The 72,089-nt window shown below is 37.6% G+C and overlaps 1 protein-coding gene across 1 annotated transcript; it reads left to right on the top strand.

The window, feature by feature from the left end:
- The first annotated feature begins 24,984 nt into the window (after positions 1 to 24,984).
- On the top strand, positions 24,985 to 54,442 carry LOC149799392 (protein phosphatase 1L-like). The gene is made up of 5 exons (XM_089958730.1): positions 24,985 to 25,248; positions 27,502 to 27,649; positions 29,891 to 30,062; positions 37,973 to 38,103; positions 41,244 to 54,442. Exons 1-5 carry the CDS (start codon positions 25,034 to 25,036, stop codon positions 41,631 to 41,633), a joined length of 1,056 nt encoding a protein of 351 aa, XP_089814856.1. The 5' UTR covers positions 24,985 to 25,033; the 3' UTR covers positions 41,634 to 54,442.
- The last annotated feature ends 17,647 nt before the right edge of the window (positions 54,443 to 72,089 follow it).

Raw genomic sequence — 72,089 nt, 5'->3', positions numbered from 1 at the left:
CTGGGTCACCTTAGTCACTCTTGACATTCCGGACGCTAGACATTAGACACTCCGGCACCTTAAACGCTCCGGACACACGGACGTTTCTACACTCTGACAACACCGGACACCCCGGATATTCCTACCATCAAAAACTCAGCCCTACAGCTGGAGTTGTGCGAATCCTTTTAGCAGGCCGCTTGCTGACAAAACCATTAGTATTGTAAAGGTCCTTTACATGTAGTAACGTATTTATACCTTTAGAATTTTCGTTATTCCTTATCGAAGGCACCTTGCACGTGTGGCATAGGACGAATCGTACTCACGATTTCGAAAGACATAGACCATATTATAATCACCCTCGGGTATCGTTGTACAGAGAAAAGAAACGAAACCCGAGTACATGTATTTAATTAACAACATTTACACCATTCCGTGACAATACCTCCCCCCTAAAAAAAAGTGGTATCACTTTTAGAACAATCACGGAATGTGAACAATGAATCATTATTAAAACTTCCAATTTTCAGACCGAACGAAATGATTTGCTAATTACACCCTACTTAAAAAATCAGCTCCCACATTTTCCGACCCTCGAATTGCCTCGATTCGAAAACTGTATGGTTGCAAAGACAACGCCCAAAGCATCAATCTTGCATTGGTGACCTTTGCTTTATTCAAATATAAAAGCGGCTGATGGTCCGTTTGCAAGGTAAACTCCCTCCCAAAAAGATATGTATGGAATTTTCCTATTCCCCATACTAAACCTAGGCACTCCTTTTCAATCACGGAGTACTTTTCCTCTCTAGGGAGCAATTTCCTACTTGCATAAGCAATGGGCAATTTCATCCCCCCTAGCTCCTGTAGCAAAACAGCCCCAAGACCCGTATCGGACGCATCAGTCCTCAGTACAAAAGGTTTATCTATTTCCGGCAACTTTAAAATTGGTGCACTTACCAGTTTGTGTTTTAGAGTGTTAAACGCTTTTTCCTGGCATACACCCCATGAAACTTTATTCGGTTGCCCCTTCCTAGTCAAATCCGTTAATGGGCTGGCAATAGCCGAAAAGTTGGGGACGAATTTCCTGTAGAACCCGATTAGACCTAGGAAAGACCTTACTTGTTTTTTTGTCTCTGGTCTAGGGGCATCCCTGATTGCTCCTATTTTATCTGGATGAGGTTGCAACTGGCCTAGTCCACTTACCAGATGTCCCAAACATTCCAGACTGGAATACCCTATGCTACACTTAGTAGGCCTAACTGAAAGGTTTGCAATGTGAAGTCTATCGAACAGATCCCGTAATACCTTAACATGTTCATCCCATGTATGCGTGTAAACAAAGATGTCGTCTACGAAGCTGTCGACGTTTTCCGTTCCGTTTAATAATTTGCGCATGAGACGAACGCACGACGCACCGGCGTTGACTAAACCTAAAGGCATAACTTTAAATTGAAACAGTCCTTTGGGAGTCGCGAATGCCGTCAACTCGCGCGCATTATCGGCGATGGGTATCTGCCAATATCCCTTGCTTAGATCTAATTTGGAAATGTATTTATGACCTGCCAATTTTGAAAATACACTTTTCATATCTGGCATTGGTTCTGCGTCAAATACGGTGATCTTATTTAATTGCCGAAAGTCGATGCAAAACCGGTTGGTCCCGTCTTTCTTTCTGACTAACACCACGGGGGACGAGTATGGGGAGTTTGAAGGTTCGATCACTCCCTGGTCTAACATTTTCATCACTTCTTCGCTGATTGTCTCCCGTGCATTAAAGGGTATCGGATATCCTTTAATCCTGATTCAGTGGTATTCAATTTGATCTCGTGTCGAATTAGACCCGTACAGCCTGGTCTGTCCGTGAACACATCTGGATATTTGGACAAAACCTCCATAATCTGTGTACGTTGACCCTCCGATAACTCAGGGCATACATTTATCTGGTCAATACTTTCTTTACCAACGTCCATGGGGTATTCAAGGGGTATTTCTGTGCTGGAGACGAATTCCGCTTCGTCACCAGACCTATCCTCTATCACCGCAACGCATACTACATTCAAAATCCCTTTATCAATCGTTTGTCCAGGTCTCGCTATGTAGAGTTTAAGCATATTGGCATGAAATGTCTTGGACTTCCCCTCCATATCAATGATATAATCCATTTCGCCTTTCACCTGTCTGACTTCATATGGCCCTTTCCATTGGACTAGCAGCTTGTTGTTATTCGTTGGGAGAAGCACCAACACTTGATCGCCTACGTCAAATTTTTTACTCCGAGTTCCTCGGTTGTAGTACTTGGCGTACCTACGACTAGATTTCGCGAGTTCGTCTTGCGCCATTTGACAAGTACTTTCTAATCTTTCGCGCAAATCAACTACGTAATGGTATGTGGTCTTAACTTCTTCGTCCGCGACCTCGTCTGTCCACAGTTCACGAAGTATGCGCATATGACCACGAACTGTCCTACCGTACAATAGTTTAAACGGGGAGAAACCCAAGCTTTCCTGAGGAACCTCACGATATGCGAACAGAAGGGCGTTCATATATCTATCCCAATCCTTCGGTCTTTCCGCACACATTCTCCGCAACATTTGCTTCAATGTGCCGTTGAATTTCTCGACCAATCCATTGCACATAGGATGGTAAGGTGTTGTGCGTAACTGTTTAAGGGACAACAACCTACTAATTTCTGCCATAAGATCTGAGGTGAATTGCGCTCCACAATCCGTAAGAACCTCTTCGGGCACTCCGACCCTGCTGAACATGTCTACGAGCGCTTCGGCTACACGTTCGGTTTCAATTGATGGCAAAGCTATGGCTTCTGGATATCTAGTAGCGTAATCTACCAGTGTCAAGATGTATCGGTTTTTCCGATCTGTATGCGGAAATATTGGTCCTGCAATGTCGATGGCTACTCGTTTGAACGGAGTATCTATCAAGGGCATCTGACCTAACGGTACTCTAGTTACCCTGCCCTTAGAGATCGTCTTCTGGCAAACGTCGCACGAGCGACAGAACCGCGCTATGTCGTTATTGACGCCAGGCCAATAAAATTCTCTTAATACCCTATCCGTTGTTTTCTTTACGCCTAAATGACCTGCCATGCTCGACTCGTGCGCGACCTTTAGTACAAGTGCCCTAAATTTCTGGGGAACCACTAATTGCAAGAACTTCCTATCCAATGTAGAGTATTCCCTGTACATTAAACCCTTTCGAACAAGGAATTTAGAGGAACCCCCGTTCTTACACTTTCTCACGGTACCCGTTAATGCCTTCTCAGAGGTTGCACGTAAAGACGCGTCACGTTTTTGCTTATTTTGGAATTCTTCGCGGGATATATCAGTAATGGCTTCCGGTACTTTTAACTTACGCAAAGGTTTATTTTCCTCCTTTACCTGAGCCCTAGTTTGCACTGCCTGGATGATAGGGAATCGGAAATCTGCTATGGTTGGGAGTCTAGAACCCGGTACGTTGCCAATCGTCAGTTCATAGATCGGGTTGGCTACGCATAAAGCTTCCACAGTCCCGGTCAAAAAAGGTGTATCTATCATTATCCTTGCAACTGGAACGTGGTCGATTGTCTGGTCAAGCAACATGCAAGGTGATTTAACCCCAAGCAATTGATCATCGCGGACTAAGCTCCGTTTCACGACTACAGTAGTGCATCCCGTGTCTCGTAGAACGGTGACTTCTTGTCCGTTAACAGTGCCGTTTGCGGTCGGCACCCGTGCCTCTGGAAAAATACACGTGCCGATTGATTGGATCACATCGCGACTGGTCTCTGAACGCACCACCGGTTCACGCACCGCTTTCCGCTTAACTTGCTGGGAAACATTAAGTTTTCCATTTACCGATCTTCTGCCTCTAATGGCTACCGCTACTTTCTGGACTGGTCCCTTCCGCTTAGGACAATAGTGGGAGATATGACCCACTTCCTTGCAAATGAAACATTGCATGTCACTCCGCTTCCCCTGGTTGCTCCTACCAGATTTTTCAGGTTCCCTGGGTTTTCTGTCGTTGACCTTTTTCCCACCTTTGACATCTCGCGTGATGACATTCTGCGAACCTCCCCGAGCTTCGGCGAACAAATCCGCCTGTGTGGCCATTTCATGCACATTTGTGAAGGATCTTTCCTTCAAGAATAAATATAACTCCTTGCCACAAGTTGTTAACAATTGGTCACGAAGCAAGAAATCGACAAGACCCTCAAATGTCTTGACGACTTTACCACATTCCACCCATCGCTGCAAATAATTGCAAGTCCTACTGACGAACTGGGTGAATGTTTCGCCTCTCTCTGGTTTACTATACTTAAACTTCTTGCGAAACCCTTGCTCGGTTAGTTCATATTTCTTGAGAAGTGCCTCTTTCAACACGAGGTAACTGAGCGAATCGGCCGTGGATAAACGCGAATACACGTCTAACGCTTTACCTTTCAATAACGCGCTAAGATGGAGCGGCCAATCGTCTTTCTTCCATTTTTGTACCGTAGCATACCTCTCAAACCTATTTAGATAACTATCCGTATTATCTTTATCGTCTTCAAATGGGGGCAATTTTGGACCTCTCAGTTTAACATCATGTTCCCCCTCTTTTTTAGCTTGCAATAGCTCAGAATTTCTTAGATGTTCCCTCTGCCGATTTCTATCTTCCATCTCTAAAGTTTCTAACCTTACCTGTTTTTCCCTTTCTAACTTCTCCCTCTCTGCTTCCCTTTCCCATTCTATCCTTTCCCTCTCAGCCTGTTTCTCTAGATCTATCTTACCCTTCTCTAATTCTATCATTTCCTTCTGGGTTTCCCTTTTTTCCCTTTCTATTTGTTGTTCCCTTTCAAATTTTTCCCTTTCTAATTCCCTCTCAGCCTGTTTCTCTAGTTCGATCTTACACTTCTCTAATTCTATCATTTCCTTCTTGGTTTCCCTTTCTAATTCCCTCTCCTTTAATCTTTGGTCCCTCTCCCGGGCTTGTTCTTCACGAACGAAATTTCTAAGGGACTCCCCCTCATAACCAAACTGTTTCCCCAGTTCTACCAGTTCTTTCATAGAAGACATTTCAAAAGTTTGGTGGTGACCAACCTTAAAGTGCAGTTTTATACAAAACACGTAATTACCACAAACCGTATTTTCTTTCACGAAATGCAACAAAAATATTAAATACAAAAAATAAAGTAATATTAGGTATCTACCTAACCTTGGTGCTTTGTCAAGCGCATCTGAAACACAAAAAGCATACAAATATGATAAAACAATTTCAGTGCTCTGTTATATCCGAAATGATCCCACTTCTGACACCATTTGTAACAAGATAACCGGGTGGGATATTTCGGATTAACAACAGAACACGTTTTGACGACACAGATATATGGTTTAATGTGGCGATTTATATGAGTAGTGGATTATGAAGATGTGTGCGTATTTATAATCCAAATATTGGATCTATTTAACAAAAAAACGCACAGTTTCAAAGATGGAAAAAATATACAAATAAATTTAGTTCAGTAACCCTAAAATACAGGATAAATGATTTCACAAATGATTCAATAATGGAAAGATGAATATAGTTCACTCAAATAGTAAACGATGTAAGTCTTTACACCTAGTAAAAAATGTATTCGCTCAGGTAGCGAAATTATGTCACTAAACAAGAACGGATATACAATCTATCCTTCCAGTCCTGAATAATACACTGGGTCTTACTAACCCAAAATTAGCATACAGCTAAAAATACATGTGTGGAGATGCACTCCGTCACCCGTGCACCATATCCGCTCCACAGCTCCTCCGAATCAATTTCACAACCAATATAGACTCCGGACCCTCGGAATACTATGATCACTTGAAATATTAGACCCTCCGGACACTTGAAATATTAGACCCTCCGGACCCCCTGGTCCTTTGACGGCTCTACAGCTGGGTCACCTTAGTCACTCTTGACATTCCGGACGCTAGACATTAGACACTCCGGCACCTTAAACGCTCCGGACACACGGACGTTTCTACACTCTGACAACACCGGACACCCCGGATATTCCTACCATCAAAAACTCAGCCCTACAGCTGGAGTTGTGCGAATCCTTTTAGCAGGCCGCTTGCTGACAAAACCATTAGTATTGTAAAGGTCCTTTACATGTAGTAACGTATTTATACCTTTAGAATTTTCGTTATTCCTTATCGAAGGCACCTTGCACGTGTGGCATAGGACGAATCGTACTCACGATTTCGAAAGACATAGACCATATTATAATCACCCTCGGGTATCGTTGTACAGAGAAAAGAAACGAAACCCGAGTACATGTATTTAATTAACAACATTTACACCATTCCGTGACAATACCTCCCCCCTAAAAAAAAGTGGTATCACTTTTAGAACAATCACGGAATGTGAACAATGAATCATTATTAAAACTTCCAATTTTCAGACCGAACGAAATGATTTGCTAATTACACCCTACTTAAAAAATCAGCTCCCACATTTTCCGACCCTCGAATTGCCTCGATTCGAAAACTGTATGGTTGCAAAGACAACGCCCAAAGCATCAATCTTGCATTGGTGACCTTTGCTTTATTCAAATATAAAAGCGGCTGATGGTCCGTTTGCAAGGTAAACTCCCTCCCAAAAAGATATGTATGGAATTTTCCTATTCCCCATACTAAACCTAGGCACTCCTTTTCAATCACGGAGTACTTTTCCTCTCTAGGGAGCAATTTCCTACTTGCATAAGCAATGGGCAATTTCATCCCCCCTAGCTCCTGTAGCAAAACAGCCCCAAGACCCGTATCGGACGCATCAGTCCTCAGTACAAAAGGTTTATCTATTTCCGGCAACTTTAAAATTGGTGCACTTACCAGTTTGTGTTTTAGAGTGTTAAACGCTTTTTCCTGGCATACACCCCATGAAACTTTATTCGGTTGCCCCTTCCTAGTCAAATCCGTTAATGGGCTGGCAATAGCCGAAAAGTTGGGGACGAATTTCCTGTAGAACCCGATTAGACCTAGGAAAGACCTTACTTGTTTTTTTGTCTCTGGTCTAGGGGCATCCCTGATTGCTCCTATTTTATCTGGATGAGGTTGCAACTGGCCTAGTCCACTTACCAGATGTCCCAAACATTCCAGACTGGAATACCCTATGCTACACTTAGTAGGCCTAACTGAAAGGTTTGCAATGTGAAGTCTATCGAACAGATCCCGTAATACCTTAACATGTTCATCCCATGTATGCGTGTAAACAAAGATGTCGTCTACGAAGCTGTCGACGTTTTCCGTTCCGTTTAATAATTTGCGCATGAGACGAACGCACGACGCACCGGCGTTGACTAAACCTAAAGGCATAACTTTAAATTGAAACAGTCCTTTGGGAGTCGCGAATGCCGTCAACTCGCGCGCATTATCGGCGATGGGTATCTGCCAATATCCCTTGCTTAGATCTAATTTGGAAATGTATTTATGACCTGCCAATTTTGAAAATACACTTTTCATATCTGGCATTGGTTCTGCGTCAAATACGGTGATCTTATTTAATTGCCGAAAGTCGATGCAAAACCGGTTGGTCCCGTCTTTCTTTCTGACTAACACCACGGGGGACGAGTATGGGGAGTTTGAAGGTTCGATCACTCCCTGGTCTAACATTTTCATCACTTCTTCGCTGATTGTCTCCCGTGCATTAAAGGGTATCGGATATCCTTTAATCCTGATTCAGTGGTATTCAATTTGATCTCGTGTCGAATTAGACCCGTACAGCCTGGTCTGTCCGTGAACACATCTGGATATTTGGACAAAACCTCCATAATCTGTGTACGTTGACCCTCCGATAACTCAGGGCATACATTTATCTGGTCAATACTTTCTTTACCAACGTCCATGGGGTATTCAAGGGGTATTTCTGTGCTGGAGACGAATTCCGCTTCGTCACCAGACCTATCCTCTATCACCGCAACGCATACTACATTCAAAATCCCTTTATCAATCGTTTGTCCAGGTCTCGCTATGTAGAGTTTAAGCATATTGGCATGAAATGTCTTGGACTTCCCCTCCATATCAATGATATAATCCATTTCGCCTTTCACCTGTCTGACTTCATATGGCCCTTTCCATTGGACTAGCAGCTTGTTGTTATTCGTTGGGAGAAGCACCAACACTTGATCGCCTACGTCAAATTTTTTACTCCGAGTTCCTCGGTTGTAGTACTTGGCGTACCTACGACTAGATTTCGCGAGTTCGTCTTGCGCCATTTGACAAGTACTTTCTAATCTTTCGCGCAAATCAACTACGTAATGGTATGTGGTCTTAACTTCTTCGTCCGCGACCTCGTCTGTCCACAGTTCACGAAGTATGCGCATATGACCACGAACTGTCCTACCGTACAATAGTTTAAACGGGGAGAAACCCAAGCTTTCCTGAGGAACCTCACGATATGCGAACAGAAGGGCGTTCATATATCTATCCCAATCCTTCGGTCTTTCCGCACACATTCTCCGCAACATTTGCTTCAATGTGCCGTTGAATTTCTCGACCAATCCATTGCACATAGGATGGTAAGGTGTTGTGCGTAACTGTTTAAGGGACAACAACCTACTAATTTCTGCCATAAGATCTGAGGTGAATTGCGCTCCACAATCCGTAAGAACCTCTTCGGGCACTCCGACCCTGCTGAACATGTCTACGAGCGCTTCGGCTACACGTTCGGTTTCAATTGATGGCAAAGCTATGGCTTCTGGATATCTAGTAGCGTAATCTACCAGTGTCAAGATGTATCGGTTTTTCCGATCTGTATGCGGAAATATTGGTCCTACAATGTCGATGGCTACTCGTTTGAACGGAGTATCTATCAAGGGCATCTGACCTAACGGTACTCTAGTTACCCTGCCCTTAGAGATCGTCTTCTGGCAAACGTCGCACGAGCGACAGAACCGCGCTATGTCGTTATTGACGCCAGGCCAATAAAATTCTCTTAATACCCTATCCGTTGTTTTCTTTACGCCTAAATGACCTGCCATGCTCGACTCGTGCGCGACCTTTAGTACAAGTGCCCTAAATTTCTGGGGAACCACTAATTGCAAGAACTTCCTATCCAATGTAGAGTATTCCCTGTACATTAAACCCTTTCGAACAAGGAATTTAGAGGAACCCCCGTTCTTACACTTTCTCACGGTACCCGTTAATGCCTTCTCAGAGGTTGCACGTAAAGACGCGTCACGTTTTTGCTTATTTTGGAATTCTTCGCGGGATATATCAGTAATGGCTTCCGGTACTTTTAACTTACGCAAAGGTTTATTTTCCTCCTTTACCTGAGCCCTAGTTTGCACTGCCTGGATGATAGGGAATCGGAAATCTGCTATGGTTGGGAGTCTAGAACCCGGTACGTTGCCAATCGTCAGTTCATAGATCGGGTTGGCTACGCATAAAGCTTCCACAGTCCCGGTCAAAAAAGGTGTATCTATCATTATCCTTGCAACTGGAACGTGGTCGATTGTCTGGTCAAGCAACATGCAAGGTGATTTAACCCCAAGCAATTGATCATCGCGGACTAAGCTCCGTTTCACGACTACAGTAGTGCATCCCGTGTCTCGTAGAACGGTGACTTCTTGTCCGTTAACAGTGCCGTTTGCGGTCGGCACCCGTGCCTCTGGAAAAATACACGTGCCGATTGATTGGATCACATCGCGACTGGTCTCTGAACGCACCACCGGTTCACGCACCGCTTTCCGCTTAACTTGCTGGGAAACATTAAGTTTTCCATTTACCGATCTTCTGCCTCTAATGGCTACCGCTACTTTCTGGACTGGTCCCTTCCGCTTAGGACAATAGTGGGAGATATGACCCACTTCCTTGCAAATGAAACATTGCATGTCACTCCGCTTCCCCTGGTTACTCCTACCAGATTTTTCAGGTTCCCTGGGTTTTCTGTCGTTGACCTTTTTCCCACCTTTGACATCTCGCGTGATGACATTCTGCGAACCTCCCCGAGCTTCGGCGAACAAATCCGCCTGTGTGGCCATTTCATGCACATTTGTGAAGGATCTTTCCTTCAAGAATAAATATAACTCCTTGCCACAAGTTGTTAACAATTGGTCACGAAGCAAGAAATCGACAAGACCCTCAAATGTCTTGACGACTTTACCACATTCCACCCATCGCTGCAAATAATTGCAAGTCCTACTGACGAACTGGGTGAATGTTTCGCCTCTCTCTGGTTTACTATACTTAAACTTCTTGCGAAACCCTTGCTCGGTTAGTTCATATTTCTTGAGAAGTGCCTCTTTCAACACGAGGTAACTGAGCGAATCGGCCGTGGATAAACGCGAATACACGTCTAACGCTTTACCTTTCAATAACGCGCTAAGATGGAGCGGCCAATCGTCTTTCTTCCATTTTTGTACCGTAGCATACCTCTCAAACCTATTTAGATAACTATCCGTATTATCTTTATCGTCTTCAAATGGGGGCAATTTTGGACCTCTCAGTTTAACATCATGTTCCCCCTCTTTTTTAGCTTGCAATAGCTCAGAATTTCTTAGATGTTCCCTCTGCCGATTTCTATCTTCCATCTCTAAAGTTTCTAACCTTACCTGTTTTTCCCTTTCTAACTTCTCCCTCTCTGCTTCCCTTTCCCATTCTATCCTTTCCCTCTCAGCCTGTTTCTCTAGATCTATCTTACCCTTCTCTAATTCTATCATTTCCTTCTGGGTTTCCCTTTTTTCCCTTTCTATTTGTTGTTCCCTTTCAAATTTTTCCCTTTCTAATTCCCTCTCAGCCTGTTTCTCTAGTTCGATCTTACACTTCTCTAATTCTATCATTTCCTTCTTGGTTTCCCTTTCTAATTCCCTCTCCTTTAATCTTTGGTCCCTCTCCCGGGCTTGTTCTTCACGAACGAAATTTCTAAGGGACTCCCCCTCATAACCAAACTGTTTCCCCAGTTCTACCAGTTCTTTCATAGAAGACATTTCAAAAGTTTGGTGGTGACCAACCTTAAAGTGCAGTTTTATACAAAACACGTAATTACCACAAACCGTATTTTCTTTCACGAAATGCAACAAAAATATTAAATACAAAAAATAAAGTAATATTAGGTATCTACCTAACCTTGGTGCTTTGTCAAGCGCATCTGAAACACAAAAAGCATACAAATATGATAAAACAATTTCAGTGCTCTGTTATATCCGAAATGATCCCACTTCTGACACCATTTGTAACAAGATAACCGGGTGGGATATTTCGGATTAACAACAGAACACGTTTTGACGACACAGATATATGGTTTAATGTGGCGATTTATATGAGTAGTGGATTATGAAGATGTGTGCGTATTTATAATCCAAATATTGGATCTATTTAACAAAAAAACGCACAGTTTCAAAGATGGAAAAAATATACAAATAAATTTAGTTCAGTAACCCTAAAATACAGGATAAATGATTTCACAAATGATTCAATAATGGAAAGATGAATATAGTTCACTCAAATAGTAAACGATGTAAGTCTTTACACCTAGTAAAAAATGTATTCGCTCAGGTAGCGAAATTATGTCACTAAACAAGAACGGATATACAATCTATCCTTCCAGTCCTGAATAATACACTGGGTCTTACTAACCCAAAATTAGCATACAGCTAAAAATACATGTGTGGAGATGCACTCCGTCACCCGTGCACCATATCCGCTCCACAGCTCCTCCGAATCAATTTCACAACCAATATAGACTCCGGACCCTCGGAATACTATGATCACTTGAAATATTAGACCCTCCGGACACTTGAAATATTAGACCCTCCGGACCCCCTGGTCCTTTGACGGCTCTACAGCTGGGTCACCTTAGTCACTCTTGACATTCCGGACGCTAGACATTAGACACTCCGGCACCTTAAACGCTCCGGACACACGGACGTTTCTACACTCTGACAACACCGGACACCCCGGATATTCCTACCATCAAAAACTCAGCCCTACAGCTGGAGTTGTGCGAATCCTTTTAGCAGGCCGCTTGCTGACAAAACCATTAGTATTGTAAAGGTCCTTTACATGTAGTAACGTATTTATACCTTTAGAATTTTCGTTATTCCTTATCGAAGGCACCTTGCACGTGTGGCATAGGACGAATCGTACTCACGATTTCGAAAGACATAGACCATATTATAATCACCCTCGGGTATCGTTGTACAGAGAAAAGAAACGAAACCCGAGTACATGTATTTAATTAACAACATTTACACCATTCCGTGACAATACCTCCCCCCTAAAAAAAAGTGGTATCACTTTTAGAACAATCACGGAATGTGAACAATGAATCATTATTAAAACTTCCAATTTTCAGACCGAACGAAATGATTTGCTAATTACACCCTACTTAAAAAATCAGCTCCCACATTTTCTGACCCTCGAATTGCCTCGATTCGAAAACTGTATGGTTGCAAAGACAACGCCCAAAGCATCAATCTTGCATTGGTGACCTTTGCTTTATTCAAATATAAAAGCGGCTGATGGTCCGTTTGCAAGGTAAACTCCCTCCCAAAAAGATATGTATGGAATTTTCCTATTCCCCATACTAAACCTAGGCACTCCTTTTCAATCACGGAGTACTTTTCCTCTCTAGGGAGCAATTTCCTACTTGCATAAGCAATGGGCAATTTCATCCCCCCTAGCTCCTGTAGCAAAACAGCCCCAAGACCCGTATCGGACGCATCAGTCCTCAGTACAAAAGGTTTATCTATTTCCGGCAACTTTAAAATTGGTGCACTTACCAGTTTGTGTTTTAGAGTGTTAAACGCTTTTTCCTGGCATACACCCCATGAAACTTTATTCGGTTGCCCCTTCCTAGTCAAATCCGTTAATGGGCTGGCAATAGCCGAAAAGTTGGGGACGAATTTCCTGTAGAACCCGATTAGACCTAGGAAAGACCTTACTTGTTTTTTTGTCTCTGGTCTAGGGGCATCCCTGATTGCTCCTATTTTATCTGGATGAGGTTGCAACTGGCCTAGTCCACTTACCAGATGTCCCAAACATTCCAGACTGGAATACCCTATGCTACACTTAGTAGGCCTAACTGAAAGGTTTGCAATGTGAAGTCTATCGAACAGATCCCGTAATACCTTAACATGTTCATCCCATGTATGCGTGTAAACAAAGATGTCGTCTACGAAGCTGTCGACGTTTTCCGTTCCGTTTAATAATTTGCGCATGAGACGAACGCACGACGCACCGGCGTTGACTAAACCTAAAGGCATAACTTTAAATTGAAACAGTCCTTTGGGAGTCGCGAATGCCGTCAACTCGCGCGCATTATCGGCGATGGGTATCTGCCAATATCCCTTGCTTAGATCTAATTTGGAAATGTATTTATGACCTGCCAATTTTGAAAATACACTTTTCATATCTGGCATTGGTTCTGCGTCAAATACGGTGATCTTATTTAATTGCCGAAAGTCGATGCAAAACCGGTTGGTCCCGTCTTTCTTTCTGACTAACACCACGGGGGACGAGTATGGGGAGTTTGAAGGTTCGATCACTCCCTGGTCTAACATTTTCATCACTTCTTCGCTGATTGTCTCCCGTGCATTAAAGGGTATCGGATATCCTTTAATCCTGATTCAGTGGTATTCAATTTGATCTCGTGTCGAATTAGACCCGTACAGCCTGGTCTGTCCGTGAACACATCTGGATATTTGGACAAAACCTCCATAATCTGTGTACGTTGACCCTCCGATAACTCAGGGCATACATTTATCTGGTCAATACTTTCTTTACCAACGTCCATGGGGTATTCAAGGGGTATTTCTGTGCTGGAGACGAATTCCGCTTCGTCACCAGACCTATCCTCTATCACCGCAACGCATACTACATTCAAAATCCCTTTATCAATCGTTTGTCCAGGTCTCGCTATGTAGAGTTTAAGCATATTGGCATGAAATGTCTTGGACTTCCCCTCCATATCAATGATATAATCCATTTCGCCTTTCACCTGTCTGACTTCATATGGCCCTTTCCATTGGACTAGCAGCTTGTTGTTATTCGTTGGGAGAAGCACCAACACTTGATCGCCTACGTCAAATTTTTTACTCCGAGTTCCTCGGTTGTAGTACTTGGCGTACCTACGACTAGATTTCGCGAGTTCGTCTTGCGCCATTTGACAAGTACTTTCTAATCTTTCGCGCAAATCAACTACGTAATGGTATGTGGTCTTAACTTCTTCGTCCGCGACCTCGTCTGTCCACAGTTCACGAAGTATGCGCATATGACCACGAACTGTCCTACCGTACAATAGTTTAAACGGGGAGAAACCCAAGCTTTCCTGAGGAACCTCACGATATGCGAACAGAAGGGCGTTCATATATCTATCCCAATCCTTCGGTCTTTCCACACACATTCTCCGCAACATTTGCTTCAATGTGCCGTTGAATTTCTCGACCAATCCATTGCACATAGGATGGTAAGGTGTTGTGCGTAACTGTTTAAGGGACAACAACCTACTAATTTCTGCCATAAGATCTGAGGTGAATTGCGCTCCACAATCCGTAAGAACCTCTTCGGGCACTCCGACCCTGCTGAACATGTCTACGAGCGCTTCGGCTACACGTTCGGTTTCAATTGATGGCAAAGCTATGGCTTCTGGATATCTAGTAGCGTAATCTACCAGTGTCAAGATGTATCGGTTTTTCCGATCTGTATGCGGAAATATTGGTCCTGCAATGTCGATGGCTACTCGTTTGAACGGAGTATCTATCAAGGGCATCTGACCTAACGGTACTCTAGTTACCCTGCCCTTAGAGATCGTCTTCTGGCAAACGTCGCACGAGCGACAGAACCGCGCTATGTCGTTATTGACGCCAGGCCAATAAAATTCTCTTAATACCCTATCCGTTGTTTTCTTTACGCCTAAATGACCTGCCATGCTCGACTCGTGCGCGACCTTTAGTACAAGTGCCCTAAATTTCTGGGGAACCACTAATTGCAAGAACTTCCTATCCAATGTAGAGTATTCCCTGTACATTAAACCCTTTCGAACAAGGAATTTAGAGGAACCCCCGTTCTTACACTTTCTCACGGTACCCGTTAATGCCTTCTCAGAGGTTGCACGTAAAGACGCGTCACGTTTTTGCTTATTTTGGAATTCTTCGCGGGATATATCAGTAATGGCTTCCGGTACTTTTAACTTACGCAAAGGTTTATTTTCCTCCTTTACCTGAGCCCTAGTTTGCACTGCCTGGATGATAGGGAATCGGAAATCTGCTATGGTTGGGAGTCTAGAACCCGGTACGTTGCCAATCGTCAGTTCATAGATCGGGTTGGCTACGCATAAAGCTTCCACAGTCCCGGTCAAAAAAGGTGTATCTATCATTATCCTTGCAACTGGAACGTGGTCGATTGTCTGGTCAAGCAACATGCAAGGTGATTTAACCCCAAGCAATTGATCATCGCGGACTAAGCTCCGTTTCACGACTACAGTAGTGCATCCCGTGTCTCGTAGGACGGTGACTTCTTGTCCGTTAACAGTGCCGTTTGCGGTCGGCACCCGTGCCTCTGGAAAAATACACGTGCCGATTGATTGGATCACATCGCGACTGGTCTCTGAACGCACCACCGGTTCACGCACCGCTTTCCGCTTAACTTGCTGGGAAACATTAAGTTTTCCATTTACCGATCTTCTGCCTCTAATGGCTACCGCTACTTTCTGGACTGGTCCCTTCCGCTTAGGACAATAGTGGGAGATATGACCCACTTCCTTGCAAATGAAACATTGCATGTCACTCCGCTTCCCCTGGTTACTCCTACCAGATTTTTCAGGTTCCCTGGGTTTTCTGTCGTTGACCTTTTTCCCACCTTTGACATCTCGCGTGATGACATTCTGCGAACCTCCCCGAGCTTCGGCGAACAAATCCGCCTGTGTGGCCATTTCATGCACATTTGTGAAGGATCTTTCCTTCAAGAATAAATATAACTCCTTGCCACAAGTTGTTAACAATTGGTCACGAAGCAAGAAATCGACAAGACCCTCAAATGTCTTGACGACTTTACCACATTCCACCCATCGCTGCAAATAATTGCAAGTCCTACTGACGAACTGGGTGAATGTTTCGCCTCTCTCTGGTTTACTATACTTAAACTTCTTGCGAAACCCTTGCTCGGTTAGTTCATATTTCTTGAGAAGTGCCTCTTTCAACACGAGGTAACTGAGCGAATCGGCCGTGGATAAACGCGAATACACGTCTAACGCTTTACCTTTCAATAACGCGCTAAGATGGAGCGGCCAATCGTCTTTCTTCCATTTTTGTACCGTAGCATACCTCTCAAACCTATTTAGATAACTATCCGTATTATCTTTATCGTCTTCAAATGGGGGCAATTTTGGACCTCTCAGTTTAACATCATGTTCCCCCTCTTTTTTAGCTTGCAATAGCTCAGAATTTCTTAGATGTTCCCTCTGCCGATTTCTATCTTCCATCTCTAAAGTTTCTAACCTTACCTGTTTTTCCCTTTCTAACTTCTCCCTCTCTGCTTCCCTTTCCCATTCTATCCTTTCCCTCTCAGCCTGTTTCTCTAGATCTATCTTACCCTTCTCTAATTCTATCATTTCCTTCTGGGTTTCCCTTTTTTCCCTTTCTATTTGTTGTTCCCTTTCAAATTTTTCCCTTTCTAATTCCCTCTCAGCCTGTTTCTCTAGTTCGATCTTACACTTCTCTAATTCTATCATTTCCTTCTTGGTTTCCCTTTCTAATTCCCTCTCCTTTAATCTTTGGTCCCTCTCCCGGGCTTGTTCTTCACGAACGAAATTTCTAAGGGACTCCCCCTCATAACCAAACTGTTTCCCCAGTTCTACCAGTTCTTTCATAGAAGACATTTCAAAAGTTTGGTGGTGACCAACCTTAAAGTGCAGTTTTATACAAAACACGTAATTACCACAAACCGTATTTTCTTTCACGAAATGCAACAAAAATATTAAATACAAAAAATAAAGTAATATTAGGTATCTACCTAACCTTGGTGCTTTGTCAAGCGCATCTGAAACACAAAAAGCATACAAATATGATAAAACAATTTCAGTGCTCTGTTATATCCGAAATGATCCCACTTCTGACACCATTTGTAACAAGATAACCGGGTGGGATATTTCGGATTAACAACAGAACACGTTTTGACGACACAGATATATGGTTTAATGTGGCGATTTATATGAGTAGTGGATTATGAAGATGTGTGCGTATTTATAATCCAAATATTGGATCTATTTAACAAAAAAACGCACAGTTTCAAAGATGGAAAAAATATACAAATAAATTTAGTTCAGTAACCCTAAAATACAGGATAAATGATTTCACAAATGATTCAATAATGGAAAGATGAATATAGTTCACTCAAATAGTAAACGATGTAAGTCTTTACACCTAGTAAAAAATGTATTCGCTCAGGTAGCGAAATTATGTCACTAAACAAGAACGGATATACAATCTATCCTTCCAGTCCTGAATAATACACTGGGTCTTACTAACCCAAAATTAGCATACAGCTAAAAATACATGTGTGGAGATGCACTCCGTCACCCGTGCACCATATCCGCTCCACAGCTCCTCCGAATCAATTTCACAACCAATATAGACTCCGGACCCTCGGAATACTATGATCACTTGAAATATTAGACCCTCCGGACACTTGAAATATTAGACCCTCCGGACCCCCTGGTCCTTTGACGGCTCTACAGCTGGGTCACCTTAGTCACTCTTGACATTCCGGACGCTAGACATTAGACACTCCGGCACCTTAAACGCTCCGGACACACGGACGTTTCTACACTCTGACAACACCGGACACCCCGGATATTCCTACCATCAAAAACTCAGCCCTACAGCTGGAGTTGTGCGAATCCTTTTAGCAGGCCGCTTGCTGACAAAACCATTAGTATTGTAAAGGTCCTTTACATGTAGTAACGTATTTATACCTTTAGAATTTTCGTTATTCCTTATCGAAGGCACCTTGCACGTGTGGCATAGGACGAATCGTACTCACGATTTCGAAAGACATAGACCATATTATAATCACCCTCGGGTATCGTTGTACAGAGAAAAGAAACGAAACCCGAGTACATGTATTTAATTAACAACATTTACACCATTCCGTGACATCGGGAAGGTCGTATTCTCTTCGGTCGTGATAAAGAAGTCTGATACATTTGTTTCAGACTTCTTAACTCCGCTAAAATGTCCAACAGTACCGTAGCCGTTTGATTTTCACCCTCTTGTTTCTTTGCTGCTACTTCTTCTTGCTGTTGTTGCTGTTGTTTTTTTCTTACCTCTTCTTGTTGCTGTTGCTGTTGCTGTAGGAGAAAAGCTTGTTCCGCTTCCTTTTGTCGTTGCATAAATTTCTCCAATTCTTCTTTCTGTCTCTGTCTAAAATTCTCCACTTGCGGTAATGAAGAAGGTAACGAAGGTTCCGGAACAAATTCTTGCGAGGTAAGAAAATCCACAAAATCCCAATGTACCTCTTCTGAAAGTAAGTCCGGGTTCCCTTGGGCAGTCTCCCCTGCTGGTGCACCCCAATGGATCGTTTTCTGAGTTTCCGTCATGTTGAATCACTGTCGCATAGATTGACTGCACACAAGCGCTAACGAATCTATATAGACCACGTGACGTCACAGACTGCTCTCTTCGGATTGGATGCGAGCTGACTGAATTTTGTAACGCGTGTTCGGATTGGTGAATGAATTCAATCCGTTTCAATCTTTCCTGTACCTATAAATAAGCGCAGTTCACTGCATTGATTCACCTATTCTCGTCGCTTCAAGATGTGGACCACAGTTGAGTCATCCACCCTTGTGTCTTCCATGATGTTTAGGACGGACATGCTCATGTATGTCAGGTCCAAGTGGACTGTTGTTGATAGGACAGATACTAGTCAATGGATGAGGAGAGTTTACATAGAAAGACAAGGATGTCTCAAGAGGGTACTTGTGTATGGACCGGCAGTTAGAAGGAGTTTAAGAAGAAGAAGAAGAAGATGTGACAGATGCCATCTATGTTAATATTAATATTAACATAAACCCAAAGGCCCTTTTCAGGGCCAGCCATATTTCTCGAAAAGAGATAGCTTTTCAATTGCCTACCCCTTTTTTAAAAAAATTTAAAAAAAAAAAAATCCCATGTTCAATTTCCCTTGACGCTATAAAGTCCCACCCTGTTTAAATTCCTTTGACGCTAAACCGTCCCACGATTTTTCTCCATGTTAATTTCCCTTGACGCTAATCTGACCCACGATTTTTCTCCATGTTAAATTTCCCTTGACGCTAATCTGTCCCAGGGGTGTTTTTAATGCTAATTCCCATTGACGCTAATCTATCCCCATTCACTACTTTTATGGTTGTGTTTAGATTTTCATTGGGTGGAATTCTTTGTTCAAATTATTATTACCTGGAGGTACAAAGTGTTCATCAATAATATTCATGGACTGGAACATTAATGGGGAACTATAGTGAATTAAGACAAGAGCATTTTTAGATTGTATTCTTGTGATACATCAAGAGGCTGTTAACACATCATCACAATCCAGGTCATTTTGAAATTTCCACGTTTGAGACTACATGCACTTCAATAGATTCAATATTAAAACTTATATGGAATACTACAGGAATGCAGTTGGAACTTTATACATTTGGACCTGGGATAAAACGTTTAGGACTATTTTGGTTTAAAGTCATATTACTGTTAGTTACCTTTAAATTTTGATTTTGTATTCTAGGAAAATAAATTATTTATTTAATTTTACAAAGCTTTTTGGTTTCCGCTTCTTTTCTGTTGCATAGTTTAAGACAATTTAGTCGTAAGACTGTCAAGTTCAAATACTATATACTGTTCTATGTCGGTGGGTAATTCAAGCACAACTTTGGTTTTAAACTTCAGCGCATCACAAGCCACTGCCGGTGAGGAAAGGGCGTGTAAAGATGCCAAAGACACCCGCGGACAGCACGTTATTGCGCAAATACAGATCACGCAAGTCATTGCGGTTTGAATAAACACCACAGGGATTTTTGTTTTGTTTGGCTTTATTGCAACTGTCGATGACACACGTTGTGTGCGGCTCATTTATACATGCCAGTAATGTAACAATGGTCGTGCACTTTGGTATCAATGGAGCTAAAAGCGCGATCGAGGATCACCAATACGTAGCTGTAAACACCTCGCGTAAGTCATAATAATGTCAGTGGGGGATGGGAGCTGTTGTCTAATACATAACGCCGTAACCACGAGCAATATAAGAAAGACTTCAGCTGGGTCCTGGCCACGATACAGCATTGCTACGTCGTGTCAGTCTACAGTAAAACAAAACCAGCATGCCACTTCTTCCGTGTTCTGCAATTCCTTAAGTCACGACCTGGAACTATTCAAGCATTCGAAGTCAGCACAGATACTATACAGTACTTCATTTTTCGTTGCAGTGATGTAACTTTCAGAATGTCTTTACCAGGTTCTGACAAGATAGTGCACTGCGGCAGTAAACGTTAGACTCATCAAGCAGCCGCTAGATGCTACGTACATACATACATGCAAAAGTCTGCATGGAAGTTTCTCACCCCTGTAATTACAATGCATACATACTATTCGTTGGAAATGTTTGATCCATACGAAGTGAAAAGCGACTATGGACTGTACAACAATAACGTATTAGTATTAAAATTCCTTCATGTTTATATCTATTACTGAATACGGTACATGCCTTTATTCGAAGCAAATGCATAACAGTAATGTCAGGATTAAGTCGTTCAGACCTACTTAAATTAGTAATCTTTATGAGAAACTTTAGGGTACAAAACTTAAGTTCACACAGATATGGTTCATATTTCCGAGGTTGGTCTGTATTATCGCTCGCAAGCTAAGATGCAGACATGTAAGCCCATTCAAAGCATAGATTGTCAGCATTTTTTACATTTATTGCAGCACGCCGCAGAATACACGCTGACGTCAAAATGTAACTCGACCCACGATTCGGGCCTAACGGGGAAATACCTACCTGAACTTTTGTTCATCTGACTACGGTACATTCCAGTCCTGCTCTGGTAAAATCTGACATCGTCTCAAGAGTCGTTTAAAAATGTGTCTATTTCATCATTAGGAACCTAATTATCCTCACGGTTCAAGACCACCACTAAAAATGAATGGATTTATGATTTTAGATGCATCATTAAGTGACATAATTAACTGAACACGGATAAAAATTCCCATCTTGACCGCAAAGGTACCTGGACTCGTATTTGAAAGCAGTGATACCTCGTCTTTACCTGGCTCGTATTCGACTGGAATAATGATAGATCATCTTGTTAAGTCACCACGAGGTGTATGTAACTCAGATTTAGGTACCTGTAACACTGGACAACAAATTTTTACAAAAGTCATGTTACTGAAATAAAATTAGTCAATTCTTATCAATTTTTATGTGCTGAACACGAATATGACAGTCAAATTGCAAAATTGGCTCTAGTTTTTTTGTAATCTGCAAGAAATTAATGTTTACATAACGAAATGCATTCCAATAGTAAAAGGTCAACTGTAATAGCCTACCTATAAAAAATCAAGTCATTGACTACATCTTAGATTTCTTCGCCTGTCTCTTGTACAGCTGTTCGGGAGCATCTCTGAGGAGTGTCCAGCAGTAGTCAGCCAGCATTGTAGTGGACCATTTTCCCTGGTATCTTTGTTCCATTGTTGCGATATCTTGATGAAAACGTTCGCCGTGTTCATCACTAACAATACCACAGTTGCTAGGAAAGAAATCCAAATGGGAATGAAGGAAGTGAATCTTTAGAGACATATTGCAGCCAAGTTTCTTATACTTCATCAACATGTCTTCTACTAGTTCCTTATAGTTTTCTGCCCTAACATTTCCGAGGAAGTTTGTAGAAACTAGGCGAAAAGCATTCCATGCTTGTTTCGCGTCACCTTCCAGCAAGTTGTTGAACCGGTCATCTTTGAAAAGCTCTCGAATCTGAGGACCCACAAAAACTCCCTCTTTAATCTTTGCTTCGCTGAGTCGAGGGAATTTTTCATGCAGGTATCGGAATGCTGGCAAAGTCCGGTCAATGGCTTTCACGAAGTTCTTCATCAAACCTAGTTTGATGTGAAGGGGTGGTAGCAAGATTTTCTGAGCCTCAACCAGAGCTGGGTGTTGGATATTCTTCTCTCCAATGGCTACATTCTGCCTGTGAGTCCATTCCTTCCTCATGTAGTGCATTTCCCTTGCTCGGCTATCCCACTCGCATAAGAAACACATGTATTTTGTATATCCTTGCTGCAGTCCCATTAAAAGGGCAACTACCTTCAAATCACCACAGAGGTGCCAGCTGTACTTGTTATACTCAATGGAATTCAGTAGCTGCCTTAAGTTATCGTATGTCTCTTTCATGTGGACAGCATACGCTACTGGAATAGATGGAAGAATGTTTCCATTGTGCAAAAGCACAGCCTTGAGACTCAGTTTCGAAGAGTCCACAAATAGTCTCCATTCTTGTGGGTCATGAGTGATTTTTAAAGCATTCATGAGGCCCTCAATATCGGAACAGAATATCAGATTACTTTCCTTTCTGAAGAAAGGCTCCAATTGCTGGTGGCGCTTTCGATATGCAGTAATTGTGACATCTTCTTCTAGAAGATTCCATTGTTGGAGTCTTGATCCTAGCAATTCTGCCTTGTTCTTTGATAAGTCCAAATCACGAATCAGGTCATTTAGTTCTTCCTGTGTTATTCTGGGTGGGGTTGATGATGCACCACAGTGAAAATCTGGATCACTGCATGCTGATGGACCAGGAGAAGAACAGGTCGACTCACCTTTGTCTTCGTCAGATGAATCAAGAGAATATTCTACTGGAGGTTCTGGAATAGGAAGTCCCTCACCATGTGGAACTGGTCTCAATGCAGACGGAATGTTTGGGTAGACTATTCTCGACTTCTTTCGCTTCGTTATTCCGCCGGAAAGAGGAGGAACCAAGCAGAAGTAACAGTCATTTAGGTGGTTGCTTGGCTCTCTCCACACCATTGGGACTGCAAACGGCATTGATGACCTTTTGCAATTCAACCACTGTGAAAGCTGTGTTGTACATGTAGCACAGCATATATGCGGAGCCCAAGGCTTGTCTTGGTCACCAACCTTGCATCCGAAGTAAAGATGATATGCCTTCTTCACTTGAGAATTGATACTTTTCTTCTGGTTGGCAAATGTCACTTCCCCACAAATATAGCAAAAATTGTCCGCGGTATTAACACACTTTCGAGGCATTACTGTTCTTTATTGTACGTAAATGGATAAAATAATAAGTTTTATGTAACAGTAGCTTGAACTGTCTCGCACAACGTCTAAAATATTTTAAATGCTGAACCTATCTGATTGGGCTTTATATAGTACACTGCTTACGTCAGCTTCAGCAGCCGCCTGGCATTAGTATAATAGGCCTACACATGTATAGTACACTGCTGACGTCAACTTACTTCAGCAGCCGCATGGCATTAGTATTGCATTGCATCAGAAAATGATGCAATCAACTGTGGATGATGTGAGCATGATGGTATTATGCAATGTTACATCATTATTCCGGATGTTGCTGCAGTCCTACTGGAGAAATTTACACAGTGAAACATAGAAAATGAGGTATATGAATATCTTCAAAACGAGAGCCAATACAAATTTTTCACGGTTATATTCGTGTTCGGCACACCAAAATACTACAGATTAGGGCCTTTTCAAGTCAGTAATGATTTCACTGTTGACCAGTGTAATTGTTCGTGCTTTTGCGTCAGCCTCACTGGCAATGGTCAGCGCAATACGGTGACGACGCTTTATCAGCCTTCTTGGCTAGTGTAGGAATCTTGATATAATACTGCACTGCTATTTCACTAAGTTGCTTTACAGTTAACCTTTGCTCCACTATAGAACCTTATACCACTGCAAGTGTTTTAACTTTCTCATACCGCTTGGTATTCGTATTTCACGCTCTTGCGCGAGCTGCCATAGTTGAATCACAGTCGGTTGGCTTATATACGAGGAAATAATTCTCTAATTGATACATTTTTGTAGCATTGAATTTAGCAGGATCAGAAACTGGAATTGCTTCAATCCTGGCAATTATATAATTGACTACTGTGACTGTTTTGTCAACGGGGTCAGGTATATTATAGGTTCGACGAGTCTTCTCCAGCGCGTGCGATGCTATTCACGAACAGATCCGCATGGCTCGAGGACTGATTAAGTGACTTTACTCCGCGACCACATTTAAGACATGGTCGAGAACTGAGACCAACACACCGCCAGCAAACGTGATTTATAACATTCATAATGGCATTTCCTGCCACATAGTTCACGTTTTCCAATTTAATCGCACTATACTAAGAAGTCTCACAGAGGCCTAACAAGTCTACGCAAATACCGATCGGCCTGCGAGCACTTCACACATATTGATCCATCTACACTTATTTTCAAAGATTGTATCTGTGATGCATTTCAAAACTCCTGTCCAAAGACTGTGCCCACGTTAGCATCGATGCAAATCACGTGTGTACTTGTCGTGGAAGTTGTGGACCGTATACTTAGTATGATAATACCGGTCTGGTTAATCTAGGTCACAGCCTTCTGCCCCACGACTTTCGTATTGAGCACCTGTGCGTAACGTTCACGTATGGGTATGCAAACGTAATATGAAGACGATGTCATGTGGGGTAAAACATTGTGACCTAGAGCAGGATCGAAATTACAAATTCTCTATTAACTTACTACTTCATTTAAATTACATTAATTTGCGCATAAACTTGCAATAATTTTATATACGTATTTTTATTATAAAACGAACACGAACAGTCTCGAGGATAAAAATGCTGTTTATAATGGGGGGGGGGGGGGGGGAGGGGGCTTGTACCCGAAAAAATTTTCATTGTGTCGTTTTTTTCCGCTAAAGCTCTCTATACGAGCAATGATTACAGACCCTTCAGATCCGGTAAATATATTATGATAACCAGGCTCAATTTTCATTTCCGCTTTCTTCCCCGCCAGCTGTCAATTTTCAATATTGAACATGTTAAGAAATTGCTAGGATAAAAATGACTTTTATTGCCCATGTTAGTAAATTTACAAGAAGATACATATTGAGTCCAGAATCTATAATATGCTTTGTTTTAATTATTATCATTTATAACACATTTCACCACGTAAAACCTCTGTGGAATTACTGGCAAAGGGCAAAGTTTCATTTACAACGAAGATCAAGGGAAGAAGAGTCTAAAAGTGACATCGACAATATTGCTTGGAAAGATAGGTAATCTGGCATTTGCAATCATTAGCATAATACATAAAATTAGCATAAAATCTCCCTCCCCTAAAAAAATGTGGAACAATTGTAGAACTACTGGATCATCTATTGGATGTGGGCACGACATACGATATATACCATACGATTATTTTGAGGTCATCCTCTTTGAATCGGCGGAGGTGAAAACTCTGTATTTATTGGTGATGCAGTCATTTGCTTTAGAGCTTTATTGTACTGGCCATCCATGCAAATAAAAATAAAGACAAAAACGAGTGTGTATACTGACTGAAATATATTGTGTACTGACTCAACATAACTTAAAACAGAGCACAGTAATAGTAGAGAACAACAATTATGTATAATACCTTTCAAATATTTTGTATAGGGTCATGTGGGCATTCTTTGCAATGCAAAAGGAAATATTTCCACATTCCATAAAACATTGATTTCTTAAATATTGAACATATATTTAAAGTCATGAATTTGCACAGTGTATAATTATTTTCACTTCATTTGCTTTTTGTTTTAAATTTTTTTCTTTGCAGAAGTATTTCCTAGACATAAAATCTAATGTATCCACCATAAGATTTATATTGTTGGGGTTGATATCGTCCAGAATAAATGGTGTTGTGTAGTGTGATTCCTTGGGCTGCCAAAGTTGTTTGCAGTTGGAGTATGTTAACAGAATGGAGATAATGTTGATGTTGATGAAAGTCATTAGAGAAACTTATCCCTCTTTTAACCCACTTCAATATTCATCAGCTACCGTCAGATTTCAACCAGCTGAAATGTGCATCAGCATATCTTGAAAACATGTCCATTTGCTTGTGTCATAATTTGATTCCATGAGTGAAAAGATAGTTATTATAGCCCAACTAAGGCAATTGTCAATATGGGCTGCCAAGTTCGTGAGATATTCCTGAAAATGTGGCCTCTAGTACCCCAGTTAGATGACTGGGGAACATGCAACACAGTGCTATTTATTTTGGAAGTAAGACATCAACAAAAACAGAAATATCAGGGTGAACATCTTACACTGTAGGATGACTGGGGAACATGCTACACAGTGCTATTTATTTTGGAAGTAAGACCTCAACAAAAACAGAAATATCAGGGTGAACATCTTACACTGTAGGACTAAAGTACTTTCCAGAGTAAATCATTAATGATGCCAGAAAATAAAAGCTACAATTGAAGGCTTTTCAACTCGACCTTGTGCATATGATATTCTTTTTCAAAAGAGTTTGCTTTGCACACTATAAAGTTTGTGAGGTCATTTCTGGAAAAAATTTCAGTATGCTCATGGAAATTAATTAAGTATAGCAACATCTGTTTTTCTAGCAAAATCTTGTATCCATTTCTGGTAAAGTTGAATCAGATGAGGCAGTCATTATAGAACTTTAGCTCATTATATCACAAATGATATTGGTTGCTCGGAACTATTGCAGTATCCTTAATTGATTTAGTATTTTCTATAATTTGCAAATCCTTTAAATATTATAGCATATCCTAGTTGGTTACTATTGTGTAGATTTCTATTATTTTTGTACTACTGTTTGAAGCTGATATAGGAAAACAAGTATCATCATTTTAACGTTATTTGAAACATGGTTCAGTGTAAAGTAACCCAGTGTGGTACATAACATGTTCAGCAGTTATGCACCTCATCCACCACAATGTAATGCATGATCTTTATTTCAAACTATGCATTTTTGAAAACCAAGGTTTTGATATGATATTCCTATCTACACCTTGGCAGATCAAACATATATTGGTGCTTTGTACTAGCAACAGCTGTTGGATTTCATGAGTTTCCTCCCTTAGTATGTAATGTCACCTAACCAATAGCATGATGCAATGTACATCAGCTGAAAATGTTGGGAGCAGTTGACCTAAAAAGGATACTTGGGAAAATTCACATCGAAAGTATGACCATGTGCTGGAGGGAAGCCATTAATGTGTATTTGCGTGTAAAGTATTTGTGCAAGCACGGACTAGCACTGGAAAATTGTTTATTTATCAGTTCATTCAAGTTGTGTGCTCCCCATGTTTTGATCCTGTAGGAACTTAATTTTGACTGGAAAATATTTGCTTGATACACTAAGGTGTAGATAGGGTTATCACATTGGAACCTTGGCTAGATTTCATGCAAACCATGAGTTAGGTCTCCTTTGTTTTCCTTAGTGTGTGAAGTTGTGTTTTTTAAAAAAAATATGGAATATAAGTTTGAAATGTTTTTTTATGTCCATATTCTTTCAGAACATCATGGGAAATGATGAAAGGAAATGCTGCCATGTTTGCAATACAGGGTCGGCGCCCTCACATGGAAGACAGGTTCAACATGGTGCATGATCTAGAGGGGACAAAAACTTCTTTGTATGGAATTTTTGATGGCCATGGGGGAGAGGTCAGTGTATTTGCATATTACCTAGTGTTGAAAGTGAGTGCTTTAAGTTCATGCTGGACACTTAGATGCTGGTCTTGGGTTCATTATCTGCTTAGGCCAGGTTGGGTCAGCTGCCTCAAAGTGTCCCTGGGAATTGGACATATTTTCTTGGCATGATATAACCAGTAATGTTGTAAACTTTGCTAGTCTTGGACACCTAGTGGACCTTCAATAAATAACCATGCAACTCAGTTGTAAGAAACTGAATCTCATTTTTTTAAACAGATGTAAAAAAATTCCCTAGATGGCAAGAATGGTTAGCCATGCAGACTCAAATTAAAGCATAATTATAAAAGCGAACTTCAAACTTGAAATGTAACAGAAAAATAAAGACATCATCATCCAGATAATATTGATTATTTTAGACATTAAGATATGTAGTACATAATTTAATGATTTTACATGAACAAATTGATCTCTCCATTATTTTACATGAACAAATTGATCTCACCATGATTTTACATGAACAAATTGATCTCACCATGATTTTACTTGAACAAATTGATCTCACCATGATTTTACTTGAACAGATTGATCTCACCGTGATTTTACTTGAACAAATTGATCTTGCCATGATTTTACATGAACAAATTGATCTCATCATGATTTTAACCCAGTCCGAAAATTTTTGTACAGGACAATTTTCAGTATTTAGGAGGCAGATTTTACAAGAGAACCCTAACTTTCAATAGACTACTTATAGTATGCTTCAAAACTATTTATAATCACCTATGAGTCAGGTCCTGATGCAAACAACATAGATCCTGATCTGCCGTTGCATAATAAGCTGGAAGATCGAGGTCTGATTTGTTTGTTCTTCTAATTATTCTTAATAACTAGGTTAATAAATGAAAACCTCGCATTGGTCATTTGCAAAAAGTCACTTAGGAAGCACTAGATTATAAAGATTTTACACAGTAAATCAGATTGAGCTATGTTATTTTATAAATGAAAGTTACAGGTTTTGTTATGCTTACAGTGAACTGGATCATCAGGATTTTTACATGCTTGTTCAGTTTTAAGAGGCAATTCATCAAGTTTAAGGGTTTTTCTGGATCAGCATGATTTTTACCTGCTTGTTCATTTTTTTAAAGGGGCAATTCATCCAGTTAGGGGTGATTCGTGTATCAGTATGATTTTTACATGCTTGTTCATTTTTTTAAAGGGGCAATTCATCCAGTTAGGGTGATTCGTGTATCAGTATGATTTTTACGTGCTTGTTCATTTTTTATGGGGCAGTTCATCCAGCTTAGGTGTGATTCATGGAATCTCACATCCAGAAGTAAACACTGCATCTGGACTTTTGTTCTCATCAAGATCCCAAGTTTCTGTGTCCAGGAAATCGAGTGTTTAAAGGATAAAGGAGATCTTGTCTTAAAAATATGTGATAACAACCGACGTAACAATATTCTGTATACCATGAGGTTGATTGGAGCAGTTTCCTGTAAAATGGAACTTTCCACATGATAATAAAGTGATCAAATTGGCACTAAAATGCCATAGATTATGAAATGATGAAGATATTAAACTATACCTGTTGCACAAAAATTGACTTCCATTTTGGCTGTGATAACATATTCCAGAAAATGGATTGCTTCAACCCTCTACCTTAATGATAAAATCTTTCCAACTGACATATTGAAAAATTTGAGTTACACTGTCTGTGTGACTGGTGTATGGTGAGTACAAGCGTTAGATTAGGAAACACTTGGCTGCTGAGAGCATAAAACAGGTAACCATTACACCCTTGACATTTATATAGGGGGAGGAATTAGATTGGTTTTGTGTTGAGGTGACCATTAGGTAAATTGACCATTAGGACAGGTTTGACTGTACTCATTTGATTCCATGCCATTGTGTGAAATGCAAATTAAGAAAAGTAGTCGAGAATGAAGCTCTATTGAGTTTCTGGCCAACATATTTTAGAAGGGTAGTGCATAAGGGTATAAGAGTTTATGTAATGATGGCATATGAAAACTTTCCCTCACTATAAGCCTCTTCATTATAACACCTTCCTATTATAAGGTCATGGCTGTAATTTGATTAAGTGGTAGTAAAAATGTGTCTTACAGTACTAAACTACAAGTTGGTAAAAGTACGGCTTCCATTGACAGCAACATAATGAGGGAATACTGGTAATCTCTGACTGATGAATAACATTATAATGAAGGATTACTATTTATATTTACGTTTTCATTTCAGTTTGCAGCAGAATTTGTAGAGAAGACTATTTTTAAAGAACTGATGATTCGTTTGTTGAGGCCTTCAACAGAGGACAATATCAGTGAAAATTTAACCCAAATTTTAGCCCAGGAAGTTTTGAGTGTAGATAGCAGGCTTTTAGATATCGAGAGGAACAGTTTTGACATCTCAGGTATTTTTTTAATTACATCCCTTTTTATCTTAAAGGTTTAGCAGGGGTATATTGTGATACTGAAAGAAGGTACTTCCATAAAGGATATTGCAGTATTATGTGACATCCTCCATCAGTTGTCATTTTGTTACTGTCTTTTCTCCTTAGTGACAACTAATGGGTGTCAGGTAGTCTTAGGTGCACGTTTTTATAGATCATTGACATCTAGGGCTCAGGTGGCTGAGTGGTCTAAGGCACTCACCTGTATGATTACTGATGTCTCACCTCTGTCCACTTGAATTTGAGTCTTGGACTCGACCAACATGGTTACATAAGAAAGCTTGTCAGTAGCTTCCCATGGTTTGGTCTTTCTTCCAGGGGTTTTCCTGGGTTCATCCTCTCTACTTGCTTCCATGTATAACATACCATGCATGTGTTGGAAAAATGACATTCGACCATGACACCCACAACCTTAGCAACTATAATAATCCTAGTGTGGGTTGATCAGTATGCAAGATGTGATGGTTTGGTAATCTGTAGAAACTGAAAACCATTTTGCTGTGTGGCCACCATGCTGGAAGGAGGCGACAGTGTATTCTCAGTCTTGTCCCAAAATGGTTTATCCACACACAACCTGACCATCATTTTTAAATAATAGTTTTAATGAGCAGTCATGAAATTGTTTCTCATTTTTTTTTCGATGCAGACTCAAAACCTTCAGACTCAGTTGGCAGCACAGTTCGCCTTTCATGTTGCTCTTACTGTTTTAACATTGCTGAGGCATGTATTACCTTCCAAAATGTAGATTATCTCCCCTTTGTCATATGTAGAACTTTACATTGTGCTTTCCAGTAGTGGTTTGATAATACATCTGCCACTTCTTCATATTTGTTGATTATCGGTGTTCCCCAGATACATATAATTTATCCTATATCAATTTATCACTAATTCAGACAAAATCTGCTTCTTCTAAAGGATTCAATTACTCAGTTTTTAATAATACATGTAAAAATAATAACAATTTGTTGGCCAAGAAGATGGAATGCATGTTATATAAATATCAATAGACACGTTCAAGTTTATTCAGCTAAAAGAATTTTAATATCTCCTGATGTGACATGGCCATGAACTAGATAAACATAAGCTGCTTTTGTTGGACAAACATTGAAAGCAAATTGAAATGCAGTGTTCTGGTTAGAATGGAATGCTTGTCCTCAAAAGGCCTCTTGCTTTGCCCCATCTGTGCACATCGGCCTTCTTCAACCTCAGCCTCATCAGCTCCATTCAGTGTGACCCTTTGTCTTCAACTGCACAATTAGCATCTGTATAAACACTGTAATTTTCCACATGCCTCTTTAGTTATATTGGTTGTTTTCATTGTTTGTCAAACTTGAATCACTTGCTTAACTGATTGCAGATCACATTGTACTTTGATTAAACACCAGGTTACAGTGTATATTAGCCAGATCATATTGTACTTTGATTAAACATCAGATTACAGTGTATATTAGCCAGGTCATATTGTACTTTGATTAAACACCAGATTACAGTGTATATTAGCCAGATCACATTATACTTTGATTAAACACCAAGTTACAGTGTATATTAGCCAGATCATATTGTACTTTGATTAAACACCAAGTTACAGTGTATATTAGCCAGATCACATTATACTTTGATTGAACACCAAGTTACAGTGTATATTAGCCAGATCACATTATACTTTGATTAAACACCAAGTTACAGTGTATATTAGCCAGATCACATTATACTGTGATTAAACACCAAGTTACAGTGTATACAGTAAAACCTGTCTTGAGAGACCACTGCTATGAGAGACCGCCTGTCTTGAGAGACCAGGTTCTCCATGTACAGATTTAGAGATTATATATTGTTATAACCTGTTATGAGAGACCACCTGTCATGAGAGACCATTATGTTTTGGCAGAAGGGGTGGTCTTTCAAGACAGGTTCCACTGTATTAGCCGGATCACATTATACTTTGATTAAACACCAAGTTACAGTGTATATTAGCCAGATCACATTATACTTTGATTAAACACCAAGTTACAGTGTATATTAGCCAGATCATAACTATATAATTAAAGACATTACTGCATTTGGTCTGGCTTAGAAGCATCTGTCTTGTGAAAATTTGCTATCTGCAAAGATGTTTTTTTTTTTGTCTGCCACATTAAAAAATGTGTCAGTGCCAAATTTTGCCAAGCGTATGAAGAAAAAAAACTTTGAATTACACCATTAGTACAGTCATGCAGAGTGAAAAACGTTGATGTTCCCAGTTTGCAACAAAAAAAGTTGCAAGCCACAACCGTCCATTAATTTCCATTTTAGGCTTCAGCTTTTGCAGGTAAGCAATTTCGTTTACTTTCGATGAATTTCTGTTGACCAATACAAGCCATATTAGCTGACACATGATCCTATGGTCAACTGTGTTTTGATGTGAATTGAATAATTAATGAGAGGCCATATGTGGACTAAGTGGACAATTTAAGAGATAATATGTCAGTAAAAATAAAGAGAGGATAGAACCATGGACATTGACTTTAGATCAGGTCTTCTTTCTTTCTGTGATTATGGTATACATTGCCGTATTTGACATTATAGTTAATCTTTCTGTGATTATGGTATACATTGCCGTATTTGACATTATAGTTGATCTTTCTGTGATTATGGTATACATTGCCGTTTTTGACATTATAGTTGATCTTTCTGTGATTATGGTATACATTGCCATATTTGACATTATAGTTAATCTTTCTGTGACTATGGTATACTTTGCAGTATTTGACATGATTATAGTTGATCTTTCTGTGATTATGGTATACATTGCCATATTTGACATTATAGTTAATCTTTCTGTGATTATGGTATACATTGCAGTATTTGACATGATTATAGTTGATCTTTCTGTGATTATGGTATACACTGCCCTATTTTGACATGATAGTTGATCTTTCTGTGATTATGGTATACATTGCCGTATTTGACATTATAGTTGATCTAGCAAGTGGTGGCTGTAAAGAATACTTCCTTTGTAATGCAGATGTTTATTATTATATTGTACAGCTCACAGGAGGTCACATCAATGCTTACAATTAACCTATACAAAATATGTCTACTATATATAATGCATTATTATTTATAGGTAAAATGTAAGCACCAATATGAGCCTCTGTGGTTCAACTTTCTCATTGCCTTATCCACCTTACCTTTTTTTCTCTTTCACACTAAATTTTAAGATGTCATACTAGTCTTTATATGTCTAATTCAGTTTTTGGGGTAAATACTTAAGGTAAATTGATGTTCTTAAAAGCTCTGTCTTGCACATTTTGATGTTACAAATGTAACAACTACTTGGTTAAACAGTGTTTACTATATACATGAGTCCTATTAGGTTAACATTGTTCTAAGTTGCAATAAACAAACAGTACTTACTAGCCTTCCTTGTCATAAAAATCAAAGTGTAGACATAATACATTAAAAATTGAAAGCAGAAAGTTCATAGAAATCTAGCAGTAAAATGAACAATTTGACAAGAATTTTGTAACAGTACATAAACCCTTCATGTTGGATTTTAAATCAGTTACTGCAAGAACTGATGCATTTGTCACTATGTGTATTAGACTGATAAATCAACACCACACCTGTAAAGATATTGACTGGAAGTTTAGGGACTGATATCAGTTCATTAAAACCTGAAAAATATGCTGACACTTTTGTCTGCACACATCAGTGGATATTTTATGCACTTAGTGGTATTATTTGCAGCTGTTGAGCTACTGTCAGCTACAGGGTTCTTTTGGCAACATGTACAGGATATTTCTGGATCAAATCATATGTTTTGTAACTTGTACGTTCATGTGGAGTAGCCAAACACTTTGTCCTATGGCAGTTTGGAATTTTGCACAGATATGGTTATTACCAAATACCAATAGTGTCTTTATGCTGGTGTGTTCAGCAAGATTTGCATGCATCAAAATTGCACATTATAATAAACAGGTGTCATGAGACTCACATATACTCCATCAGTATCAACACAGATTTGGAGGGTACATGTATGTAATGAGACATGTAAATTGTTAGTGGTAGAAATTTAATTTGAAGTTTGAATATTTTCTTTGTTCCCTAATAAATGCTATTATATACTGTATAGTTAGTGTCGATCAAGTCATTGCAAGCCTTTGTTTTCTAATTTTTGTTGTTGTATTGATCCCAGTAATGAAAGCAGTTTTTCTAAGGTTCTCACACTCAACAATGATTTCAGCTACCTCACCTGGGACATCAGTTGTTGAAACAAATCAAACCAAACCATCATAACCATGGAAAAGGTAGCTCGGTGAATCTCATCACAAAGTTGGGGTCAAGGACTGGCAGAAACAATAACTACAGCTTTGCTTGTAACAAAGTCAGACCAAAATGGCAGAATAAGGGATGTCTTTTTTTGTTTTTTACTGTGTGAGAAGCATAAATCATATAGAACCAAAGAAAGTAAAGTATGGTCTGAAGTGGGGGACATGTATTCAAGAAAGGACAAAGCACATCAACACCTGGGTGGTGAACAGCACCTTTTTGCTGTTGCGCTGGATATGGCACACAGAGTTGAAGATATTGCTTCTAAGATTAAAACAGTGTAGTCCAAACAACAGCGAGGGATGCACTTAAAGTTCTCTACTATTTACTGCAGTACAACTTGCTTCTGAACTTGTTTGGCCCAACCATTGACCTATATATTGATGTAGGTGCCACAGATCTACCCGAGCTTGCCAAGAAAGCCAATTACAGAAATTGGGACAGTCTAATTCAGTTGCTCAGCATTATATTGGTAAAGATGAGCATGAAATTTTATATGAGATGTGCAGAAATTAGTACTGTTCCATAATTGCAGATGAAGTTACAGACAAATATGACTCGAAAACATTTGGCTGTGTGTTCACATTATGCTGACTGCCAGAGGCAGGTGAAGACAGCTTTTGTAACTGACATTGAAATACTTAATGGAACTGCAGATACAGTTACTGAGGATATCAATAAATGCAATCAAAGTGTCTGAGACATGTGTTTATGTTGTTTGTTTTACTGATAAGTTGAAACAAACTGTTTTGGTCCATATCTGCCAGATGGTAGATCTGGGTATGTGCATTTTGTTGCAGGACATGACTTGTAAGCAGGAATAAGTGGTACCAAGTTTCGTAGAGATATGCCCCAGAAAGAAAATGTGAATGATTGATGGATGGATGGATGAACAGATGGAAGAAAACAAAAAATATTAAAATTTAAGAGTAGTGAATATCAAAATGGATATATATGCCAATCCACTAGTCTAATATGTACACCATATTTCATAGTGTGATATTTGGTTGTAGTGTTGTGCTTTGGAACAAAAGTTTGGATAGATGGATAGTCGAATACTATAAATATTGTATCTGAAGATTTGTGAAATACCAAAAAGCACATCTGGACCACTGGACTAATATGTGTATCAAATTTCATAGAAACTTATTCAGCAGTTTGTTTAGTTTTGCCCTGCTGATGAAAGTGTGGATAATGACTGGATAGATGGACAAAAATAGGCAGAAACATAAAATTAATTTAAATCAAAGAATCATTAATAGCAAAAGGCACATATCGGTGTTGCAGGTAGGTTCCCCAGGGCAGAAAACTCTTTGACCCCAAACCTCCACATTTGGGGGGGGACACAAAACATTTTAGTGAGACAGATGAAAATAATACATGATGCACTAATTGTGCCATAAAAATGATATAATACACTCTTGTTTGCTTCCACCTTTTTGGCGCTGCACTGTATGATCATATTTTTCCTTGGACACTTGCATTATCACAATAAAAGCTTTATTGTGTGATCTTTTGAAAACATTTACATGATTAAATGTCTGGTTAGCCTGAAATGAGCATGGAATTTTTCTTTCAAATCTTGATCTCATTTGACTTTATTGTACATTCATTAGTTATTAGCATTTATTATAATAAATAACTGTGTTAATAAAAAGTTATTGACACATCTTTTTGTCTCCTATTAGATGTTTTGGCAGTGCAGTGGATTTTGTTGTTGTTGTTGTTGTTGTTGAGTTTAATTATAGTGGCGTGCACACAATTGTGCATGTGCCACTTTTTTCTGACTGCACCGCAGCCTGTTGTTTCTGGGGAAGGGAATGGTACCACCTCCTCCCCGCTTTTATGGGTTCAAGGAACCCTGATAGTTTGGCCTCAATCTGTGAGTCCATAAAGGTCCCTTGCAGTTGAATGGTTGGCTGTCATTAGTGGGAAGGAGAGCTTGGGAATGGTCCTGGTTGCTTCACATCGCTGGTTTCTTGTTGCTTTTGACTGGTGTTTCTTTTTTTCTTTCTTTTTTTTCTCTTCAAAATGTTCTAAACCGGGGGGTGTTCTAGGCTGTTTATAGAGGTTGTTAGTATAAATCATGTATGAAGAGAGATTTTCAAGGTTATTATGGTATTGCTGGTCGAGGTGTTTAGGGTGTGCAATGGATAGAGATAACGCTTTGTTTTTGTTACATTCATTTTCACTTTAACCATAAGGCACAGCATATTATATCGTGATGTTGCCTATCTGTACGTCTGTCACCAGTTTCATTTCTGCACAATAACTTGAGTTGTCCACCATCTATATTTAACAAACTTTGTTGTTGGCTTGCACTTGGGGTAAGGAAGAATCCTATAGATTTCAGGGTCAAACGTTCATAGGTCAGGGTAAATGACTGAAAGAAGACAAATGCTTTCTGCACAGTAACTTAAGTTCTCCACTATCAACTCTTAATAACATTTGCAGAAGGCTTTGCACTTGTGTAAGAAAGATCCCTGTTGACTTTGAGGTCAAACGTCAAGGTCAGAGTGAATGAAGAAAATTGGTTTCTCCACAATAATATGATGACTCTACATTGTACAGTTACCAAACATTGTGAATGCCTTGCGTATGAGATAGGGAAGAAGATTGTTGATTTTGGGTACAAATGGCCAAGTGTCAGGGTCAATGTGACCAAGAGAAGAAAAATGGTTTTCACAAAAAAACTTGTTTGTGTATCTTGTATGGTTGCAAAACTTTGTGGATGGCTTTCACTTGTGGCAAGAAAGAACCCTGTGTAATTAAGGGTCAAACGTTTATGTCAAGGTCACTGTGGCTTAATGAATAAAATGGTTTCTGCAAATTAACATTAGTTTTAGATCACATAACTGGATCAAATTTTGTGGACAGCATGCACTTGGGGTAAGGAAGAAGTCTAGTATTCAGATGGTCAAAGATCAAGGTCACTTTAATTGAAAAAGAATGATTTCTTCACAATAGCATTAGTTCTGCACCACAGACCTGGAGAAGACGTTACTGATGGTTTTCACTTGGGATAAGGAAAAAGCCTATGACTTTGGGGTCAAAAGGTCAAGGTTATTGGGACTGTTTTGGCACAAATGTTTCATGTACATCCATTTGCACAGAGGACTGCTAAAATGGTGTGAGCATAAAATGTGCTGCTTATGGTGCTCTTGTTGGATAATACCTTTGTAATATTTCTTTGAGACATTTTACAAAGAAATGATGCCTCTTGGTTTCTTACAGCTATGGTAATAAAATTTCAATCATAACCAATTTTCAGTGCAATTTTGAAAAAGACATTGATTATGTGACAGTACCTGTGTGTACTTGCTTGTGCAATTTCATGCAGCACATCCTACATTCTTCAAGATGGAGACCTTAGAACTTTGATCATTTCTAAGGGGAGGTGTCAGATTTGAAGGGTTTGGTGTAGGGACACTTTTTTAGGGATGGAGCTAAATTTAAGTGAGAAAAAGCATGGGACATGGGGCCAGAATTCCAGTTATATGTAATAGACAATACAAAAATATAGTTGCTTTTCGCCTTAATTAAGTTTTTGCTACTTTCAGGTACAACTGCACTGATTGCCATAGTGAGGGATAGAATTTTAACAGTTGCCAATGTAGGAGATTCCAGGGGAGTCATATGTGACAAGAATGGAAAAACTATTCCATTATCCTTTGATCACAAACCGCAACAGGTTCGTACACAGTTATTCCTTTAAATATTTTTTTCATTTAGGCCCCCCCCCCCCCCCCCGTCCTTTGAGAAATTGCCAGCAATTTCAGGTCTAATGGGCCCCAGGAAGTCCCTAGGGGTCTACCCTGAGAAATTTTTCAGTATGCCAGTGGGTCAGTTTAACACTGGCTACCATAAAGCAAGAAGCAGCCTTGAAGATAATTTATAGTTATTGACTGTTGAAGAGATTTATACAAGGTTTTATCCCCCCCCCCCCCCGAATAATGATATTGATTGAGGTCTTAAGTCAATAGAAAGATTTATCCACCCCCAGAATAATGATATTGATTGATGTCTTAAGTCAATAGAAAGATTTATCCACCCCCAGAATAATGATATTGATTGATGTCTTAAGTCAATAGAAAGATTTATCCACCCCCCAGAATAATGATATTGATTGATGTCTTAAGTCAATAGAAAGATTTATCCACCCCCCAGAATAATGATATTGATTGATGTCTTAAGTCAATAGAAAGATTTATCCACCCCCAGAATAATGATATTGATTGATGTCTTAAGTCAATAGAAAGATTTATCCACCCCCAGAATAATGATATTGATTGATGTCTTAAGTCAATAGAAAGATTTATCCACCCCCAGAATAATGATATTGATTGATGTCTTAAGTCAATAGAAAGATTTATCCACCCCCCAGAATAATGATATTGATTGAGGTCTTAAGTCAATAGAAAGATTTATCCACCCCCAGAATAATGATATTGATTGATGTCTTAAGTCAATAGAAAGATTTATCCACCCCCATAATAATGATATTGATTGATGTCTTAAGTCAATAGAAAGATTTATCCACCCCCCAGAATAATGATATTGATTGAGGTCTTAAGTCAACAGAAAGATTTATCCACCCCCAGAATAATGATATTGATTGATGTCTTAAGTCAATAGAAAGATTTATCCACCCCCAGAATAATGATATTGATTGATGTCTTAAGTCAATAGAAAGATTTATCCACCCCCCAGAATAATGATATTGATTGAGGTCTTAAGTCAATAGAAAGATTTATCCACCCCCCAGAATAATGATATTGATTGAGGTCTTAAGTCAATAGAAAGATTTATCCACCCCCCAGAATAATGATATTGATTGATGTCTTAGATCAATACAAGGATTTATTCACCCCCAGAATAATGATATTAATTGCGGTCTTAGGTCAGTACAAGGATTTATCCACCCCCAGAATAATGATATTGATTGAGGTCTTTGGTCAATACAAGGATTTATTCACCCCCAGAATAATGATATTGATTGCGGTCTTAGGTCAGTACAATGATTTATACACCCCCAGAATAATGATACTGATTGAAGTCTTAGGTCAGTACAACAATTTATCCACCCCCAGAATAATGATATTGATTGAAGTCTTAAGTCAGTACGAGGATTTATTCACCCCCAGAATAATGATACTGATTGAGGTCTTTGGTCAATACAAGGATTTATCCACCCCCAGAATAATGATATTGATTGAAGTCTTTAAGTCAGTACGAGGATTTATTCACCCCCAGAATAATGATATTAATTGCGGTCTTAGGTCAGTACAAGGATTTATCCACCCCCAGAATAATGATATTGATTGAGGTCTTTGGTCAATACAAGGATTTATCCACCCCCAGAATAATGATATTGATTGAAGTCTTAAGTCAGTACGAGGATTTATTCACCCCCAGAATAATGATATTAATTGCGGTCTTAGGTCAGTACAAGGATTTATCCACCCCCAGAATAATGATATTGATTGAGGTCTTTGGTCAATACAAGGATTTATTCACCCCCAGAATAATGATATTGATTGTGGTCTTAGGTCAGTACAAGGATTTATTCACCCCCAGAATAATGATATTAATTGCGGTCTTAGGTCAGTACAAGGATTTATCCACCCCCAGAATAATGATATTGATTGAGGTCTTTGGTCAATACAAGGATTTATTCACCCCCAGAATAATGATATTGATTGAGGTCTTAGGTCAGTACAAGGATTTATCCACCCCCAGAATAATGATATTGATTGAAGTCTTAAGTCAGTACGAGGATTTATTCACCCCCAGAATAATGATATTGATTGAGGTCTTACGTCAGTACAAGGATTTATCCACCCCCAGAATAATGATATTGATTGAAGTCTTAAGTCAGTACGAGGATTTATTCACCCCCAGAATAATGATATTGATTGAGGTCTTAGGTCAGTACAAGGATTTATCCACCCCCAGAATAATGATATTGATTGAGGTCTTAATTCAATACAAATGTTTTTTCTGGGGTTAAATCCTTTCATAATTTGAAATAAAAAAGTCAGTAAATAATTTATTTAAGTTCAGCAGCTTTCAGGTCTGTCAGTGATGTTCACCAGAACTAAGGGAGTGACTTTTACAATTATTAATGGCTTAGCTTTGTTTACTGCCTGTATTTGCAATCTTGGTAGGGGTGTAAATGAATAGGGTACATCTGGCCAGTGTGCATGTCTTTGCAGTGCATCTGGTTGCAACTGTTTCAGCATATATATATATATATATATATATATATATATATATATATATATATATATATATCCTAAATTATTAGATATATTCAACCAAAATGTGTTTTACAAGTTGAATCCCATCATATTAAGAATGACTGCTCTGTTGGCTTAGTGGTTAAAGCATCCACCTTGGAAGCAGGAGGTAACGGGTTTGAACCCCAGCTGAATCATATGAAAGACTGATAAAAATGGTACTTGTTTCATTTTGTACTGAGTATTAGGAGATAAATGTTGGGACAACACACACAAACACATAATAAGAACTGAAAGTCTTAAAGCAGAAAAATTCTTAGTTGAATGAGGTTTAATGTGCACATGGACAGCTGTAAGCCTAATGTGCAGGTCAAGGTCAAGGTCAGGTTTTGAATCTGTCCATTTAAACAGCATTGTTTCAGTTATTGTATACACTGTACACATTAGATATTTTTCCAAGCATCACAACCTTAACCAGAACATAGTTTTTATCAGACAAAAGTGCAACTTTGATTTTGTGTCCTAACGGATTCACTTACTTAAGTTTCTTTGGCAAGTGTTGACCAGTTGATGTTTTTCATTTGTATTCAAGGTAAAGGAAAGAAGAAGGATAAAGGAAGCAGGTGGATTTGTGAGTTTTAATGGTGTATGGAGAGTGGCTGGAGTTCTGGCTACATCTAGAGCACTGGGAGATTATCCTCTGAAGGAAAAAAATCTTGTTATAGCTGATCCTGACATTTTGACCTTTGACCTGAATGAACTTCAACCAGAATTCATGATCCTTGCCTCAGATGGATTATGGGATTGTTTCAGCAATGAGGATGCAGTGGACTATGTCAGGGAGAGACTTGATGAGCCTCATTTTGGTGCAAAGAGTCTTGTCCTGCAAGCATATTATCGGGGATCATTAGACAATATTACTGTTATGGTCGTAAATTTTAAGCAAATTTACTCAGGCATAGCAAACAAAGCGGAAAGGTAGCAGAAGTGTGCAGTATAGCATATTTTCTGTTAATGTTGAATGCTGTTTTTATCTTGTTTATATTTTATGTAGAAATGTGTATTTGGAAATTTAAATGCTATTTTATTATTGAATATACCTAGGTTATTTTGGGTACACAAGTCTTGTATTTGAGGATTTTGGGTATACAAGTCTTGTATATGAGGATTTTGGGTACACAAGTCTTGTATATGAGGATTCTGGGTGTACAAGTCTTGTATTTGAGGATTTTGGGTATACAAGTCTTGTATATGAGGATTTTGGGTATACAAGTCTTTTATTTAGGATTTTGGGTACACAAGTCTTGTATATGAGGATTTTGGGTGCACAAGTCTTGTATTTGAGGATTTTGGGTATACAAGTCTTGTAGATGAGGATTTTGGGTATACAAGTCTTGTATTTGAGGATGTAAGTGCTGGATGTTGTTGTGATGAAGCAAGTTTTGCTAGTGACGTGTTAGCATAGCCAGCAACACAGATAGACTGATATCCCTTGAGACTGAAACCTCATTAAACCAAAATCTTCACACTGAATCATGTTTCAGGTCCAGATATAAGACCTTAATAAAGTTGAACTCAGTAAAATGAAATCCATTATACTCACAAAAAAACAGAACTAAATTTTTAGATGGTCCTGTCAATTTTTCATTACAGTCAATTTTCATAGACTCAAAACTTGATCAGAGCATGTGGTCTTTGAACTGCCATTGGACATGCAGATTAAAATTAAATACAACATAGAAATACATGCACATGAAACAAAAATCGTAATTAGAACAATTATTAATTCTAAACATTGACGTGTTGTCAGTACATGTCAACATTTATGTATGAGAGGTCATGTAGTGACATCTTGTTCATAGACTGAAAACCCCTTGAATCCAAAAATGTCATTTGTTCCTAAGGGATTTTGTTCTTAGGAGATTTCATAATATATTTTGTGCTGGTTAAACAGTAATGTCTTCTGATCCAGGCCTCTAGTTTTGTCATCCCCATTCTAACAGGCTTGTGAAATGTGTCCATAAATAATTGAAAATGTGATCCTCCAAATTCGTCATGTAATGATGAATGTTGCAGTATCACACAGGCATCATCATTTCTGGTTGTATATCATGGACTTGGCAAATTCTGATCATCTACCAGTCAGAAAACATGCTACATTCCCAGGTGTGTCAGAAGTGTGTATGATATACTACAAAAATTCTATTTTTGTTTTCCAATTAATGTTGAGTAATGGTTAGGAAATGGTACTGTTCATGATGGTACATCTGTCTATTGGATTATTCATTAATCCTACAATGTAAGACATTCACACTGGCATTTATATTGTCTGGGTTGACATTTTACTTATAAAATAACAGTATTTTGTTCCCCAGTCGACTGAAAGGGGTCAGATCTTCATGAATGTTATACACTTGGCAGCCAATATTGATATTTTTCCACAGATTTAAGTCTGATTGCTTTAGTTGGATTATACCTTCACTGATGTCTTCTTCCTGATGGAATCAAATTCAGCCACAAGCAGGTGGTCGAGTTTTCTTGTTCTGTTGACATTGATTTGAGTTGGTTGAAATGTGATGGTAGCCAAGGAGTGCCAAAGTTAGTTAAAGAAGGGACAAGTTTCTTTGATGAAATGAAGCTCTCTAACCACTTTCATCATCACTAGTGTGCTTTTCTTCATTTCATTAATCAACCGACTTCAGCATTCCTCTGCTACCATCACATTTAAGTCAAGTAAAATGTATGTCATTGGAACTTGTTAATGTATCATCTGCTTTCTGTCAGAATTTGATTCCATCAGGAAAAAGACATTAGAGTAAGTATAGTCTAAAGCAATTAGACTTTAATTTGCGAAGTTTGGATATGGGTTATCATGTCTGTGAGATATTCCTGAAAATATGGCCTCTAGTTCTCCTGTCAGTTGTCCAGGGAATATGCTACACATACCACTTATTTTGGAAGTAAGATGTCAATCATGTCAGAAATATCAGGGTGCATATCTTACATTGTAGGACTAGATCAAGCGTACAAATTATACTATGCTTACTTGAAATTAACTTTTAGAAAATGTTGGACATATTCCAGCTACGATTGAAACAAATACCAAAATTCCTGGTTTACTAAAAAAATATCTGGTTTTGGGACATGGTGCAGTTGGCAAGATCAAAGCATATACAGACTAGATTTTGCATTTATGGCCATGTTATACATGTAGGGTGTATCTCACTTAATAGTAAAATTTGTTTTCTGTGGCTAATGAAGTAGAATGAAGCCACTTAGGCAGCCTTTGACTGATGTGTGATACATTTTTTACTTGGTTTTTTTATAATTCATATTGTGACCCTGGCATAAATAGAGAATGTTTTGTGAAACTAGCTGAGTCATTTCTATCTTTTGTGAGTGCTCATATCAAATCGAATTTATGAAACTAGTTGAGTCATTTCTGTCTTTTGTGAGTGCTCATATCCAGTCACATTTATGAAACTTAATCATTTCTATCTTTTGTGAGTGCTCATATCAAATCGAATTTATGAAACTAGTTGAGTCATTTCTATCTTTTGTGAGTGCTCTTATCAAATTGAATATATGAAATTAGTTGAGTTATTTCTAACTTTTGAGAGCATTGGCAAGCAAAAGGTTCAAATTATTTGGCAAGTTTCATATATTTCATTTGAAATGAGCACAAATGTAAGATTCTGTTTGTTGCATGACCGATTTATTTGAATAAACTGAATAGTAGAATAGTGAAAAAGCTTTGAACCATGTTCAGATCCTTTGGTCGATATATCATTCCTTTGCATGAGATCATGAGGTCATTCATAATTTGTTATAATTATTATTCCACATGTTGCTTTTTTTGATGTTTTATTCCATACATTACATTCTTAAAAATTTCAATGAGTATATTAATAGAAATAATGGTTGGTTGGCGGATTGTGGATTTTATGGTGCACCAGCACTCTGAGGCTATATAGTGTGACAGAACGGTTATATGATAAAAAAAGTATGTATCCGAAATGTATATTACTAATGAGAGATAAAAGTACAAAAACATAATGATCATATTTTGAAAATATATGAAGGTTTCTAATCAATGGGGGATGTAAATAATTAGATAATAAAGATAAACTTTTTAATTAACAGTACTCACAGCAGTTAAGAATCCTCAAAGGATATAATAGATTGCACGCAAGTTAAAATTTTGAATAATTTTTAACTACCTTCAGGAAATTTAAATACAAGACAAATTTACTGTATCAAAAATGTCTGTCATGTGCTAAACATTGTAGTGATTTTCACGTGTAGCTTGGAGAAATGAAATAATGCAGTAGTCATTTGCTAAATTAGTTTATATAATGTGAATGTACTTTCATGACAGCTTATCCAATGATGACTTTCATGACAGTTTCAACTGCTACAGTGGCCTAGTGGTTAGAGGATCTGCCTCGGATGCGGGAGGTAGTGGGTTCAATCCTTGGCCAAGTTATACCAAAAACTTATAAAAATGGTACTAACAGCTCCCTTGCTTGGCGCTCATCATTAAGAGGATAGTGTTAGGACTGGTCAGCCTGGTGTCAGGATAATGTGACTGGGTGGGACATCATGTTACATATCTGCGGCATGATGCCTCAGTGCTAGATATCACTATAAACTGCCACACTGCAGACACTGTAGCGATATGACTGAAAAATTGTTAAAGCTACGTTAAAAATTCAAATCACACACACACACATGAGAGTATCTATGATGTGCATGTACTTTCATGACAGTTTATATAATGATGAAATTTCATGACAGTTTCTATAATGTACATTTATTTTCATGACAGTTTCTATAATGATGATGAACTTTCACGACAGTTTCTATAATGATGATGAAATTTTATGACAGTTCATATAATGTGCATATATTTTCACGACAGTCTCTAAAGTGCTCATTGTTGTTCTATAATTAAGATTAAGTTTGCCCTCAATTTTAACTACAGTGGGGAAAAAATTATGACGCATAATTTAATATCTGAAAACTCCACAATTTATCACACTTTGACACAGTGTGGAGCGCACAGATAAGTTTATTGTGTTTCTGTTAAAGGTTAATATCAGTGATTTATGAAAAATATCTCTCATGATGGGCTGTATAAATTGGGTACACTTATTCCAGGGATAGTATCTTTCAGACAAAGTGAATAATGCCAAGAGTTAGTCCCCAGCAATTGCAATATTGACAAAAAAGTTTGTAAATTTGCTATATTTAAATTCACTCATTTGTCATAAGTAGCACTCATTTTACCTTGGCTTAACAATAGCTGCTAAATATATTTTAGTAACTCCAGTAAAAAAGGGACAGGTAAAAAAATCAGTCTGCCACTTTTCCAAAGTCACCTGCCCTATACAGATGGTTGACAGAATATTTTTTTTACAACCAGTCGGTAGCATTGGGATATTTGTTAAGTAATTTCTGTGTTAGCCATCATCTGTTAAATACCATATATAAAATTCATTTTCTTGCTCAGAATAATGAGGTTTTTGTGTTATTATGGTTTTTACTAAAAATGTTTAATTCTGTGAAGAATTTTTCCTAAGCAGACTTGAAGGAAATGCCTACTTGACTTGTTTGAGAAAGACTTTAGCAAAGATGTTATTGTCATCATGGTGGTGTTTAAAGGCAAGACATAACAGTCGATTGAACCTGTATGCACATAATAGATTCTACTTACTGTTGATCCATTTATAGAGACACTGTATTTACAAGTTAATTCAACTGCAAAAGCATAAAACCTGATCTAGTGTTGCATAATGTGACAGCAGACCAGTGTCTGTAAGGCTTGTTCCACCAATTATTCCTAACAAACTGCATAGACCCATTGGTACTTTATGTGATGGCAGATCTGGATCATTGCAGTTTACAGTTGTTTTGGTCTTGAAAGGATTTGCGGTTTAACACCCTGTTGACTAAGACATGAAGAAGAATAGTCTTAATGTGCCATCTTACATGTTTTGAAGGAGGCAATTAATGGAGGCAGGATCTATGTACTGGCTCAGTCGTTAGCATGCCGGACATGTCATCAGAAGGATGCTGGTTCAGATCCTATCACTCGATTGGCTACTGTTGTGCATTCTTCACTAAGAAACTTGACTTGCATTTTCTGGGGACTTAATAATTTCCTTTATTGCTGTGCTATAAAACACCAAACCAAACTAGTTGCTTACAATTTTTAAAAAAGGAATGTTAACTTGAAGGGAACATACCATTTATACATTCTGTTCAGAGGAGATGCATCAGCTAAAAAGTGTTTTGGTTTGTCTTTTTTTTAGGCGGTGTCAAGGGGAGGTAATGTACAAGAGTTATTGTCCTTTTTCTATTGATGTGGACAGTTTCTATTGATTTTCTTCTTTTAGTGTGGCTGGATCTCGAGGTGGCAGGCTAATATTCCTAATGTAATGTGATTAGGAAGTATTCTTGACATTTTTTTTACTTAAAGACTTGTTCTTTTTAGGTGGGGCACTTATGAACCCAATATTGGTAATTTTGTTTTGTCACCCATCTGCCAAAGCATCTTATTTTGCAATAATTGTAAGTCATTTGATTTTTATAAATCTTTATATTACAGATCTGAGTTTAGATAAGGAGTGTGTTTGTGGTAAAAGTGCCATTTCTTCTATTACCCATGTTATAGAAAGTGTTACTTTTGTTTCTTAGAATCAATATTGAACCATTTATTTTTCTTTGATACAGTTTCTCAGAGAATGTAGTGTATATATATATTTCTCAGAAATAACTGTCTTTCATTGAAAATTTATTATCTTATAACTGAAAAGAGGTTGAATGAAATATCAGACTCTTCCATTCCACCACTGTTACAAGTTTCAGTATTTTGTCTTAGTAACTTGATTTGTATGAAAGCAGGTGTCATATGGTATTGTATTGTTTTTCCATGTCTCTTATTTTAAGAAATGTAATTACATATATTGGGATATTTGCACATATAAATTTAATGATCTTGCCAAAATTGAGGATTTTAAATTTCAAGTACTTTGGTGTATATTTTAGTGATTGTGTATGTAGGGAGGTTTTAATATCATCTCAATGATATCTTTCTCAGAATTCTTCCTGTTAGGTACAGACTTTTATCTTTTTATTAACTATATGTTGAAATCTTACAGGAAAAATAACTTCTTTTTTTTAATTGGTTAAAATTACATGCTAACTGTGGTTGGTGCTACTCCCTAAATTTAACACTGGTAAATATGGATAAGTGAAAGTGAACAAATAGAAAAAGTGTTTTTTTTTTTTGATAATTGCATATTTGCCATTGAATTTTGTATTAGATTTGTTTCATTGCAGTTTCTTAGGAATAATAAGCAGAACAGACAATGTAGCACCTGATTCTTAGGCACAGTATGTGACAGCAGGTCAGGGTCTGTGTTGTTTGATGTTGGACCTGACTTGTAAGTCATTATACGTGGTACGCTACATAAAAGAACAAATTATAAAGATGATAGAACTAAGAAGGTAACCATTACTGAACCCACTACATGTGTATGTACCGTATATAATAGCTTGTAAGCAGACCCCCAAACTGAACAGGTATAAACACTAAAAAGTGCATGACCCACGTAGAAGCCGACCTACAACTCAGAGACATCTCAAGATGTACCAGGTAAGTTCTAAATGCAGTTATTTAGGTAAACTTATTTTTTTTAAAGTTACATATATGCTTATCTCAAGGTTGGCATGTGTGATTATTAAAAAGAAATGGTATAAACTTGTTTGAAAAGTAATTTATTTAATTTTCAGTTTTCTTATTGTTTCTGCCTAATTTAGATTTGTGTATAATTTGATCAAATGATGACAAGAATTTAGCAGTTGTGAGGTGCTGTAACATGACCTTTGCCTTTTGACTCGATTATTGTTTGTTTATGCATTACTGCTTTGGACATTTTATATCAGTGCACCAGTAATTACGTTTTTACTTTGCTTTGAACTTGTAAATACCAAGCTCATTAAAATGTAATCCCAATATGACAACACAATGAACAAACAATATGGTTCGATTCAATTGCAATTAGGCTACTGAACGTATTTACATAATGGCACCACCGCATGTACATTGTAGGTTTGATTGTGTGCTGAATTAAGTACATCCCTTGAGTAGAATCATGGGCACCATTGCACTAAACTTTAATGATATCTCCAAAATACAATAATAAAGTTTTGGAAAAAATCCTTTGAAAATTATGCTAATACTGTAAAAGCTGAGTTATGGTTTGCTTTGATGTAAGTGACCTTACACCATACCTGTCAACTTTCATGCCGGGAGGGAAAAAATACTCCCAATTATTGGGGTTGCTTCATGCCTACCTCCCGATCTCATAATATCTTATGAATTTTGCAGAGAACTCACAATTATTACATTATGTCTTCGATTTTCATTTCTTCTAAACAAGAAAAGTCCTACATGTTCTGTTGTATCACCTATGAATTATTGTTGTGATGAAATAATTACTTTTCTATAAAGAATTTGCTTCTTCACTAAACAGAATGTTAAGTTTAAACATTATTCATGTAAAGTAATGATTTTTTTTAACCTACAATAATTAAAAAAAATAAAAAAATAAACCAAAACAAAAAAATAAACCACAGCAATAAAATCGTCCATAATTAATTTCAATCCCAAGAATGATCACTATGAATGCTGTTAACTCCATATGCTATAGCACCATTCCCATGGGTTTGAGTCTAGGATTCGGCTAATGTGGGTATGTGAGAAAGCTTGCCAGTAGCTTCTCGTGGGTTGGTGGTTCTTCCTGGGGTTTTCCTGGGTTCTTCCTCCACCATTAATACTGACCGCCATGCATAGCCTATCGTGTGCTGAAAAATGATGTTAAACCGCACAACAACAACAACAACCATTCCCATGAAAGAAACTTGCACAAGTGAACATCATGGCATTTTTATATCATATATATCAATGTTAATTACCATCATTAAATTTAAAGAAGGAATGAAAATACATATCAAGCAGCAAATGTGCCCTCAAAAAACTAATTCAGAAAATACGTTTTGTAATAAACAATACTAAATGCTTTACGAGTTGACAATAAGGGAATATGGTTGGATATACAAAGAGGGGAAAATAGTTATCACATGTACGTTACCATAAGGCTGGCTATTTTGGTACCTTTAGTTTAACAGAGTTGGGAATCCTTTATTTGCCAGTCAATTGCTGGTTCTTGCATAGCACATAATAGTGTAGAACATGGTTTCTCTGAATTACGACAGAGGGCCAATCGTTTTCACAAAGTAGTTGTATGGATAAGGAATAATTTTTCATTAGTCGTGCTGGCTTTCTTGCTTGTTTATGTAAGATTGATCTTTAGCTGTTGTGCAGTTTGACCACAGCTGACCAGAATATGAAAATAGGGCACATCCTGGGGGAAAATAGGGCATGTCACAGGGAGAAACGGCAAGTCTTTTTGCGAATGTCACGCATATTGAACCAGGAAGATCGATCAGTATTTAGTGAAAACAAGGCTTTAAAAATGCCACGAAAAACCTCCTGATATTAGGTCCCAATCTCTATTTTTTTTTGTTCAGTCTCCCTACTTTTGAAAAGGTAACTGGTATGCCTTACACCCTGTTTTACAAAGCTACGGTAATCATGCTAATATTATGGAACAAAAGGCAATTACACATCAGTGTACTGGTATAGTTACTGGTCAAAATTCCCTCTTTTCACATGCCAGTTTCAGGTTTTTGATGATTAACTGGCCTGTACTTCTGTCGCAAAATGAAAGACAAATTTGCCAACTATCAACTTTCATTGTGTGGAAAGTTATGATGTTGGTTCAGCTAAAACAAAACTAAAATTGATTGATGTTGATCTTAGTTGATCTATTTGAGAATTTTAGCCTTTGTTATTACCACTCTTTGTGAACATGTAAATTAAGATGGTTATGTGCCTTGTACAATTAAACGTGCATACCTTTTAAAAAATATTACCTCAATTTGTAGGATCGCTTTTATCATCAAAAATGAGTAACTCATGAGTGCATGATTCAACGTAAATGAAACAGCTATTAAGGACTAGCTGAAATGTTATCTGGAATAATGCAATTTGGTCGAAACAATGAATAAAGCAAAATCTGCATCTGATATGTTTGGGATTAAGTAAGGATTCAAGTGATGCTATGCGCACATTGCACTGTGTAAGTACTATACATTGTAGTTCAGCATGATCTCCCTGGTAAACTCAACTGGCCTGTGAATTATGAAGTCTGTATTTACCTTTATTTAACTTTGTGTTGGAGAAATCAGAAAATATGTACATGCAAATTAATAACAAAATCAATCATAGTACTTTATAACAGTTTAATAATTGCTGGGTTGCCGAAAGTTCCTTTTTTTTAATATGCCTATGTTTTAGGACAGAAAAAATTATTGTTTTGTGTACCAAGATTTACAGTCATTACAGTAGTCAACAAAAAGACCTAAAAACTATCAAGTTTAGGCATTGACCTGCGGTTAAGCCAATGCCCCTTTCCTCCAGGCCTTGATTTCTTCCTAAATTATTCAGCCTATATGTGAGTATATATGGTAGGTTGTTCTTTTTCTTAATGCTCCACCATTATAGTGGCAGGAAATGTGGTTTTGCCTTTTTTTTTCATTGAGCTGTTTGTCTGTCTGTCCATTTATCACACCTTGGTTTGCATTTAGGTCTATTTTCAGATATCTTGCTGAGACATCCATGTTCCATTTCTAACTTCTCTTAGATTCCCCACGCCTTATTGTTTTTATTACTAGAAGACAATTTTTTTTCTATTTTCCGTAAATTTAATATTTCTTTTAGAAATATTGTAAAAGCTATAATAATAATAATAATAATAATGAGGACTTTGTATAGCGCCTCATCTTTAGAAGTTCTAAGCATTTTACAACATTAGACAACACCTATAAGATAAAAAACATAATGATATGATTACAAAAACAAGCACCATGAAATTAGAAAACATGAAAAAAAACATGCTGAGAATATTTAAGGTAGGAAACATTATTAGGTCTTTAAGTTTGTTCTTGCATCGAAATAAGCGAGTTTTGAGAGCACTCTTGAATGGGATCACTGTGTCTTTTGTGTCTAAATTCAGTGGGCAATTCATTCCACGTTGCTGGGCCCTGGTATGCAAAAGAACGCTGTCCATATGACTTTGTTTTCATAGTGGGAATAATGAGTATATGAATGTCAGAAGAGGAGCGTAAGTAGGGCACAAAGTTTCTATCGAGCAATACTGAGAATACTAATTATAATACATTTTTTAAAACTAATAATGTTCCAATAATATTCCAGTACTACTTGCAGCAAAATTGTTTTGATTGACTTTGTCGTATAAAAACCTTTCTTCCAAACTTTTAGTCAGATGATTTTAATCAGGGTTTGTTTTATTTGTTTGTAGTAATAATTTTTTCTTTAGGAATCTGTTGAAACATGGATTGTTTTTTTCTTTCTCAGAAGTTATGATAATTTATGAGTGGAACTATTTTATACATAGTATATCCAAAACTGAAGAGTTTTCAACACGGGCATAATACTGATTTCTGTATTACCATATATGCCCATTTTAAAGAAGAGTCAAACTGCAGGCTGCACAGACCCAGATCTAACATAGCATCATGTGCTAGCAGGTCTGGGATTTTGCAATTTGTTAGTAGTAATCAGGAGAATGAACAACATAGACCATGATCTGCCAGCACATTATGCACTTGAGTGTATACAGTAGTTTATTTTTTTAATGCTTGCTTTTATTAAGAGTATTTAAAAAAATAATTTCTGGAAAATAATTTTTTTAGATGCAGTGTTGTAAATTTCAGAATGACTGTAATGCATTTTCCATTCATAAATTGTTCAAAAGTGAGATTGTGCATACAGTTTACCCGACTTATTAACTTCCTGTCTTTCCTTTACATTATATATTTAAATTATAAATTACTGTTGATACCATCTTTGCACATAATAGAAAAGAGATACATTATACTTGTGAATTACATGTAAAGGGTTGTGCACTGAATTTGGCAGCCCTGCTAAAATTTGTGAAGTATTCAGCTCTCTCATTCCTTTTAAGTATACCAGAATTATAACTGTATGATGCCTCATTAAAACATAAGTTTGAAATGCTTGTTTTCACAGCAATTCAAAGTTTTACTTAAGGAATTGGAGAAGAAGAAGAAGATACAGATTTTTGCAAAACATAATCACTGCAAACTCCTTTGATCATCAAAGAGACATTTGGAATAGTTTCTTTTTGAGGTTGTTTTATACATTATTACTATTCTAATTAAGTTGATCATGTGATGATGTCATTATGTTGTGATTGTAATGAAATCTTTTCTGAAAAATGCGAAATAATGAAAATGGAGGAGAAACTTGCTTTAAAAATAAGAAATATGATATTTTGTATTGTATGTTATAATGATCAACAAGTTTGAAATTTGCTAAATTTGCTACTTATATAAATAAGAATCTTTATTCTTGGTATAGCTTGTTTTTGTTATCTTCAGAATGAATTATCTTGTACTAGCAATGTGTTCAGGCAATAGAAATGTGCACCAAATGAATGTATTTTAGTTTATTTGCATTTTTGATGTAATGACTATTTATACAATGAACAATCACTTTAAAAATAAGAAAAATGTTTGATGTGCAATTAATTTTAGGTTTGTTTTAGTTATTACAGTTGGAAACTTGCCTACTATACTGAGGGTCTGTTTTCCAGAATTATAATTCCATGCCATATTTATGATTAAATTGAAGTCTAAGTCATATTATTAAATTGAAGTCTAAGTCATATTATTAAATTGAAGTCTAAGTCATATTATTAAATTGAAGTAGAGACCATATTCATGATTAAATTGAAGAGTAAGTCATATTTATTATTAAGTTGAAGCCAAGGCCACGTTTATTATTTAATGGAAGTCTAGGTGATATTTATAATTAAATGGAAGTCAGGGTCATGTTTATTATTTAATGGAAGTCTAGGTGATATTTATACTTAAATGGAAGTCTAGGTGATATTTATAATTAAATGGAAGTCAGGGTCATGTTTATAATTAAATGGAAGCCCATGCTGTATTTATGATTAAATTGATGTCCAGGCCATAATTACATTGAATGGAAGTCCAGTTCTTATTTGTGAATAAATCGAATAATTAAATGGAAGCCTCCATGCCATATTTATGATTAACCTAAAATCTAGGCCATATTTATAATTAAATGAAAACCCAGAACATATCTATGATTAAATTCAAGCATAGGCCATATTTATGATTAAATTGAAGTCCAGACCATATTTATAATTAAATAGAAGTCAATTCCATATTTATGACAAGTTAGAAGCCATATTTATGCTTAAGTAGAAGTCAAAGCAATATTTATAAATAAAAAGGGTTTCATTAAAAATAGGATATGTTTTTATGTTGTTTTATCACATATACTTGTCATGTCAATTTGCTATACACAAACTGCTTTTATTGTGTTAGGTTTATTATCTATAACATCTGCTTTTTATGCTGCCATTTTGTTTGAAAAATATTTTGCTTACATTAGCATTTTCTTTAGTATTTTTGTTATTCTAGTCAGTATTAAAAAATAAATATTATAGTTTTATGTGCAATGTTTCTTACATTTCGATGATCTATGGTCACCTTTTATTATATTCCAGTACAAACATATCAAAAGTGAGAAAATAACTAATGTGTATTATGGGAATAAAGAAGTAAAACCGTAGAAATTAAAAAAGATATTGTGTCGTGGTTCATCTTTGGTATTACCCTGTGTCCAGAAGGTATGTTAATTGCTTATAAGCATTTATTATTTTAAATGCTACAGTAGTGAGCTGTGTAAAGAATACTGTAATGTTGGCTATTGTTTTAACAGCATTAGCATGGTGAGATACAGTATATACTAAAGTCATAAGCTATGCAAAGAATACTACTGTATAGTAGGTTATTGTCTCCCCTGTATTAGTATGGTGTGATATTGTCAATAGAGTCTAGAACTGTAGAAGAATTACAACTTTGTGGTCCGTCATTGTCTCCTTTGTACTAGTATGGTGAGATATAGTCTCTAGTCTTGAGCTGTGCAAGAGATACAGCTGTATGGTCCATTATTGTCTCAACTATATTAGTATGGTGAGATATCATGGTCACTAGAGTCTTGAGCTGTGCAAGAGATACAAATGTATGGCCTCCTGTTGTCTCCCCTGTATTAGTATGGTGAGATAACATAGTCTTACCCAATCAACAGAAATCTAGCATATTTGCTACCCTTCCTTTTCTTATCTCATTCTGGTTGTCTCAGTCAGGGTGTCGTCATGCTAGGAACTACTTTTCAGTGGAAGAAACCCTTGTGTTCTGCTCTGCAAGATGGAGCTGTTTTAAAATCAAAGAAACAAAACAATAACAGAGATATAACAAAAAGAACTCCATTCAAACCACTTTCAGGTCATTGCAACTTTGAAAACATACAAAACATTTTAAGAAAGACAGACTTGAAGCCTAATTATTGGTAGAGGTAATTAATGAAAGCATATCTAAACCCAAATTGTTAAGGACATCAGTGTTGGTCAGATGAATAAACTGTTTGAATCTTCATTGTTGGCACCAATACATGATCAACTTTATTTATGGTTTAACATTATGTTGCACTTTGGGTAATGGAAGCAGGCCCAGCCATAGGATGTGTGGGGCCCAAGGCAGCAAAAGTGATGAGTGGGACCCCAAGCAAAAAAATTGCATTGCGAGAAAACTTAGGGCCGAAGGCGTTTGCCTTGTTCGCCTTGCCCTAGGGCCAGGCCTGAATGGAAGGGAGTTGAAGAACACAGAATCATCAATTGGGGAGTCCTTTTAAGTAAGGTTCTGAGATTAATTTATAATATGTCTAGTTCAATGATAGAAAGACGCGGACAGGGAGGATGTAATTTAGAATATGTATAGTTTAATGAGAGACAGACAAGGACAGGGGAGGATGTAAGAAACACAACCAATGAAAAACCAAGAATGTATGCTAACTTTATGTTTCCAAATTGGTGTTCTGTATCTACAATTTTATAAGAACAAATGTTCAAGTGATTTTTATGCCTTGACCAACCATCTACCTTGCTCAAGTAACCCATGTTGATGCACCTGGGCCAAATGGGCAATGAATTTTTACAAGTAACCCATGTTGATGCACCTGGGCCAAATGGGCAATGAATTTTTACAAGCACCAGTTAGGACAAAAAAGCTGAGTACCTTAATGGAAAAATAAATGCTGTGAAAACAAACTTGCCCAAGTTGACTTCTAAACTTATTACAAAAACACAAGTGTTTGAAAATATTTATGTCAGAAACTAACAGAAAGAAATGTTTCTGACACACAGGCTATACTCATAATTTTCCACAAAAATTCAGACTCTCTCAACAAACTGCATCAAATTTGATACCAACAAATGCGTCTAACCTGCTTTCTTAAAACTTTGTAAGACACCCCCAATCTGCCCCAGTTCAATCAAACAAGCAATTTCAAGCAATTTCAAATGAAAACTCCTGCACTTGCCAATCAGAGTGGTTCATTCATCAGTCCAGACACTATTCCATGAGATTTCTCTCAGTACTGTAACAGCAACACTTGCCTTATTTCCAAATCATAAGATATAATTTTTCAAAAAGGTCACGAAGTAGAAATCTTCTCAATTAGCTATCAACTGGGTATTGTGTTTGAGGGGTTACTTTAATACATGGTCCAGTGGCCTAGTGGGTAGAGCATCTGCATCAGATGCAGGAGGTCATGGGTTCAAACCCCAGCCAAGTCATACCAAAGACTTATAAAAATGGTACTATCGGCTGCCTCACTTGGCACTTAGCATTAAGAGGTTATTGTTGGGACTGGTCGGCCTAGTGTCAGGATAATGTGACTGGGTGGGACATCATACTACATGTCTGTGGCATGATGCCCCAGTGCTAGACATCACTATAAAATGTCACATCGTAGCGATATGTCTGAAAAATTGTTAAAGCTACGTTAAAAATCCAAATCACAACTATAATATTTGGTAATTTTACAACCAATATCAATTACAACACCAGTATGTCACAAAAATTTTCACATCTTCCAAAGAAAAGGTGAGTTATGTGAGATAGAAGCACAGATGTCTAATTATTCATGACTAGTCCAACATATATAAATGGCATTACAGTCATTATAAACTTTGAGATGTGTATCCAGTATCATATCATTTGCTACCATAGAACCTTTCCAAATTAGAAATGATGAACATTAAAATTTAAATTTATACAAATATTAATTTCTTATTATTATTTTCATATGACATTCATTGTTTAAATGTGATAATACAGTAATATTATCAAATGTTTCAAGTTTCTTTTTATCTCGTGCATATAACTTGTGTACTTTGGGTCAACAGGTCACCCCTCTTCTATCATTAACACATTTGGATTAATGCTTGGTGTTTGCAAACAATATCACATGGCTTGATGCCCTCATGGTGCAGTACTTACAGCACATGACAATTATAACTGGCTTTTTCTTTAATTTGATTGTTTCTTTTCTAAGAGTGGCAGATATACCGGTAGCTAGATTTTACTGAGATATTTATTTAGAGTTATATCAAATAGTACAAGACCAGATGATCGGTAAAAAATAATTTGAGGCAGTAATAGTACTTGATGAACACTGTATGTGTTGAATCTGATAAATATATTGCAGAGTGCAGGTTTATTTTATGTTGACATTTGTACAGAGACAAGGAAATCCTAGTCATGGGGGTTACATTGTCGTCCCATGACAGAATAAGTGTTTTTCTCAATGGGTAACTAAAACTCTAGACATCTCTAATGAGTTGAGGTAGAAAAATTTCACTGGTTGCTATCATAGTAGTTAAAAGGTGACCTTGCGTTGGATTATCAAAGAAAACATAAGACACCATTCCCTTTCATTGTTAATCGATCTGTTTATTGTGTTAATTAAAATACCTAGCAAGATCCCACACTTGACGAGGTATAATAAATCCCTCAGCAGAAATGGACAGGTGTTTATTCCTTGCTTCAAGTAATACAGTGATTTCATTACTTACGATAAATAATGATAGGGTACAAGGTAAGTCAGTCAGATAAGGTAATGTTGGCCAACTCGGTGAATAATGTAATATTATACCCAATAATATTATTAGACATAACATCATTTCAGTAATAATTCTTTCAGTTGATTACTTTGTTTTGTTTATGTGCTTATATCTCATATTTCTGTTGTCATGTTTTCTTTGAACTTGTATTGATTTAAAAGTACCAGAACCATATTAGAATGGTATATCATTGTTGAGATCATTTTCTTGAATGAATTCTCAAAGTGCAAAACGTAGTGAAAGTTTAAAAAAACACAACTATATACTGAAAAGTTCTGACAAATATTTTTGTGGTGGTGATGGAGGATCATATAACAGGAGAGGATGGGATGCAGCCAGTTCCAGTTGTACAGCTGAAATGGGTAGACTTGTCATAAATAGTAAATCAAGCCTAAATTCAAATGCATGATAGCGGAAGCACACAGTACAGTACTCCTATAATTTTTCTATCTGTCATCTTTAAACGCTAATACAGGGGAAACAACTTGTGCATCCATGGTTGAGGTAGTTGTAAGAAACTATCTCCCCATAACCTTGATACAGCACTTTAGTTTTGGTGGCGGTGCGCAGTTTGTGTAAATTATGACTTGACATGAACCTTGCTCCATATTTCCTGTCCCACTAATTTCCAAATTAAGATTACGAATATACTGTGCTTGCTGCTCTTTTAACGTAAGATCATCCACTGCAATTAGACCTATAAACACCCATTGTTAAAATGCATGTACATCAATAAAACGGGCCGGTTCAGTCCAAATAATTCAAAAGTGTGCATATATTGTATAATTTATTATTTCCGTGAAAGAATGCAGTTTGTATACTTTAATTGATAAAGAATAGCAAAGAAAGTCAGCTTAAAGAATTCTCACTTAAAATTTTGTAGAGCAGTCGATAAAGAAAACCATATAATGACTACACATAACTCCAACCAGGTAGCTAAATCATATTTATAGTCCATCCCATCGGTTGATGTGATGGAATTCCATCAATACATTATACATGTATCTGTTATCCAACCAACCAACATCACCTACTTACTTATGACAAATATTGCATGCAAACATACACATGCATACGTATATACATTTTTCTACTTCCGTAAGTCGATGACAGTCGATCGATTTAGCTAAATTATTTAAAATCATTCCTCTTGTATAGGTCTTTGTTGCAGCAGCAGAGAGGGTGAACAGACCACTTAAGGGAATGGTCACCCTTGTGTTTAGACCAAAAAAAATAGTGACCCTTCATAGAGGTCAATACCACGTCTACGATTATTGTTTGTCCCAAACAGAATTGTAGACGAACCCCCTCTGCTGCTATCAATCTTGGGAATCATCATCTGAATCATGGGAATCTTTTGTTTTGTTCTTCAAGTAATATTCAAGTTCTGATGGTGGTTTTTCTATTTTTGGATTTATGTTCTTTCTTTTTCTGTAATAGTTCATCAAACTTCTGTATCGATCTCCACCGCAATTTTTGCAAATCTGATATAATCCTCTAACGCCGTTGTTACATCCAACACAACTTCGTGAACCAGCATGAGGATTTTTCTTTAAAATATAATTATGTTTTTTACAATATTCTCCACGGCACCTTTTGTTGCATTTATTTGTTGTTCCTTGAATTAACCACGCACAGTTGTTCATTATATGAATGATATCTGTTTAATTAAATTTATTAATTTATCCAAATATTTTATCAAGACTCACACGATATCTTGTTCTAGGATCGCGCAAATTTATTGTTATAAATCCATGCGGAGTGGCTTGCGCTCGTGAAAAGAAATTTCTGAATTTAATTATATCCATGTCACCGCTGCACCAAGTTTGATGAATATTTCGCAGCGTGTGTGTGTCTACGCCATTAAACACAACTAAAATATTACAGTTGTCCCTGATTACTTTTGGTATTTGTGTATATCGCTGAGTAACATAGATAACATCTGTATTTTTATGTCTGCCGCGAGAAAATTTCCTGGTTGGATTTGATTGTTTATCCAGCATCACATCATCATATACATCTAAATTATTAACAAATCCGTCTAAAACATCAACGGACGGTGCTTCATCAATATCTATTATAAACTCTATGACATCATTATCTTCGTCCAGTAATCGCGCGTTTTCATTAAAATCTTTTAATACTTCATAACATCGTTGATCATCAGCGGATGGTGCTACCAAATACAAATTATCCCATTTCAACCATCTCATTATCAGATTAAGTAATAACTGCGTCTTACCCGATCCAGATGGTCCTATGATAATCATTCTGATGGAATTCGGTAGCGCAGGATGATGCTTAACAGGTTCTCGCTGCCGAGTTGCTGAGAAATCAATTATATCCATATATATTATAACATGAATTTATATTGTTTACGCTGTAGAGTTAAAACTCCGACTACTGATTTAGCTACAGTTATAACAAAAAATAAAAAAATAGCGTATGGTGGAAAATGTTCTGTGTGCGGTAGAAAGAAATTTTCGTTTTTACCTAATAAGCGAGGTGGTGATATTGCTAATTTGATGTCAAAGTTTCCAGGTACTCCATGGGCTAAATACCCAGGAGAAAACATCTACCAGGATATAGTTATTGCCGTCCTGGTACTCGACTCGATATCAGGCTCGATAATCAAGATCAACCAAAACCAGGCGAGGAACCAGTAAACGCTATTGATCGAGCTTGTCATATTCATGATGTAGCTTATAAGAGTAAAAATCTACAAGACAGACATATTGCAGATGTGAAATTAATTCACGCGTTAAATTCCATAAAAAATAAATATATCAGAGAATCATTAGCTAATTGGTTAGTAAGATCTGCGATGAAAAGTAAATTAGCGTTTGGGGCTGGTAATATATAATGGAATTAATTTATTATGCACCAAGAGGATATTGGAGAGGCAAAGCAGCAATTGGTAAACTTGCTGATGCAGCAGCGGTTAAACATTCTACTGCTAGCGCGTGATTATCCAAACAGGCAATATGGCAAATTTATCTACCACCACCGAAACTAATTCAGTACGCGTATTTCGATGTTAGTGTTCCTAATGAAGTTCATCAAGCAGATATTCTGTTTTTACCACATGATACTGTGCGTGGAAAAACGTACAAGTACGCGTTAACTGTAGTTGATGTTGCAAGTAGATATAAAGAGGCAGAGCCGCTATCAACGAAAACATCATCTGAAGTAGCCGATGCGTTTGAACGAATTTATCAACGAGGTGGTGGACCACAAGGTGGTCTGCGATGGCCACAATTATTACAAGTTGATCCTGGTAAGGAATTTCTTGGTCCAGTATCATCGTTGATGAAACGACATAATACCAAAATACGACGAGGTCATACTGCAATTCACCGTGATCAGGCAATTGTTGAGCGATTTAATCGAACACTTGCTGAGCGGTTATTTGGATATCAATACGCGAAGGAATTTATTCAAGATAAAAGATCTCGCGAATGGGTTGCAAGATTACCAAGCGTGATAGCTGCATTAAATAGCGAGATCACACGAACAACCAACATGAAACCCATTAGCGCAGTCACAAAAAAAAAATATACCAACACAACGAAAAGGTACTGAAAAATAAAAAATATTGGGTGATGTTACAGTTAGATATTTATATGAACCGGGTGAACTTGAAGGTGGTAGCGCGAGAGCGACTGATCCTATTTGGAGTGTTACCACACACAAAATATCCACCGTGACAAGATCGCCAGGTAGACCTGCAATCTACAGATTAGATTCGGCTGCTCCTCAACGTGGATTTGTACGTGAGCAACTACAAATAATTCCCACGGATACACAACTACCACCGCGATCACTTAACTAGCACTAGCGCCAAGGGTGCCTGCACCTCTACGTCGATTACACTCAAGACAGGTCAACATGGAATTTTCTCGTGTATGACCGCGACCATTATCTTTTCTGTCTACGGTAAATTGTCTTGAATCATTACTCGAATACCTCCACAGCATTATACAATTGCAACTTGCGCAATGATTATTCTGCTGCTGTTTTAACTCAATAATAAATTCAACATCAAGATCAAAGTCGCGTTTATTTTTTTTATCAGATTGTTTGTATCCGATTAATTTTTTTCTTATTATATCATCATCAATGACGTTGAATTTATTAACGATTTCAGGAATTATAATTCTACGTAATTGAGATATATTTCTTACCCTCGATACCGCTAAATAAACTAAATTTGACCATTCGATGTGATCGTCTACAATCCAGACTCGTGTGTCAGAAATAGTTAATCCCTGAGACGAGTGGATTGTCATAGCGTATCCCAACACCCATGGAGATTTGTCAGCGTGTAATGCATCTTCGACCACACTCATATCAACGGCGACAATATCATTTAATACGAGATTTTGATTCTCAGTCTGTTCTGGAATATCAACATTAATATTCTGTTTTCGTGTATCTGATGTTCTGTAACATAACGGTACGGGTAATTCTGAATATTTTTGTTTATGCAGCTGAAATAACTGCTGTTGTAAAGCGTCTCTGATTATTTTTCTGCTTGCTACGATCAAATCGTTGGGTCTCCATAAATTCAAAAAATCACTCATTGAGGTCTCTGAGATTACTCCGCGTATTATTTCACACTGAATTTTGTTTGATTGTAATCTGATTAATTTTTTAAATTCCTTTAAATTTGCATCAAGAGCTCTATGATCATCATCTATTTCTTCGTAATAATCAACGAAATTTTTTAACCAATCATGTGGAGATGGTCCAGCAAAAGGCGGCGGTTGACCATGATCGCCACACATTATTATAGCGGTATTTTTCGTCAACAACCAATCAAGAAACATTTTTAATGTATCCAATGACACCGTACATATCTCGTCCCAAATAATTATTTTAGGTATATATTTTTCTCCCATTCGTTCAGGATTCCATATATCAACTCACCACCGAAAGAAACTATGATACGTGCACGATTGTGCTTGCCGTTGTTTCATCTCGCGTGCAAGTCTATGTGTGGGTGTCAGCACGATCATATCTGAATTTCTAAAAGCATTAATCGCTCGAGTCTTTTTGCCGCATCCACCAGGTCCATTGAGATATACTGTCTTATATCTAGTTATTGGATCACTCAACGATGGCGCTTTCGACATTTCTGATATTTTATTACACTTACGATAAAAATGTCTCATTGGAACATCTGCTGATTCTGTATAATTGTGAAATATTTCCTTTTTTATTCTCCACGAACTCCATCGTTCATCATTACCTGTAAATTTCATAACAGACTCTAAATATTTACTCGAAATGTAAAACGAATCTGTTGCGACTCTGACTGCGGTCTCAGGAAATCTATTAATCATCAATAATAAATTTATAGAAACATAAGCCAACATGGAAGATTTTAGATGAGTATACTGTGGGGAGATATCATTTATGTAACTAATGATCGTACCCAATTTTTTTCCGTCGGATAAATAAACACTTTCTCGATTTACAAATATATTTCTTGCTGTTGTATCAGCGATTAAAAAATCGTACTCGGCATCATCTAAAATTAATCGTGTGTGATGTCTTTTATGATCATATGCTCCACCTTGAGTAAATTTACCTATAATTTTTCTACCGAGATCTTTTGCGGTTTTAAGTTTAATCTTGAGTATTTTAGGAGCTTCTTTGATAATATCATCTTCGGAAACATCAGGACATTTTCCCTTAAACTCGCTAATAACTTCATCAGCACTGATAGAATCTGACATGGGCAACCAAACTTCGGTTTGTGCATGATATGATATAATTGCCTCACTAACCACCAACGATGTCAGTACCGCACAATCTAGCATATATCGTAATAAAACTATAGGCGCCCAACGTTTTTCACAAAAATGTCTGCCAAACCAAACATAACAAATCTTGTGAAGATTTTCGTTAAGCTCGAATGATTCAACACAAGCGAATCCAGTCAGATCAAAATCAGGTAATGGTCCATTAATTGCCACTCGCGTCATCTCGTTTGTAGGGTGACCGAATCTTTTAAAGTATACAGAACAATCTCCGTATCCTAGAAAAAGTCCTGGATAACATGCAACCATATCAACCGAAATAACATCGTTGTAATTATATTTGGTATTCCACAATCCGCCGTGTCGGTATTCGACGCAACTTGCGCGTACATCTTCAAGTAAATCAAATCGTGTTGGTTTCCATGAAATTCTTTCTCTAGTGAAATGAGCCGCAACAGATGGAACGGTAAAGCAATTAGTTAGTAATTTGTCAGTATTTTCCGCGTGTTTGTACTTGGAAAACTTCTCCGCAAGATTTTTCAGCTCGTCGTGGAGATATTCTGTGCGATATATTTCACCGTTTGGTCTAACAAACTGATCAAATTCACCTTCCTCATTACTTTTAAATAACCATACCGATACAGGATCGTTTTTACTTATTTCGTTGATAAAATCAAACATATCTGCCCCCATATCTGGGGGGGGGGGTAAAATCTAATAGTTCGATCACGTGGAAATATTGTTACTGCGCTGGTCCATGCGTGCGCGTTATGATCAATAATATTTATTGGAGCTCCTTTCGATTTACATTTTGATTCGTACAGTGCTTCTCCCGTTATTGTCGCTACGGTTATTGGAAATTTTAATATTTTTCCTAACTCAGCAACATCTTTTATTGTAGCACCGGTATCCTTAACTGAATCAGCTCACGAGTTTATTTTTTCACGTCTTAAATCAGTTAATCCATTTCCACGCATCGCGTTTGTAAAATGTTCTATTACTCTTTCGGCTACACAATTTAACCTTGAAAATTTCATGGGTGTCAGTTTATCAACGTTGGTTTTTTTTATATATCTCATAGATTCCATAAATAACCGCTGTTACAGGATACGCTCGCTCATAATACGGTTTGTCAATACCCGTCAATAGACCCGGTCTGGAATTTTTACTTAATATGGTAATTTTATTATTGCCAAGGACAGGATCATATTTGTCACGGATAATCCAACTGTTTCTGTTAATACAATAAATTTTACTCTGAAGAAATATTTTTGATTGCCCTCATGTTGTTGTTGTTGTGGGGTTTAACGCCATTTTTCAGCACGATAGGCTATACATGGCGACCAGTATTAATGGTGGAGGAAGAACCCGGAAAACCCCGGAAAGAACCACCGACCCACGAGAAGCTCCTGGCAAGCTTTCTCACATGCCCACATTGGCTGAATCTTAGACTCGAACCGCCGCAAACAGAGGTGAGATGGCAGTGATCCGTAACGAAGAGCGCTTTAGACCACTCGGCCACTCGGGGCCCCTTGATTGCCCTCATATTCAGCGATGTAGTTAATGACAGTTGCCGCTCGCTTGTCATTCATTGTTGCGTCCTTGACAGTATTGCGTATAATCTTGAACGTTGGCCATGTATGAGATACACCATCCGTGTAAAATTCTTTCTTGGCGTCGTGAATTTTATTGATCAAACTTTTATTTTTCTGATCAACCAAATCTCGTACTGGTAAATCAGAAGATAGTCTGTCGAGGTTGAATTTATATTTAACAGGCCTAGTTTGGGATAATCTCTCAAACTCATTCATATAATTAAAACAAATATTTAAATAAAGAATATTATATATATACAATGTCTCAATGCAAATGGTTGATGATCGGTTCAGTAAATCGATGCAACAAATCCTGCAGAAAGGAATTTTGTTGGATGCACTTACAAAGTATACGACGAGGAAGTCTAGGACCAATACCATGTCTGCGATGTGGTATTGGAGTGCGAGGAAAAACAGGATTATGTGGAAAGTGCGGTGGAAAACGGTTCAGAGAACTTAAAAGATATTATGACAAAAAAAAAATAATAATAGTGAAAACGCTATAAAATCCGTGGAGGATTATATATCAAGATTTCAGACAAACAATGATTTAAACAAGTAATATTATTGCATATATGGAGCAAACTATATTTGTCCCACATCCCACAATAACAAACTATGAATCAGATCGTAATGGCATGATCAGACACTGCAGGTTGAAGAGACCGGTTGGCGTTGTTTCTAATACTGGCTATCTTAGATTTACAGTTGGGAAGAAAAGATATCTGTGTCATCGATTCACGTATGAGTGTTTCTTCGGAGTGATCAAAGATGATCTTGTTATTGATCATGTTGACGGGGATCCTCAGAACAACTCCATGTCCAGCCTTCGTGTTGTCACACAAAGTGTGAACTCTGCATGTGGTAATACTGGAAGATGTAAAACAATCGGAAAGAGGGCGGTAAATTCCACAAACACAGAAACTGGCGAAGTAATTATATTTCGTTCGATATGTTCTGCTGCGAAATACCTTAATATTAATCCACGTTCAGTGCAAAAAGTAGCAGAAAATATATATAAAACTGCTTTCTCAAAAAATATAAGCAGAAAATCACCTTTCAGTATTGTTAACTATCATCACCACCTTGAATTATATTTTTTTTTTGGGGGGGGTCAGAAATTGTCATTATTATACTACTTATTTTTTGACTCATGAAAGGGAGGTAATTTATGGGCATAATCATATACAACATCCAAGGTCTGTGATGCCTGGTGGAGCAAGAACAGTATGCATTACAGAAAGGATTTATGATTTCTAACTTACAAAAATATGCAGTTTGTGTATTTTTCTACCCTATTCGTGAAACATTTAGAACAGCGCAACACATAGAATACATGTATATTTCATCTAACCTACAGAAAACCGACATGTATATTCCAGCCTACTGAGTGCAGAATCCAGCGTCTAGTCTGTATCGTGTGGCGGGTTAATTTTAGATCCAATGTACAGCATGTACTGACTCGATTACAGAAATAGGTCCATGATAGTGTTTAGAATTAAAAATCAGTTGCATTTTCCTTGTTCAGTGCAGAAATATAATGCGAGATTGTGTATGTATGAGTGATTATTTATTTATCGAGTAAACTCCCTTTGACCAGTCATAGAGAGCATGTAAAAATCTGGCAATTAGATGATCTAGACCGGATGTTCTATCATAGATGGCGTGGTATATTAAATAGGAAATTCCTTAATTTAGCTTTGTTTGGTGAGAATATATTATATAAACGTATTTCTTGAATTCAGAATTGTATTTTGAGTAAATATATTCGAAATTAGTTCCTTTTCAATGATTATTAGCTATATAATAACTTTTGAAACATATGTTTGTAACAAGATTTGATAGCTCAATCGGTATCGTATTGGACTGTGACGCTCGCGGTCCAGGATCGAATCCCCATGGCTGACAACATGTCGGTGGTTTGCGCATAATTGCGATTTTTATAATAATTGGGGCCTCCGCCAAATCCCCCCGCTCAGCAAAACTCAACCACCATATCAACCGGTGGTTGATACATATTTTCGTATCACCAACGGGCTTGATTATTGTGGGTGGGGTTTTGCTGAGCGTATGTCCTTCATTCATTATATGTTTGTACTGTCCTTCATTCATTATATGTTTGTAATGTCCTTCATTTCATTGTATATATATCCATTTCATACTTAATGAACTTGCTAAAAAAACTCGAATAGAAATTCATTTCATAATATATGTTTGTGCCGTCATTCATTCATTGTATATATCCATTTCATTGTATATATCCATTTCATTGTATGTCTTCACCAAACACACCCTCTTGGGCCTCTAGACCGTTGTTTGACGGGTTAGGGGCTCTCATAGGGGGGTAGTGTTTCGTGTACCTGTGCCGTCCTTGAAACATCGCGACGAACTCGCTAAAGACTCGATAGGGGTTCTATTTTAAAGATTTATATATTATATAATGAACCATGAAAATATCAAAGACATTATTTCTGTTATTAAAAAACTAGAAGAAAACGGAATTAATATATCTGATGAACTAAATCCTGAAAAAATAATATCTGATTTTGAAACGTTAGAAGAACTTAAAAATGAAAATAAGTATGTTCTATCATCTCAATATACGTTCATAAAGCGGATTCAGGCAGCTATGTTTCAGTCACTGGCTATGGTGAACGATGATCAAGTAAATGAATTTATTCCTCTTTCTGTTGCAGTGGAAAAGATCAGGTCGGGATTATCCAGCGAATACGAAACAAAAAAAACAATCAGTACCCGCATAAGATACTTAAGAAAAATTATGTCAGTGGGTGACGACCAAAGCAACCCTGAGTAGTAGTATAATTTCCGTCACTGTATATCACATCAGAATTAATTGACATAAAAAAATAAAACATTTCAGAATAATAATAAAATATTTTTTGGAAAACTGATTAATTTGTATACTTTTGAGTAGCAACCACCCCATCAGATTGATTCACAAAAAAAAATATTTCAGAATAATAACAAAAATATTTCAGAATAATACAATATTTTTTTTGTAGTATTTTTTGGAAAACTGATTGATTTATATACTTTTAAGTACCAACCACCCCATCAGAATTAGCAAACTGATTGATTTGTATACTTTTAAGTAGCAACCACCCCATCAAAATTAGCACACTGATTGATTTGCATACTTTTGAGTAGCAACCACCCCGTCAGAATGATTCACAAAAAAATAAAATATTACAGAATAATAATAAAAATATTTCAGAATAATAATACAATATTTTTTTTGTAGTATTTTTTGGAAAACTGATTGATTTCTATAATTTTCAGTACCAATTACCCCATCAGAATTAGCAGACTGATTGATTTGTGTAATTTTCAGTACCAACCACCCCATCAGATTGTACAAAATTGATTAATTTATCCCATCAGTTATTATATTTATTTATTCTGAAATATTATTTTTTTAAGTTGGTCGAGTTTAATACAGGAGTGTGTATAATTTAGAATCTGATCTCTCTACAGATGATCTCGGCGGAGCTCATCTAACTGTTCTCGCTTCCGTATTCATCAATAACTAAATTAACGCTAAATTGCTCTGTGTTTTGAAAACACTGTTCTGATGGCGTTTTTCAAGTGTATAAAAAACAATAACGTGCTGGTACATTATATATCATTTACTGGATTAATTAAGATTTCACATACAGATTTATCACAAGCTCTTCTGCACGCATGTCAATTAAACGATTAAGGTGGTCTGTGAGCTTAAAATTTATTCGTGTTAACATACTATTGTGATACTGCAGACACACAGGATTAGTTGGTTCTTGCACGATTAAACTTCCAGGGGGAACTTGTGGTGTAAATGTATATAGGATGTATCCTTGTTGAGCCTGATTTGATTTTCCGATGTTTATTTGATAGCTGCCATCGACTACGTCACAAACCAGATTGACCACAATCGTGCTGGTTATATTAACGATTCCCGGAGAAACGTGCCTGCCGCCGCCGTGTGGATCATTATTATGTCAGAGAACAGATGAAGGTGGTGTTAGTTTTTTCCACGCATCGAGTATTTTAGGAAAATATTCATCAATGACATCATTGACAGATTTTCTCCGAGCGTCTGGGTCATAATTGGGAAATTTGAAGTCGGTATATCAAATTCCTTAATTTTATATTTATCAACTAAAAACTTTTTTAGCAGGAGATGATTTTAAAATTATGTCTATAATTTTGTTGTGAGTGCGTTCCATAGCTTCTGCGATATAATTCAGAATTTCTATTTGTTTGATAATTTCCCTTCGTGTCTCGTAAGATGTTATATCGAAAAGATACTCAGTGAGACGTTCACGTAGTTTATTTAGTTGATCTTTATGATCAAGATTGGAAACGTCAATAGTTCTTTCAATTTCGTGTTCATGAATATGGCCAGGGGTTTTATCTTCTGGTAAAGCTGAAAATATGTCACCACCATAACCAATTAAATCATCCAAACTATCATCCCATGTTCGAGGTCCACGCCACCACCACCAAAGATCTCTCATTGTAACTTCGTGACGAGAGCTACTTGTTGACGTAAAATCAGATTTTTTCGGTTCTGGTGGTCCTTCATACACCGGGGGAACATCCGGCCAACCTAGTACGGATCTTATCGTGGATTGATAGATATCAACGGCATAATCAGGAGAATGTATCTCAACCGTCGAGGACAGCGTCGGGTCATGAACGTTAATTGATATTTTTGCTTCTTTTCCGGTTATTGATTTTATTCTACGTTGAAATTCCTCATTGATTTGTTCGATCTCATAACTTCCAGTGGGTATTCCAACATCTATCCAGTCAGGAGTACCATCTGGTTTGTACTTGTTAGCAAATACAAGCAAATTATTTGCTGGTGTACCATTAAATGATTTTGATCTGATATTTGGCCAGCTGTAATATACCCGTAATTGAGCTAATGCTATTTCTTTTACTGGAATTGCAGTAGGAAAGTTAATACTAAATTCAGGATTAGTTGAACTTACCGAGATCATCGTTATCTTTGGCGGAGTTGTGTTAGTCACGATCTGCTGGAGTAATTCTGTCATTATTAGTATTTATGTCTTTAATACCGATACCTTCGTCGTATATTTTAGTCATCATTGAAAACTCGACATCAGATATAATTCCATCACTGAGACTCGCTGATAACAACGAGGATAACTTCGAGTATGCGACCGTAGCTGTATGCAATCTTATCATGTAATCGGATAATTTTTCATTCATGCAGGTGCATATTTTTTTTGTGATGATATTAAGCACACCTGCAATCGTTGTTGCTGCTGAAATACAAATAGTTACGGCTGCTGGTGCCATCATTGTCACCGCTGATAATATAACACCGGTTCCAGCAACAACAGCGGATACTTAATAAACAATCATATTAACGATAACTAATCGTCGTCGATATTTTTGTACTTTTACTGTATATTGTTCGACTTGATCTTTTAGCGCCGCCTGCCATTCACGCGCTTGATTGTATCTGTATTGTGCACCGTCCATATATTTTTATGCAGTAACCAATTAAGGTGTTTCAGCTACAAATTCCAAACACCACCAGTAAGATGTTGCGGTTAATTTCTTATCATCTGCTTCCAGGATAAAAATTTCTTCGGTTCCGCTATTTAATATAAGAGATACAACCCCGGAAAACCTATCCGTTGAATGACGCCATGGATACGTTGTAAATATCTCAAATCGCGCACCACTGAACACAGACAACCTGTACACGCCAGTGACTGTTGCGGTATATTTGATGGTTTTATTTTGCTGCCACCATGTTGCGAATCCCGATGATACAGTGCATACGATGTTTGTGATATGCCCAGGAGTTATTCCGGCTGCAATTTTAATCAGATTGGTTTTATTAACGATATCAGGAATCCCCGCTAGGATGTTTTGCTGTGTTTGTTTGATCGTGTCGATGTTTGTCTTGATATCAGAAAGTTTCATGTCAACGGAGTGCGGAATGCCGAAAAATTCTTCTGTGGTTCTTTGATGGTTTCTGCGAAATCTTCCAAAAGCGCCCACGTGAACGTCATACTCGACCCGCAACGTGGAAAATTTACTATCTACGTTGTCGACGTATTTTTTTGTTGCTGCATCTTCGTCGGATGTTGGATCTCTTAAAACTACTATTTTATTTCCGTTCATGCTGAGTTCACCCGTCATTGTGTCACCGGTATTTTTCACGCGATTAGCATCGCTTCTTGCAATTTCATCTCTGATGGTTGTAAACGATACACTTGAATCTCTGATTCTACCACCGTCAGTAAACACAGGAATATTATCTGTAGCTGAACCAAGTACTCGTCGAACTATATCATTCCATCTGATATTACTCGTTTTTAGTTTACCATATCGATCTTGAAAAATAACGACCTCATCTGGGTCAACTCCAGCCAGGCTCATGATATCAGCAAGTTCATCTTTAGTCGCATACTTCGACAGATCAACATCGCCGGATTTTCTCTTAACGAGGGAAGATCTTCTTCCGTAAATATCAACCATTATATTTTAAGATCTATTTAAAAAGCTTTACGCGCAACGGATCGGTTGCTTGTATAATCATGCACAACTTTATGTGGCGGTTTGGATGATTTTGATATAGCGTCGAGTACATTAATTACTTCACGGCCGCATATTGGCGGATCTGTCATTGTTTGTGTGGGTAGCGTTGAATACCAAACTTTGGAACCTCTGGTTCTTGCGTGGAGTGGTGCGACATACTTGATAAATTCAGCAGGTGGAGCTAACCCGTACGAATCAAAATAAACGATTCCACGTGGATCAACCGCGTATGATACCCAATGGGTACCAGGCCCTGAAGTCGAGTCTATATTAATAATACCTGTTTCGAGTTTGTTTGGTTGTTTTGGTAATTGATCTCGCATAA

Source organism: Sinohyriopsis cumingii, chromosome 5 (assembly GCF_028554795.1).
Source record: "Sinohyriopsis cumingii isolate HCF-2022 chromosome 5, ASM2855479v2, whole genome shotgun sequence".
Classification (NCBI taxonomy): domain Eukaryota; kingdom Metazoa; phylum Mollusca; class Bivalvia; order Unionida; family Unionidae; genus Sinohyriopsis; species Sinohyriopsis cumingii.
The sequence above is the reverse complement of the archived record's forward strand: the minus strand, read 5'-3'. Positions and strand labels throughout refer to the sequence as shown.

What these genes read in the sequence shown, in the direction of transcription:
- LOC149799392 (XM_089958730.1), top strand. Translation starts at nt 25,034, where the DNA reads ATGACTTTTATTGCCCATGTTAGTAAATTTACAAGAAGATACATATTG. An exon ending in AATATTGCTTGGAAAGATAG is followed by an intron (nt 25,249 to 27,501) that starts GTAATCTGGCAT and finishes ATATTCTTTCAG; the next exon opens with AACATCATGGGAAATGATGA. An exon ending in TTGATGGCCATGGGGGAGAG is followed by an intron (nt 27,650 to 29,890) that starts GTCAGTGTATTT and finishes TTTTCATTTCAG; the next exon opens with TTTGCAGCAGAATTTGTAGA.